The sequence below is a fragment of the Triturus cristatus genome, chromosome 3_1 (assembly GCF_964204655.1).
Source record: "Triturus cristatus chromosome 3_1, aTriCri1.1, whole genome shotgun sequence".
Lineage (NCBI taxonomy): Eukaryota > Metazoa > Chordata > Amphibia > Caudata > Salamandridae > Triturus > Triturus cristatus.
The window spans coordinates 843,695,901-843,767,989 of NC_140583.1; positions in this window are offsets into that span (position 1 = coordinate 843,695,901).

Below are 72,089 nucleotides of genomic sequence, written 5' to 3' on the forward strand. Positions count from 1 at the left end.
TTGTGTATTACGGAGACGCACCAGATTAAGTAATTTGGCAAACCTATAAAGGCTACTGAGCCCGAGACATTTACAAGCTCAAATTACATATCCTTGGTAAGCGAACCCAGCCGACCACCTGGTAACCATATATGGTATCAGTATAGTGGCAGCCAGGTAAGGTATTGATGCAGGACAGACGATGGCTTGTGAGCACTGGAAGTTCACCTATTCGGAATGCATATGTTAGGTAATGAACCACACAAGCGGCTGATCGCCATATTTTACATGACAAGGTGTTAACCAGATTGAATGTTATGGGAAGACATAGGCCTCCTAATCGCAGGATACTGACAGGATAATTCTGAACTCTGATACTCGAAGTAGACCCCCTAGGGTAACCCCATTAATGTGCTGCATATTGCATATATTTGCTCACAAGGACAACCAAGGAATCTCATCATTAAGACCTGTGGTATCACATTTCAATCTATAGACCCAGCGTTGTTCACGTCCAAACAGATATCCCGAAATGTCTGTGATGTGCGTCGGAATCCACGGTTGTTCCAAGACTGTCCAGAAAAGGTCGTCCACTGGGAGGAGAAACCCATATGATGAAGCATGCCACCTATGGTGGGTGAGGGTTTTTGTCCTAAAAGGGATTGTCCCCCTGCTTATAAGGGAGATTTGGTGATACTCCAGTCCTTCTTTCATGCACATATGATGATGCATATTTCTGTGCTTCTATAGATCCGAGATAGCTTTGAGTGTTATTATTGACCCACGGAAGCCACCATAGATCATATCCTTGACTTTGATTAAGGAAGCACACAGTTGTACTTACATGGTCTTACACACAATAATATGGGTGTTTTTGCTTGCTTGTAGCACGCATGTGTAACAAAGAAAAGAAACTACAAGATGCCCTTGCACATTTATGCAAAATGAAAGTAGACAAAGAAGTGGCCAAGGACAGTAAATACCAAGAAGGGAAATAGTTTTGTTGGAAGCTCAGCCCAAACAAGTTTTTTTTTAATTCCGTAAATATAGTTATAAGCTTTGTTTCTCTTAGAATATTAAATATGAATATTACAGGAGTTTCTATTAGTCACATTTCTAAGTAAATAATTTATAAATTACATTAGATTTCATGTGATTACTTTAAATATACACTATCCCATCTTCTCCTAGTAACATTGATCACACAGAATATATTTGAGTGCTGACTACACATCATTACAATGCAGTCCTACAATATCTTAGGGTGGAATCAAAATTAAGCGGCTCCTCTATCGATAGGTAATCTAACATATTTATTTCAAAGGATAATAGAAGAAAGTGTGCAGTTTTGTTTTCTAATCTTCCCACAAGAAGGACTTGTAAATCGGGGATGTGTTGGAAACTTGGTGCGTGAATTTATATATGTTGGACCACTCAATTTAAATTCGGGTGCGTCATAGATTAACAACTGTAGATACTACTTAATTTCCACCGTGGTCAAACTCCTCCGATGGACCGAGAGAGTAAGGGCCTTTGGATGTTTGGCTATATGTCCACCCACCGAATTTAGATGGGGGACATATAGCAGTTTTTCAAGGTCCATCAACACCAGGAAATACCTGGCAGTAAGGGGAATTGAAAATCACCAAATGCCCCGCTTGCCAAGGGAGGACACCCCCATGGTGAGGAGGACATTGTTTTTTTTTACTTTCAAAAATGAAATTCTGCTTTGGGATTTTCTTTTTGAGAATAAAAAAAGTGTACTTTTGGCGTATGGCTCTATCATGTTGATGGAGCCTTCCATCAAACTTACCGTGCATTGGCAAGAACCGGTGTGAAATGTTTCCTGGGTAAGTGGACAATTCAACATTTTGGCCTGCGAAAATTTAAATTTTGCTATTGACATATAAAAGCTTTAAAACTATGCAACAAAAATGCCCGTATTTTACCAGACAAAAACATTGTTCCTCTTTCGAGTATTGCTATATTCTCATTAGTAAAACGTAATTTTCTAATTTAATCTTTAAAAGAATGTTGTTACTTTTAAGCTCATTCACAAATTATATTTATCTATGTCTGCTGTTGCACAATCTATACTCCTGGTGAGAATGTGTTTATTTCTGTAAATCTCTTATTTGAAAAACAAAACATCACTGTGCAGGTGGCAACTTCCTTAATCATATTTATAACAAACTCACTTCATAAAGTGCTTGTTTTGCCAATAGTACTGTGACTTTTTTTCAGTCCATCTTTCTTTGAGATAGGATAATTGTCACTTAAAATCAAAGAGCCCACATCTAATTTTGTAACACTTGAAATCTTAATGAAGGGTTTGCGTTGACATTGATCCCGTGACAGTTCAAGGGAGTAATTATTTGGTTTATCATGGAGTTGTCAGAATGTTTTCCCTACACGTTCTTAGTGCTATTTTGTATTAATTATCTATCTGCGCCTGCAGTTAGGTTTGCGTGATGTGCCCTAATTGTTAGGTTTGTGTGAAATCAATTTTAGTTTAAAATGCCAGTAGGTGTAGAAGAAAAGGATAAGCACTCAGGCATCAACTGCCTGTGCTATATTTTCCCAGGAGGTAGATTCTTCTTGTTTTTGTTTATCAAAGAAGCTCAAGGCATAAAGTATTCTTTGTTTAAACAATGCATGGACCATAAACTGTTTTTATGCATTCTATGGCAGTCTGTTCATAAGAAAAGCAAGTTAATTGATAAGGCATTACAACTTTGCAAGAAACCATGTGCTGAACAACAACCAAAAATGTATCAAAAATGTTTGCTTTACAAAATTCGTAGGTTGGAATTTGGAGACTTACACATGTAGATTTGCACATCTGTTTGTATTATTTTCTAAATTTCAGTGAATTCACAAAGAATTCCAGGAGTATTCCTGGGAACCATCACAGGTTGCAAACTATTGGAAATACTTGATTGCGTGACCTTTAACTTATACCAAATGTACATGTGTACATTTCTGCATGAAACAATGTTACGCTAAATATCACTTACATCTAGGCCCGTTTTAAGGCATTGGAAGACTGGACTCTTGACCAGATGCCCCACCTTCCAAGGCCCCTTTGGTAAAGTAATCTCTTTGTTTCTGCCCTGTTTCTACTTCCCTGTTACAACCAGCCTCACTCTGCCTGCCTATCTCTACCTCTTCTCCTGAATCTGTCTATTGCTGTCTTAACACCTTATGCCTTTCTATCTACCTCTCTTTCTCTCATCTAATAGTGCACAATTGTCTCTCTCTCCTTACTAAACGACACCCTCTTTACCTTTCTCCATGTGTCTCCGTTTATGTCTATCTTACTCTTAAATTTAATTCCACTGTCTACCTTGTCTCTCTTCACCTCTCATCTTTCTCTACTTTAACCCTCTCACAGGCACGCTCTCTCTGCCTCTGATTCTTCTAGTATATTGTCTCTATGTACCTCACCCATCCCTTAATCCGAGCATAACCACTCAGCTTACCTAAAAATTCATTTTGTTGCCTTTCCACCTCCATTCTCACTGTCTACCCTTTTTTCCTTTTACTTCCCATCTCTCGCTACTGTATTCTTTTTTACTACCTCTCTTTCTGTACCACTATTTCTACTAGCATTACACCAGCTCTCTCTAGTCTTACTCAATACCTTCTTCTCTATTTCAACCCACCTTTTGTACCTCACTTCATCTATTCTATCTCTCTTTATACATCTCCCTGCCTCACTTGTTTCTCTACATGCTCCCACGAATGTCCCACTCTGCATCAACCTCATCCCACTTTCTTTACTTCACCTTCGTCTCTCTACTTTACTTCATTTCTCTTCACAACTAATCTCTCTTTCCACCACCGTGCTGTCTTATACTACATTTTTCTCTCTCACCACTTGCTAAGCCTGATCTGTCTTCCTATGTGTCCCTGTTCATTTCTATGCGGCATCTCTGTATGCTGCGTTCACTACCTTATCTGCTTACCTGTTCACCTTTACCTCTCTCTGCCTCTAGCTCACTCTAACTCACCCCTCTACCTGGCCTCGCATCTTCAAACACCTCTCCTTCTTTTTTACATTTACTTCTGTCTGTTTCTTTCCTTGTATTTCTCGCTGTCATATTATATCCCTCATTTACTTAGTCTCTCCCAGTCTTGCTGATTTAAGTTCTTGACTTTCTGTGTCTCTCTTGGCCTCTTCCTGGTTCTACATGTAATTCTCTGACTTCCTCTCTCTCCCAGTCTTTTTTCTCTTTTTCTCTTTTCCTGTGCTTATATCTCTCACTCTCTTTTATCTCTATGTCCTCATCTTCCTCTATTTCCAAATGGAAAAATCTGTTACAGCATCTTCTGTGCCTTTCGGCCGCAATCCTTCTCAGCTTCTGGGAGCACAGAAGTATGTTGTGTCCGTAATCTGTCCCATCTGAAGAGTTAGTAGTGCATAGTAAGCCTAATGTTTCATAACAACTATAGAGAAGAAAGTTTGTTGTGGCCACAAAATGTTCTTGTGTCTGTGGGGACACAAGTGTGCTGTAGGCCCAGTCTTCCTCAGCATCTTTCAGGGTAGAGATGCACAATAGGTGCAATCTGCCCCAGCACCTCCTGGCCTAACCTGCAGAGAGACAGAAGTGTGATGTGGACCTAATATCTCCCAGTATCTGTGGGATAGGAGTACATTGTGGGAAAAATCTGTCCTGGGATCTTCTGATATAAAATTGTGCTGTGGACTCAGTTGTGTCGGCGCCTAAGGGGACAAGTGTTTTGTGGCCACAATCTGTATCAGCATCTGCAGGGACAGAAATGCATTGTGGACCCATTTTGTCCCATCATCTGCAGGTACAGCAGAGGGCCCATTTTGTGATCGCATCTGGAAGATCAAAGGTGTATTGTGAAAACATTGGGCCCGATTCACAGAACTAATCTGAGACAAAATCCTAAACTTACTACTTTTGGTATTCACAGAATGCACTTACTACTTTTGGCTAAACTTATTACTTTTGGTTAAACTTACTACTTTTGGTTAAACTTACTACTTTTGGTTAAACTTACTACTTTTAGTATTCACAGAAGGCATTTAGTAGTAGTAAACTAACTTTACTACTACTAAATGCCTTCTGTGAATACCAAAAGTAGTAAGTTTAACCAAAAGTAGTAAGTGCATTCTGTGAATACCAAAAGTAGAAAGTGCCTCCTGTGAAGACCAAAAGTAGTAAGTTTAGGATTTTGTCTCAGATTAGTTCTGTGAATCGGGCCCTATCGGTACCAGCATCTTTCGGAACCTAAGTGCGCTGTTGGGCCTCTTCTGTCCCTAAATCTGGGGGGACAGTAGTGCCAGTCCAGGAAATGTCACCTGTAGTTCTATAATGGAGCTACATAAAACCACCACATCTCAATGCCAATTTAGGACGTGATGTGCGCATTAAGTGATGAGGCAACCACAGTGTGCTTAGTGACCCAGAAACTAATGTAGATAGAGAATTCTGGGAGCAAAAGAAAGTAAAAAAATACATTGCTGTCTGTGTATGTGTGTGTTAGTGTTAGAACAGTTGCCAGGAAATCACTGTCATGTGGTTCAGGTTAGCAGTCATGCAATAAAGCTGTGACCGTGTGATATCATGAAATATGTGTGTATCTAGTGCTAATATATACATTAATACAACACATAGGTCAGATCATGAATACCACTTGGGCATTTACAAGCGCCTTACATGCATAGGTGGAATGAAAGGAACTGTTGTGTTTTCCTCTCCAATTTGGCATGCTACACCTGTGTCCTACAATCATGAGGTTCTGCTTTCCTTACCTCTGATGATGAGTATTCATTTCCTCGCTCTGTACTCAGCCCAGGACTCAGTCCCATATATATAATTGCAATATTAGATATTCTGTGGCTTTGATTAATCATTTTTCTATACTTCCTTCTATCACCTCCATGCTCCTAATGTGAGATCTCTATTGAAAAACTACATCCAAAAGCAGGATTTTATAGTTGGCTAGAAGTTGGAGAACTTGACAGTAAGATAAACCTGTCTCAGGGAATCTTCACACCTGACATGTTGCTCACTGTACCACTGTGAGTGAGTAAATGAATGAATGAATGAAATTGGCATTTGTAAAGCATAACAACCACCCTGAAGGGTATCTCCGCCCTGGAGTCAATTGAACACCCAAACTTGTCCTTCCTAAATGGCCGGAAAAAAGCTCTTAGGGCTGAATGAAAAGACAGGTTTTATAGAGCTTTCAGGAGTCAAAGTTAGGAGCTTGTTTCAAAGCAAGCGGAAGATTGTTCCGTGCCTTGGCCACAGAACAAATAGCTGTTTTACAGAATTTACTGGTAAAACTGGAAGACTTGTAATGGGGGGATTTCTATGTCGTTTTGAAGCTCACTGTATGTGTTAAGGCTAATGCAATGACATCAGTTAATAGCTATTTTCTCCGGATTTATTTCTACTGCATGTCAGGGAGAGCCACAAAACTTGTGAAATTTTGTAGAGATTGTTGCTTCATTTGTTTTTGATGGCTCAAAATACATTATCCCGAAGGATTTTAGTTTATGGGCCAAGTACTTTGACTATCCCGATATACAGTTCCTCCTGGCCTCGTGTTCTATTCTTGTTCTTTGCCCCAGGGATGGCCATGCTCTGGATTTCCTCTTTTTCTATGATAGTATTCTAACTGTCTAAATGCCCCCTTTCGTTACCTGGGTCGATCAACTGGAAATCTCTTTCTCTGTAGACTTGGAAGACACTGTTAATGGACTGTATCTCACTCTAACTCAGTTGTGCCCATGACCCCTGTATCTGGTCCAATATTACAGTTGCAATAATAATTTACTTCTTGTCACTTCATCTACTATCATTCTTCTTATCTTGCTGCTACTCTGCAGCACTTTAACACTGGGTCTCAGCTGTGATCAATATGTTTGATCTTCTCAAGACCTTCCTTCCGTGTTGTTCTTGCTGTTCTTACATTTTCTTGTAAATGTTGTAGTGTAATATATATGCTAGATGTCTTTCCAATGGTAGCAGGGTCTTCTAAGATTAATCGAGACTGACAAGTATGTTTCAGCCACACCATATGAATTGATGGAGCAGGTTTTTGGTTATCTCTGATAGCTAACAAGATTCTTCCACAGTATCTAGCTTATGCGATCCCAGCCCTCGACATTCTAATTCTTACACAGCTGTCCATCTTTTATAATGATGAAGCCATCACTGTAGAATGGTATTAAAAAAAATATTGGAAATGTAATATCGACCTACAGAAATATCGACTTGGAAATATTGTCATGCAGAAATATCGTGCGCAAAAATATTGTTGATAAGAATATCAATTTTAAGGTAAGTAATATAGATATTAAAAATATAGAAAGTGTTAATATTGATCATAAAAATGTCCATGTTATTAATATTGATGTTAAAAATAATGTTAATAATATCGATTTTTAAATTATTAGTATGTATTTTACTATATATTTTAATGTTATATTTTCTATGTAATAAATTGTTTGTATAAATATTGCTAATGTTTTTTTATAGTTTGTGAATTTTTAGTAGCTTTTAAATTTAATTTATCAGTTTTTTGTCATTTTTAGCAATGCAACGGGTTGTGGGGTTTTTAGGGGTAACGGGTGAAAAGTAAATTAATTATAATTAACTAATAATTAATTTTTAATTCATTTTAATTAGTTAATTGCTAACTATGCTAATTGTATAATGACATTTTTTATTTAAGTTTTAGGTGTGGGTTTTGGGTTTTGTAAGGGTATAGGTGGGGGAGTAAATGAATTATAATTAATTAATTGTTTATTATTATAATAATTATTTCATTGACAATAAAAGTATGTACGTTTTGTCCTAAACAAAAAATATTATTTTGTGTACTTAGTTTTTTTATGGGTAAGGGTGTGCAGGAAAATAATTTTAGTGTTTAATTAATGGTAATTTATAATAATTATTTAATTGATATTTAATTATGTAAATTGTGTAATTAAGAAATTGTTTGTGTTTTATATTAGGTGTGAGTTTTATATTAGGTGTGAGTTGTATTTGTAGGGGTAAAAGGTGTGATGGTAATTGTAAACATGTAAATATTATAATTTAAAATATATATTTTAGGTGTTTGTTGTATAGTTTGTATAGGTAAAGGGTAGGAAATTGCTTAAGTAATAGCACATTGAACAATATTTAAATCTTTTTTAAACATTTGTTTTTCTGTATGTTGTGTGTTAATTCTGGTGTGATTTTTAATTAAAAAAAATATTGTAATTGATGATTGTCATTATTTTGGGAATATAGATTCATTTATATTTTAATAATAATATGTGTATTAATTTATGATATATATCATTTTTCTAAGTACTGTGTGATGTTGCATAGAATGTAGTGTGAATAGTAAATTTTACCCTTCCGCAATCCATCACTTTCCCAACTGTTGTACTGATTTGAGGGGGAATAGTAAAATTTCACTCCTCCGCAATCCAACCCTTTCCCTACTGTTGCACTGACTGGAGTGGGAATATTAAATGTTACCCCTCCGCAATCAATCACTTTCCCTAGTGTTGCACTGACTGGAGAGTGAACAGTAAATGTTACCCCTCCATAATGCACCATTTTCTTTTCTGTTGCACTGACTGGAGTGGGAATAATAAATTTTACCCCTCCGCAATCCAACACATGCCCTACTGTTCCACTGACTGGCGTGGGCATAGTAAAGCTTACACTTTTCCTACTGTTGTGCTGACTGGAGTGGAAATAGTAAATTTAACACTTCTGCAATCCAACAATTTCTCTACAGTTGCATTGACTGGAGTGGGAATTGTAAATGTTACCGCTCTGTAATCCAACACTTTCCCTACTGTTGTAATGTGTGGAGTGGTAATAGTATATTTAACCCCTTTGCAACCCACCACTTTCCCTACTGTTGCACTAACTGGAGTGGGAATAGTAAATTGTACCCCTCTGTCGTCCAACACTTTTCCTACTGTTGCACTGATTGCAATGGGAACGGTAAATGTTACCCCTCCGCAATCCAACACTTTCCCTACTATTGCACTGGGTCAAGTGGGAATAGTAAATAATTTTTCCCCTCCACAATCCAACACTTTCCCTACTACTGCACTGATTAGATTGGGAATGGTACATTTTACCCCTGCGCAATCAAACGCTTTCCCTACTGTTGCATGTATTGTTGTGGGAATAGAAATGTGTACTTCGCCCTGTACAGTTTCCATCTTTCCATTTGGATTGTAAATCGGAGCATGTGAATATTGATTGATAGTGGGGTTTTTATTCTTGATGTCTTAACATGCAACCGTGTATATTTTCATATTAGGGTGGACACGAGGCAAACGGGTATAGTGATTAGAGATAGTGTTTAACAATTTTTGTGATATTAAGGTTGTTGGCCCATATAGGGCGCAATTGACCTATGTAATGGCAACATGTCACACAGCTCGGCAATGGTTTGAAATAGGATATTGACAGTCATAACTGTTACAAGCCCATCTAGGGCTTCATACTTGGATGAATGAGATGTAACAGCTATACGAGTTGCACATATAGGGCGGAACTATGTCTATTACTGCAAGTGATTTTGACATTCTTTTCAAACCATTCCAACATGGCATCAATTTATGCAAAGCCCATGAACTATGTTGACACCGGTGGCTATATTGGTTTAATCATGTTTGTTTCCTAAGAGGCATACCGGACACAAGCCCATTCAGGGCATAATCAATAGGTATAATATGATTTTGATTCCGCATGGTGCTCAATGGAGTTCAAGTAATGTTCGTTTGTGAAATTAAATGCAATATGTACACTGCTTGCACAAAACTCCAGGATGGCAATTCTGTTTACCTATGTGAAGTACTTTATTCATGTCACTGCCCGTGTCCAGAATGATTTAAAATATGTCCATTTCTGGCACGCCTGATTACACCAGCGAAGGCGACAGCCAAAACTCATCCGTTTTTGCAGGAATTCACGTAATAAACTCAATTGAACTCACCCCTGAGAGTGCTTTCTTTCATGCGTATCTGGCATGGATTATTGGAGCAGTTATATATATATTTTTTTTTTCCCCACAAAAAAATCACCGCACTCCTCGAGTCTCAGTTCATTGTTTCAGTTTAATCAGCACATTAACCACCAACACCACCACCTTTTCGTGAGTCCATTCTCAATTACTAGTATATAGAGTTCTGCCATGTTAGCCCATTATGAGGCATGATGGGACTTGTGGTACTAAAATACCAAAGTTGTTTCATTGGGATATTATTATCATGTTACTTGTACGGGGAATTTAAATGTTGGATAGGCACATAAAAAACATATAAGAAATAATGGCATCTTATTTCTCTTAGTGAGTTTTACATAATGTTCATTCATTTCTTGTTTCCAGATATTAAGAGAAGGGTGTATATAATATCTTTTTTACTCTTCCATGGCTTTTTGCCTGTTAGAATTTCCCAGTAGTGCACTATATACTTCCTCATTTCTTTATTCCAAGTGGATTTGAGTATGTCATCCTCAGTGCTCATTGTTGTGTTGACAAAGATATTTATTGTCAATGTCTGTGCAGTTTCTTGCTTTAAGAGCTCAGTGCTCTATTGTACCCTCTCCAACTTCTGATGTATCTTTATAAATGAATATGTAATTCTTCATCCCTGTTGAGGCCAAAAGGAGTCTTTGTTTTGAATCTCAAGATAAGTCGTGATTCAAGTCTTCTCAGTGGGTGATTCTTTGTGAAAAAATTGATTACAAGGTTAAGGCCCGACCTCGACGCTTGACACTTGCTGTGCAAAGTGCACGCTGAACCGGGACTGGTTGTTTGTGGATATATATATATTCAATGAAAAAAACAAAGGTTTCACACATGTTATAGTTAGCTGGACATTTCACTCGTAAAAAACCATTGAAATTCCCCCGTTATAGTTAGTTCAGCTAACTATAACTCGCGCGCCCGCAATGCACTACTGATGACGTCACATATTACATCACTCATGACATGGTCAGTGACATCACTCATGACATCACTGATGACATCTCAAATGACATCACTGATGACATCATCCAGTGAATGTGTGTTTTTCTGAAAATTAAATATGTTTAATATATGTATATCTCAAGGTCGATGGAAGAATAAATGAGTATATAAGTGTCTAAATTGATGATTTGTTTTTTAAAAATTGATTGTGTAACTGACTGATTAAGTGTATCTTTATGAATACATGGCTAAGTGAGTAATGTTTAAATGTGTAAATACCTGTATCAGTCTTTCACTTTGTATATAAGTGGCTGCATGGGTTGGTGAGTAGCTACATGAGTGTCTATATAGGTTATTAGTTGGTATTTTGAGTATCAGTATGAGTGTCTGAGTGTCTTCATGGTTCGGTGGGGGTTATTATGTAGTGCATAGGTGCATGAATGTGAGTGACTCACTGTTTGTATGTGTTGAAGACAGCATGTGTGTAGGACCGTATGGGTGGATGAGTGTGTGTATGGGTGTGTTAGTGAGTGAATGACTGTCTCAATAGTGTCTTTATGAGTAACTACATATTTTTTAAACTAGTATATATGACTATTGGTGTATATAAGTAAGTATATGTGCGAGTGAGAGATTGGAAGAGTGCCTGTATGAATAAGTATGTGTTTCTATAAGTGATTATTTAAAAGACTAAGTATGTGTAAGTTTCTGTAAAAGTAAGTGTGGTGGTGTGTGTATAACTGTATATGCAGGTAAATGGATGTTTGAGTCTTTATTAGCATGAGTGACTATGTGTGAGTAACTCTATGAATGAGTGGCATTGTGTTACAGGATGTTTAGGTGTATGAGTACATATGATGTGTGAGTACATGTATGAGTGACTGTATAGGATTGTTGGTGGATGAGTGGATGTGTATGTGGATCTTAGAATTACTGAATAGGTTGTTGTAACTGTTATTTGTATGTCCATTTTTTTGAAAATTTCAGTCTCTATTTTTAAATGTGTGTATCAAAGCTTATATTAGGGTGAGAGGAGGTCTACCACTCTATCACAAGGATGATGTCATCAGTGATGTCATTTGAGATGTCATCAGTGATGTCATGAGTGATGTCACTGACCATGTCATGAGTGATGTAATATGTGACGTCATCAGTAGTGCATTGCGGGCGCGCGAGTTATAGTTAGCTGAACTAACTATAATGGGGGAATTTCAATGGTTTTTTACGAGTGAAATGTCCAGCTAACTATAACATGTGTGAAACCTTTGGTTTTTTCATTGAATTTCTAAGGTTTTTTAAATGCTAATTCATAACTATAACGTGTGTGAAACCTATGGTTTTTTCAGTGAATTTGCAAGGTTTTTTAAATGCTAATTCCTAACTATAACGTGTGTGAAACCCATGGTTTTTTCAGTGAATTTGCAAGGTTTTTTAAATGCTAATTTTTTTTTTTTTCTTCTTTTTTTTTTACATATTTTTATTTTAATTTTCTATCCTTTTTTAAAGACTATGGTTAAATTTTTAAAATTCTACAATATGTTTTTATTTTACATTTTTTATAAAATAAACAGGTAAAATTTATTAGCAATACATTTTTTCCTTTTTTTTAAATTTTTTTTTAGTGCGTGTACGGTAAGCTTACGGTAAGCGTACGGTTTACGCAATGTCCGTAATTTATCTACGCTGTTTGCGTATAGTTACGCAATTTGCGTAGCCGCGCGTACTCCGCGTGGGGCGCGTACGCGTGTACGCTACACGCGCACGTTACGCGGAAGTGTTGGGGAGTGACTGTTATGCGCATGCGCGCGAGCGCGTGTCTTTTTTACGCGCATGCGTACTTTTGCCGTAAGCGCACCGTAAGCGTACGGTGGGTCATGTGATCATGAAACACAACTTTTGATTGGTTGAAACTACTTTCAGTTCTAGAACTCTCCTACACCACACCCATTCCCCTCATTTCTGCTTGTGATCCCTTAGGAGAAGGAGCTGGGTTGTCTTTGTGATACGATGGCAGAACAGCAGAGCTCTTCTGAGAGTGAGGCTAGCAGCACTACCTTGAGGCAGAGAGCGAGGAAACAAAAGACCTCTTACGTATGGGAGTATTTTTCTTTTCCAGAAGGCCAGCAAAAGGTAAATGCACCCTTAGTGACTTGTAAGCTGTGTAAGCGTGTACTTTCAAGAGGGAATCCTGACAGGAAGTATTCCTTTGGGAATCACACCATGATGAGACACCTTAAGGATGTACACAGAAGGACACATGCTCGACTTACTGAAGGTAACCCTTCAGTAAATCAACCAAGCACATCCACAGCAGCTCAGCCTGGACCATCATCTGCAGGGCCGAGTCCTTCTTCTGCAGGTCAGGTGAGCCCTTCATCTGTGGGGGGAGCATCTCCTTTTTCTGGTCCTCTGGAAATTAACCCTCGGTTTGCGAGGGTTGAAGTACGGTGCGCCACTTGTCATGATCTAATTAGTTATAGGGAGACCAGTATTTCCCTAGTGAACTGTAAAATAGATCAGCACACTTGTCGTACCATCTAATATTCCCAATCTTTCTTTCCTCTGTCCCTGCATGAACACAACGGCTCTTTTAAGAGCCAACCTTACCTTTCATCTATTTTTTATATATGTTTTTAAAAACTTTTTTTATTTTTATTTTTACCGTACGCGTACGGTACGCGTAATTTTTTTTTTTTTTTTTTTTAAAAACACTAAAAATCAATTATCACATTACAAGGTCCTTGAGAGACTACAATTAAAAACTGAAAATGTGATTGTAGAGAAGTGGAAAAAAGGGACCATGATATTATTGACTTACCATACCCACTCAAAAAAAGATTTATTCATTTAAATTTTTTTTTAATTGCTTTAAAAATGGTTCTAGTTTTTGAAAATTTTCTATCTCAATCTGAAAAAAAAGAAAAAAGTATTAATATTTAATAAAACATTTTATAATACAGTACACATATTTACATATTTTTCAAAAAATATTTTTGCCTTTTTTTTGCTGTTTTCAGAAAATATTGCATTTCACTATAAATTGTGAAAGCAATTGCATTCATCATTTAACAGCAGGCAAAAAAAAAATTAACAATCTCAAAGATTGTTTTAAAAAAGCCCACAATCTCTTTTTGCATAAACATAACTTTATAGAAATGCATAATATTCTTAAAAAATATCATCTAATATCAATACTTATTTCTTTAAAATACCGTCTGATATTTTTGTTTCAGAAGTATAATCACAATAATATATCTCAAATAACTCCACAATACATCGGGTTCCATTTCCTTTAGGCCAAATAGTAATTTTAAAATTCTTTTTTGGTTAAATTTCCAATGGTAATCCAATAAAAATCTAAAGTTTAAATTGTACAGATGTCACCGATTCTCTGTAACATTTTGGTTTCCGAAAGATTAATTAATAATTAAATAAGTCCACAATAGAATTGTTTACCTTTCCGCATGGCCAAATAGTAATTTAAAAAATCTTTTTTGAAAAAATTTCCAATGGCAATCCAATAACATTCCAAAATTTAAATTGTGCAGATGTTACCGATTTTTTCTAAATTTTTGGTTTTCCAAAGTTTCCTTAAAAAATGGAAAAATTCCACATTACAATTGGTTACCTTTCCATTAGGCCAAATGATAATTTGTTAAATCTTTTTATTTGTAAATTCCAAATGGTAATCCAATAAAATGGTAAAATTGTTTTGTCCAGATTTTGCCAAATCTCTCTAAAATTTAGGTTTCAGGAAGATTAGATAGGAATTTGCTAAATCAAAAGGCAAACGTTGCTTAAAAATCAATTGGGAATCATTACACAGTGTCCAGCCTTTTTCACATTTAAGATAAACTGTGTAATGACCAGAAGTTACAGTAGGTCCATCATGGAAAATTATTGCAACTGTTACAAAAGTTTTTCCTGAAATTGATAATTGCTGTCCTGTAAACTTCTTTATTAAAGTATCCAATTTTGAACCATCAGCTCTACATCGTTGCATCATTAAAATTACATACTGTCTGTATTCCTTTAAAATTAATGTTGAAAACATGTCAGATTTACACTCACCGCATTGCATGCTATGATTAGCATCTTTAACTAATTTAGCAAAAGTGACTGTTTTACTCTCTGGCAATGTTAAATAAATAAACCTTTCAGAATCAACATTAGAGCCACATATATTATAACAGTTTTCACAACTATGTTCTCATTTATAAGAGAGACCAAGTACATTTTCAATGGGAACCCCTTCTTCTTCCAGTACCTGAAGAAAATAAATCAAGAATTCCTGTGCGTCTTGCTGTACATTTTGAGAAAACTGTGTTCGTCCTGAACATACATCTAAAACTTTTCTAATTTCAGTAGCACTTTCTATTTGAGTTTTATCATTACTCAGCTTTTCAAAAAGGAGACTCAGCACAGAACAGAATCTTTTTCCCTGATTTACTATTATCTGCTCTTGCAAACTTTCCAGATAAAATGCAACATTCAGCACTACATTAGCGTAGCAGTTGACACCAGAGCTATTTTCAAAATAACATCCTACAACCTGTTCTTCATTTTCCTTATTCTTTTTGCTTGCAATTACATCACTCCTCTTTTTTTTCCTCCTCTCTACATCTTCATTACAGATATTCTCATTTCTCCTTTTACGAGAAACTACACGTTTCTCCAACACAGGATACTGACCTAAATGAGGAGCATAGCTTCTTCTTAATCTATTATACTCCTTTACATAATTTGTATCAGCACTAACTTTTGAATCATCAAAGTCTATCATGAATAAACCTGATAATGTTTTCACTCGTGACAAAGGAACATATGCCATACCTTCTTTGAACACAGTTGAACCAATGTTCACAAATGCACAATCTACAGTCAATCCTTGAGACTTGTGAATAGTTACAGCATATGCTAGTGAAAACGGAAACTGCTTCCTACGTACATATAAGTCTTTCACAAGCATGAAACGAACTGAACAACGACAAATGTCTTTAACTTCTTCTATCTGATCAAATTTTATTTTTAAACATTCAATTCCATCTTTTTTCTGATAATTAATAAAACCCACAACTCTTCCCATAGCTCCATTAACTAAACCTTTTTCAACATCCAAATTTCTCCTTAAAAATACTCTACAGTTCATGCAAACATATAGATTTTTTTCTAATCCAGCTGTTTTGGAAATGTTCTTCTCTAGTGAATCCAATTTATTTTTCAGTGTGCCTGTTAATGTGACAGTAATTCTTCCATCCTCAATTTTGTCCACTGCTTCCAATTTCCTGATATCTTCCTTTTCCAATTTCAAAAGCTCCTCATTGAATATTGAGCATTCACGTAGAGTTGGCATTAAGCAGATGACACTTTTGTTTTCTGCAATGTTCTTGTATATCTTCTCTGCAACTATTTCTTCCTTTGGAAATAAATTATGTAGCAGCCGACTCTGTAATGCTTTTTTGCCAGCTTCAGTGAGTAGTCCAATTCTGATATCTTTCAGAATACTTCCATATTCTTCATCATTTGCTTGCCTCATATTAGTAGTAAGTTCCTTGTACTCAAAGAAGGACCAAATATTTGTATTACCGATGCTTCCCAATGACTTCTTCGTGTCTTCATGTGTCACAGTATTAAACACTGGTTGTCCTTTAACTGGAGTAAGTTGCAAAAGATCTCCAAAAACTATGACGTGTTTTCCTCCAAATAACACGTCATAGTCTGTCTTCAGAATTTGCTGCATTCTTAAATGCACAAAGGCAAGCATTAAGTTTGATACCATGCTCACCTCATCAATAATGAGAACTTGCATCTTCTTCAATACTCTTGAAACTTCCAAGCATGCTTCTCCAGTTAGCTTGTTGTATTGTATTTTGTTCTCATGCTCCACTGGTAACATTAGCAAATGATGTAAAGTGATTCCTTTTATGTTATATGCTGCTAACCCAGTTGGAGCAGTAACCACACAAGACAAAGTAGAATCCGTTTTTTGCTGTAGGTAGCTTCTGATGACTTTTATTAGGAAACTTTTTCCAGTTCCAGCTTGTCCACTTACATACATCCTGATTGGATGAAATGATGTGCATGAGCACTCTTTTTTTTATGTAGAAATCCGTGATCAATTTTGTTTCTGATCTCTTCATAAATTTGTTGCTGCTCTTCGTTCAGTCTATAAATTCTCCTTGAGCTTGATTCATAGCCGTTTCCACTTCATTCATGGCTATTGATGCTTCATTTTCAACGATTGGTTGTCCTAGGGGATCTTGACTGAGTGTTCCTGAACTTTGGCTGTCCTGAGAACTGTTTCTAGCTATTTCTGCTGCAATTGTAGTTTCCTGTTCAATTTCTTCATTTAACATTTGCAGATAAGTTGTGAATGTATTGCATTGTATGCTGTCTTTGCAAGCATTAAAAGAATCTTCATAGCTTTGCAATTCTCCCAGTAGTTCATCCTCTGTACGCCATGGTTTAAACAGCTGTAAAAGAGCCAAGTAGTAAAATTCCTTTTTGTCAGTAGTGTCGCAACTCAGCTTCCGGTGATTTATCAAACTTCCTTTTGTTTGCTTCACCAAACATCCTTCCTCACCAATGACTTTATATTTTCCATTGTTGATGTCTTCTGCGGCTTTCCGTGAATAAATGTAGTTCTGCAGCACTTCATAGAGACACATGTTCTCCAGATGATGACTTCTCTTGGGATAATATGTGTCCAACATGTTTGATTTCAAAATATCTGTACTTTCTGGGTCATTCTCGGCCAAATATTCAATTTCTCCAACAGATTTCAGTACCCGATTTCTCATTGCTGCAAGGCCTTAACTTGCCCAAATTATTCTTCTTGATTTCGAGTAGAGACTTGCAGAAGATAACCTATCTGAACATTCGTAGGATCCAATTTCTCGATGCGATAACATCTTCAAACTGAAACTGTACAGCTTCTTACTGACAGTTTTCTCGTGAGAAATCTCTTCCCACATTTCCTTCAATTCTGTTTTTTCTGATTTCGTAATGTAAGACGTTACATATCGAGCAACAGCAATGGAATTGTCAGCTACATACTGTATATCCATGTTAGCGTTCCACATGGATAAAATCACTGGGTTGTAGTCATTTATATTTTTTGATTCTTCTTTTCTTTTAAGGTTGTAGGTATTCTTAGGTGATTTTCTTGTGATAGTATGTCTCACAGATGACATAAAACTGTTAACTCTTCCATTTGAAAGAACAGGTCTAGGAAATCCAAATCGACATTTAGTGTAGTATTTATCTTTGCTCTTGTATTTCCGTCGACAGTATTTTCCACACCGATGACTTTGGAAACGTAAAACTTGCTCCTTTAACTTTTTCTCTTCTGTGCTTTTTGGTATAGCACATGTTGCATATTCTTCAATGTAAGATAACACTGCTTCATCAGTATCTGTTCCAAACTTTGGGGCATCCTTGATCCACAACAGCATATGAATATGAGGAGCACCTCTTGCCTGGTACTCTTTTCTCCAAAAGAAATCCACTACTTCTCCTAGAGGTGGATTTTTTTTATTGCAGATGAAGGACATCATAGCCTCAAATCTATGATTGAAATATCTGCAAACATTAACCGGATCCAATGAGCACAGTTCTCCTGCTGTCTTGTATTCGATGTTTTTAATGTTTGAATTTGCCTCTCGTAGAAAATCCAGTAAATCATCCCAAGCGTACTCCGCACAGCTTAGGGTAACGAACCATGTTGGTGTTCCTAAATTCCGTAACATGCATTTTAATTCACCATGGCGTCGGTACCAATATTCATTTGTCCCACGCTGACAAGCCATCAGATTGATCAGTTGTGTTTCCAAATGATCATCTCGGTGCTGCACTTTCTCCATAAAATCCTTAGCAGACACATTTTGCAAATGTACTCCACTTTTTAAAATGTGATTTACTGCATAAGACAATGCAGACAAGTCGCTTTCAAATAAAAGATGGAACAAATAAGGAATACTTTGTCGAAATCTGGGATCTTCAGCATATAGTCTTGTAGTCCGATACTCAGGAGCTGGAATCTGTTCCGGACGTTCATCGTATCGTCCTCCTTTTCCTTTAGGAAACAGCTGAGGAAAACATCGAGCTTCCAAGCTCTCCTCCCATACACTCACGGGAGTTCCTTTTGCTTTCTTCATCTGAAATAGATCAATATTGTCTACCATAACTTCTTTTGAATGAAGAGGATGTATGCTAAAATGTTCATAAATTTCTTCTTCCTTTGACTTGTCCACTTTTTCAATTTGTCCAGTTGGTGTTTCTGTGTCTTCTTGTAAATCTTCTTCATCTTCTTCTTCTATATAAATTGATTCATACCATTTGTTATTCCTTTTCAAATACAAATTTGCTCTTTGTACTTTCCGTACATCTACCAGCTCCTGCCAAATCTTCTTATTCTTTGTAGGTACACCATTAACCAGAATAATTAATGGTTCAGTTTCCAAAGTATCCGCATCAATAGTTTCCATATTTTTTTTTCAAATCCAAGGGCAAATACACCACTCTACCTTTTAAACCTCTCAGTAAATCTGAAGGAGGTAATTTACCAGTTTTGGGCTCCATACGTACTATGGTCTGGAACGGATGAACACATTGAATGAGTATAGACTCATATGTATTTAATTCAGAAAGTTCAGCAGGAATAGCATCCAATTCTAAATTATTATGTACAGCTCTGGTCGGCATTCTATTTTCCTCTAACTTGTTGTAACAGTATTTACAAATACGCTGAACTTCACCCAATTCAAAACAATTTTCAAGAAATATATATGTGGCAAAATCCTTCCACTTATAATTATCTTCATTTTCACTCTTTCTGTAGAGATCAACATACCTGGTTTGTTTTCTATAATGAGTTCTGCGGCAACAAATACAAGTAATATTTGGTCTTTCATTAGAGATTATTGCAAATTTTGTTATGTGATCATTAAATGTCTTACTTACAGAGGGTTCTACATTCTCTTCCACTTCTTCCTCATTTACTGTGTCCTTCTCTGCACTGTTTTGTTCAGGACCAAAGTAACAAAACTGAATTTCATCAACAACCTTCTCTACATCTGATACCGTTCCACGGAACAGAGCCCTATTCAATTCATCTAACTTTATTGCTAGACTTTTAGCAAAATACAACCGTCTCACAAACTTTCTCATTTCAGTATGATGAACAGCCAGCATCCTAAAATGATGGAAAACACTATTACACACTTTTCTAGATAGACAAGCCAGAGAATGACCCTGCAAACCAGTATTCTCTCTCACTCTGCATGGATCCAAACTTTGAAGCACCTTAATCTTCTGTTTTACACTTTTTTTACTATATTCTCTTAGAAACTCACGAAATTTATCAATAGATTCCTGACGCACAGTGCAAATACTACTACAATTCCAAGTGTACACTGGGGCTTTAGGACGTCTCCCCATAGCCTCATCCGCCATCACTTGTACCTCATCTCTTGGAACCATTATCTCCTTCTCCATTATGCAACCATTTTTCACTTCATAAGCACGACCTCTGGTGTCAACTGCATGCAGCAAACTATTACTTTGAAAATAACTCTCTTCATTAAAAAAAGGTTCACTACTTGAACTATGCATCCATTTTCCTAAAAACACTTTAGAAAAGTTTGTTCTGTTCACTACTCTTTTCCTTTTGCTATGTGATTTCAGTACATTAACCATTTTGTCTAATGTACGCATCCTATTCAAAATTAAAATGAATAGTTTCCTTTTTAATTCTAATGCCTTTGCTGCAATGGCTTCAATTTCTTTTTTTCTCTTATAAAACTTAGCCTTTTGCTTATATTTCTTCACATCCTTTATCAAATTGGACATAACTCTTCTCTGAAACATTTTTCTACGTATCTCTTTAAACGCTGTTTTTCTGTTTAAGTTAATCTTTTTAGTTGCAGAAGGTATATTTGCATTAACTAAATTCTCAATTTTTTCCTGTCCTTTTCGATTGAAATCATTCTTTCCAGTACAGACATTTTGTACATTTTTCCTTTTTTTGAATATGTTCTTTAGAAAATTTTTTGTCTGCTTACCAGAAGATTTTTTCTTTTTCCCAACATGAGCATCTTCAACTAACTTAGGTCCTCCAGTTGTCTTCAAATATAGGTTTTTTTTTGTGGTCTTTTTTTACTCTGGATTTTGTAGGCATCTTAAATTTTGTTCACTGCTCTTCAGCAATACCTGAAAAAAACTAAAAAAAAATTCCTTTATTTTATTTAAATATATTACTACATTTGTTTTCACATTAGTTACAAAACGAAATTTCTTTGCCAATTTGAAAGCACACTTACTACTCTTTTTTTTGGCAAGTGATAATCACTTTTACAGACTGACACATTATGAATCCACTTTTCAGATTTTTTAAAAAGCACATGTCCAAACTGCTTTTTCAGACCAGCACCATTTGTAACCTGGGTGACTGCCTACACTCCAGCAAGGGCAACCAGCCTTAGTGATGCTGAATGTATTTGCATTACTGACTGAAACCTCAAACCCCACTCGCTTGTGAATACTGTGCATGATTCCACATGGTAAGCAGCTGGGTGTGTGCTAAGAGTCTGCTTCTGCACCAAAAAATGGCTCCCCCTTTCCATCTAATGCAACTGTGAAATCACCAGAGCAATACGCAATAAATCTCTGCCTGTAATTCCTATTTGCACACAGAGTCATGTTTTCACATTAGTCACAAAACGAAATTTCTTTGCCAATTTGAAAGCACACTTACTGCTCTTTTTTTTGGCAAGTGATAATCACTTTTACAGACTGACACATTATGAATCCACTTTTCAGATTTTTTAAAAAGCACATGTCCAAACTGCTTTTTCAGACCATCACCATTTGTAACCTGGGTGACTGCCTACACTCCAGCAAGGCCAACCAGCCTTAGTGATGCTGAATGTATTTGCATTACTGACTGAAACCTCAAACCCCACTCGCTTGTGAATACTGTGCATGATTCCACATGGTAAGCAGCTGGGTGTGTGCTAAGAGTCTGCTTCTGCACCAAAAAATGGCTCCCCCTTTCCTTCTAATGCAACTGTGAAATCACCAGAGCAATACGCAATAAATCTCTGCCTGTAATTCCTATTTGCACACAGAGTCATGTTTTCACATTAGTCACAAAACGAAATTTCTTTGCCAATTTGAAAGCACACTTACTGCTCTTTTTTTTGGCAAGTGATAAACACTTTTACAGACTGACACATTATGAATCCACTTTTCAAATTTTTTAAAAAGCACATGTCCAAACTGCTTTTTCAGACCAGCACCATTTGTAACCTGGGTGACTGCCTACCCTCCAGCAAGGGCAAACAGCCTTAGTGATGCTGAATGTATTTGCATTACTGACTGAAACCTCAAACCCCACTCGCTTGTGAATACTGTCCATGATTCCACATGGTAAGCAGCTGGGTGTGTGCTAAGAGTCTGCTTCTGCACCAAAAAATGGCTCCCCCTTTCCATCTAATGCAACTGTGAAATCACCAGAGCAATACGCAATAAATCTCTGCCTGTAATTCCTATTTGCACACAGAGTCATGTTTTCACATTAGGCCCTTAAACGAAATTTCTTTGCCAATTTGAAAGCACACTTACTGCTCTTTTTTTTGGCAAGTGATAAACACTTTTACAGACTGACACATTATGAATCCACTTTTCAGATTTTTTAAAAAGCACATGTCCAAACTGCTTTTTCAGACCAGCACCATTTGTAACCTGGGTGACTGCCTACACTCCAGCAAGGGCAACCAGCCTTAGTGATGCTGAATGTATTTGCATTACTGACTGAAACCTCAAACCCCACTCGCTTGTGAATACTGTGCATGATTCCACATGGTAAGCAGCTGGCTGTGTGCTAAGAGTCTGCTTCTGCACCAAAAAATGGCTCCCCCTTTCCATCTAATGCAACTGTGAAATCACCAGAGCAATACGCAATAAATCTCTGCCTGTAATTCCTATTTGCACACAGAGTCATGTTTTCACATTAGTCACAAAACGAAATTTCTTTGCCAATTTGAAAGCACACTTACTGCTCTTTTTTTTGGCAAGTGATAATCACTTTTACAGACTGACACATTATGAATCCACTTTTCAGATTTTTTAAAAAGCACATGTCCAAACTGCTTTTTCAGACCAGCACCATTTGTAACCTGGGTGACTGCCTACACTCCAGCAAGGGCAACCAGCCTTAGTGATGCTGAATGTATTTGCATTACTGACTGAAACCTCAAACCCCACTCGCTTGTGAATACTGTGCATGATTCCACATGGTAAGCAGCTGGCTGTGTGCTAAGAGTCTGCTTCTGCACCAAAAAATGGCTCCCCCTTTCCATCTAATGCAACTGTGAAATCACCAGAGCAATACGCAATAAATCTCTGCCTGTAATTCCTATTTGCACACAGAGTCATGTTTTCACATTAGGCCCTTAAACGAAATTTCTTTGCCAATTTGAAAGCACACTTACTGCTCTTTTTTTTGGCAAGTGATAAACACTTTTACAGACTGACACATTATGAATCCACTTTTCAGATTTTTTAAAAAGCACATGTCCAAACTGCTTTTTCAGACCAGCACCATTTGTAACCTGGGTGACTGCCTACACTCCAGCAAGGGCAACCAGCCTTAGTGATGCTGAATGTGTTTGCATTACTGACTGAAACCTCAAACCCCACTCGCTTGTGAATACTGTGCATGATTCCACATGGTAAGCAGCTGGGTGTGTGCTAAGAGTCTGCTTCTGCACCAAAAAATGTCTCCCCCTTTCCATCTAATGCAACTGTGAAATCACCAGAGCAATACGCAATAAATCTCTGCCTGTAATTCCTATTTGCATATAGAGTCATGTTTTCACATTAGTCACAAAACGAAATTTCTTTGCCAATTTGAAAGCACACTTACTGCTCTTTTTTTTGGCAAGTGATAAACACTTTTACAGACTGACACATTATGAATCCACTTTTCAGATTTTTTAAAAAGCACATGTCCAAACTGCTTTTTCAGACCAGCACCATTTGTAACCTGGGTGACTGCCTACACTCCAGCAAGGGCAACCAGCCTTAGTGATGCTGAATGTATTTGCATTACTGACTGAAACCTCAAACCCCACTCGCTTGTGAATACTGTGCATGATTCCACATGGTAAGCAGCTGGGTGTGTGCTAAGAGTCTGCTTCTGCACCAAAAAATGGCTCCCCCTTTCCATCTAATGCAACTGTGAAATCACCAGAGCAATACGCAATAAATCTCTGCCTGTAATTCCTATTTGCACACAGAGTCATGTTTTCACAGTAGTCACAAAACGAAATTTCTTTGCCAATTTGAAAGCACACTTACTGCTCTTTTTTTTGGCAAGTGATAAACACTTTTACAGACTGACACATTATGAATCCACTTTTCAGATTTTTTAAAAAGCACATGTCCAAACTGCTTTTTCAGACCAGCACCATTTGTAACCTGGGTGACTGCCTACACTCCAGCAAGGGCAACCAGCCTTAGTGATGCTGAATGTATTTGCATTACTGAGTCCAACCTCAAACCCTTAAACTATTCTTTTTTTATACCAGTACACCTTACTTTATTGTGAAAACATAGTCCATATTATTTTACTTGTTCCTCACATTTAAATTTCTCCCAAAACAGAAAATAATAAACACAACTTCAACAAAAAGAATTGCATTTCTATTATTCATTTCTTAATTTACCATATACATCCCCTCTCAAACTCTAAACTCACCTTTGAAATTAGTTAGTTGTGAAAGAAATGTGGCACTCAAACAGCAGATTATCAGAGCCAGGATCTCTGTTCTTTACACCTCTCTCCTCTCAGCAGAACCAGATAATGGCAAACTTTTCCTCTCTTTTTCCACATATATACATGTTAATTTCAAATCTCAGTGCTTCCCCCTTTTTTTCAAATGTAATCACACATTTCTATTGGTTGAAAACCAACCCTTTTCCAAAAGTACCCTTCCCCCAACTTGACTTCTGCCTAGTACCCTTCCCCCAACTTGACTTCTGCCTGCTACCATAGCAACAGCTCATGGAACACTGCTGTGTGGAGTTAGGTCAGAAGTTCGCCAAACAATGTTTCAATTCCACAGAGCAAGAGTGCTTGACTTTTCTAACCTAACAGCAAATCCATAGTACTGTTCTTTGGTAACACATTTTTCTGTACCAATACAAAACATGCTTCTATAAATTTACACATACAGCCTAGTTTTTAGTGTAGAATGGTATGAAACAGCCAATCAGTTCTTTTTTTTATAAAAAAATATGTATGCCTCCATTTCCAAACTGTCTTTCATTTCTTTTTACCATTCTACTGAAATACACCTCCTGAGTGCATCCAGATCTCCTTTGAAGATGTTCACAGTGTGGATTGTAGGACACAGCTATGTCTTCTGGAGTGAAAAGTTTGCAGAGAAAACAGGTATGGTGAGAGACCTTGCTTTGCCAAATGTAGACATTAAATGGATTGGTCAGAGAGGGTTAAAGTGGCACCAATTGATGCCATTGGTGAAATCCTTCATGCAAAACCAACACCCTGACCTCATAATAGTGCACTGTGGTGGCAATGACCTAGGCACTTTGACTGGGGTAGGTCTGGAAATGCTTATGAAGGACACCTTTGCACAACTGTTTTCACTTTTCCCTAAAACTGCCTTTGTGTTTTCTAACATATGCCAAAGGCAAAAATGGAACTGGTCCAATCATTTCTGTCCGCAGATTGACAAAGCAAGAAAGCACGTCAACAAATCTGTTTCTGCTTTCCTCCGTGACTATGGTATGGGTTCCATTTACCACAACAACTTGCGTTACGACATGCAAGACATTTATAGAGGAGATGGTGTGCACTTCAATGATGAAGGGAACAGAGTCTTCCTCTTGAACCTTAGACTCTGCATCGGTACTTACTTGTAGGTACCACTTAAAAATCACTTCATAAACACAACGGCTCTTTTTAGAGCCCCCTAATATCTAAACACTTAAATCTGCATTTCATTTCTTTTTTTTTTTTTTTTTTTTACCGTACGCTTACCGTACGCGTACCCCGTGATTTTTTTTAAAATCAATAAATGTTTTCTTTGTACTTTTCTGTCCTTCTTTGACCCCCTTACAAATGTTAGGGGGTCTGTAACTCTCCTCCTTGCCCCCTTTTCTTGTTATCACTCTTTTTTTTCTGAGTGAAACACACGAAATGGCGGCCGCCGCTTCCTGGTTTCGGCCGATTCGAATGTTTACTAAGATCTAAGAGCCAATCAGAATCGTGCTCGCGCACGCCACCGTACGCGTACGGTAAGCGTACCGTAAGCGCACCGTAAGCTGGCTCAGATATATATATTGATTTAAATGCTATTTTCTCAGGAACTACTGAACAGATTTACACCAGACCTACAAAAGGCACTTCCTTGACCTGAGGACTACCTCTGTGCCAAATTTCAAGTAACTCTGTTCAGCCGTTCGGGCTGTAGCTGTGTCTAAAGGTCCTATGGAAAAATGCATGGGAAAAACGCGTTTTGGGACCCCCCTTTTTTCTCAGCCCCCGCTTCACAAATCCCCCCGAGACTTTCAGGGTAGGAGCGGAGCGTAGCGCCCCAACTATTTTGAAAATTTCGCGAGGATTCGTCGACCGGCGCCAAAGTTATTCCAAATAGAATGTTGCGGTTTTCCTATGGAAACAGGGTCCTAACTATAACTATCTACTGGCGACCGCCAGTAGATAATATATATATATATATATAAATATATATGCTTCCCTGAGCTCCCTGGGCTTTTGTTTATTCACATTTTTACACGGCGCCCTGGCCATGGGGGAAAGCACCATCTCTGACACATGGAGAGGCTGAAGTCTGGAACATTTCCACGCCGATTAGCACAGTGAGCCTAATTGAAGAGTGACTTGCCTTGTGACTCCTGGGACCTACCAAAGGACATTGAGATAGCATAAAAAGTACAGTATGGTGCATGGAACCCACTTAGGGTATTAATTAAATCGGTTCGAGAACTACCAGTCTCAGCAGGTAGTATACGCACTTAGCATCTCTCACGAGGGCTAAAGAACGAATAAAATCATGACATGCTGTTTAAATATCAGAAGCGTCCTCCGTTCCATTTGTATGCTAATTGCCTCTGAGAAAGTGGCGGAAAGCCGTGAAACGCGTCAGGCATCATGAAATATTACCGGGACACTCATGCAAGCTGAAATTTAGCACCGGATGGTGGGGCAAACTGTTGTCTGGTTCCCTGAGCTCCCTGGGCTTTTGTTCATTCACATTTCTACACGGCGCCCTGGCCGTGGGGGAAAGCACCATCTCTGACACATGGAGAGGCTGAAGTCTGGAACTTTTCCACGCCGACTAGCAGAGTGAGCCTAATTGAAGAGTGACTTGCCTTGTGACTCCTGGGACCTACCAAAGGACATTGAGATAGCATAAAAAGTACAGTATGGTGCATGGAACCCACTTAGGGTATTAATTAAATCGGTTCGAGAACTACCAGTCTCAGCAGGTAGTATACGCACTTAGCATCTCTCACGAGGGCTAAAGAACGAATAAAATCATGCCATGCTGTTTAAATATCAGAAGCGTCCTCCGCGCCATTTGTATGCTAATTGCCTCTGAGAAAGTGGCGGAAAGCCGTGAAACGCGTCAGCATCATGAAATATTACCGGGACACTCATGCAAGCTGAATTTTAGCACCGGATGGTGAGGCAAACTGTTGTGTGCTTCCCTGAGCTCCCTGGGGTTTTGTTTATTTACATTTCTACACGGCGCCCTAGCCGTGGGGGAAAGCACCATCTCTGACACATGGAGAGGCTGAAGTCTGGAACTTTTTCAAGCCGATTAGCACAGTGAGCCTAATTGAAGAGTGACTTGCCTTGTGACTCCTGGGACCTACTAAAGGACATTGAGATAGCATAAAAAGTACAGTATGGCACATGGAACCCACTTAGGGTATTAATTAATTTGCTCCGAGAACTACCAGTCCCAACAGGTAGTATACGCACTCAGCGTCTCTCCCGAGGGCTAAAGAACCAATAAAATCATGCCATGCTGTTTAAATATCAGAAGCGACCTCCGTGCCATTTGTATGCTAATTGCTTCTGAGAAAGCGGTAGAAAGCCATGAAACGCGTCAGGCATCATGAAATATTACCGGGACACTCATGCAAGCTGAATTTTAGCACCGGATTGTGGGGCAAACTGTTGTGTGCTTCCCTGAGCTCCCTGTGCTTTTATTTATTCACATTTCTACACGTCGCCCTGGCCGTGGGGGAAAGCACCATCTCTGACACATGGAGAGGCTGAAGTCTGGAACCTTTCCACACCGATTAGCAGAGTGAGCCTAATTGAAGAGTGACTTGCCTTGTGACTCCTGGGACTTACTAAAGGACATTGAGATAGCATAAAAAGTAGAGTATGGTGCATGTAACCCACTTAGGGTATTAATTAAATCGCTTCGAGAACTACCAGTCACAGAAGGTAGTATACCCACTCAGTATCTTTCACGAGGGCTAAAGAACCAATAAAATCATGCCATGCTGTTTAAATATCAGAAGCGTCCTCCGCGCCATTTGTATGCTAATTGCCTCTGAGAAAGTGGCGGAAAGCCGTGAAACGCGTCAGGCATCATGAAATATTACCGGGACACTCATGCAAGCTGAATTTTAGCACCGGATGGTGAGGCAAACTGATGTGTGCTTCCCTGAGCTCCCTGGGTTTTTGTTTATTTACATTTCTACACGGCGCCCTGGCCGTGGGGGAACGCACCATCTCTGACACATGGAGAGGCTGAAGTCTGGAACTTTTTCAAGCCGATTAGCACAGTGAGCCTAATTGGAGAGTGACTTGCCTTGTGACTCCTGGGACCTACTAAAGGACATTGAGATAGCATAAAAAGTACAGTATGGCACATGGAACCCACTTAGGGTATTAATTAATTTGCTCCGAGAACTACCAGTCCCAGCAGGTAGTATACGCACTCAGCGTCTCTCCCGAGGGCTAAAGAACCAATAAAATCATGCCATGCTGTTTAAATATCAGAAGCGTCCTCCGTGCCATTTGTATGCTAATTGCTTCTGAGAAAGCGGCGGAAAGCCATGAAATGCGTCAGGCATCATGAAATATTACCGGGACACTCATGCAAGCTGAATTTTAGCACCGGATGGTGGGGCAAACTGTTGTGTGCTTCCCTGAGCTCCCTGGGCTTTTGTTTATTCACATTTCTACACGGCGCCCTGGCCGTGGGGGAAAGCACCATCTCTGACACATGGAGAGGCTGAAGTCTTGAACTTTTCCACGCCGATTAGCACAGTTAGCCTAATTGAAGAGTGACTTGCCTGGTGACTCCTGGGACCTACTAAAGGACATTGAGATAGCATAAAAAGTACAGTATGGCACATGGAACCCACTTAGGGTATTAATTAATTTGCTTCGAGAACTACCAGTCCCAGCAGGTAGTATACACACTCAGCGTCTCTCACGAGGGCAAAAGAACCAATTAAAACACGCCATGTTGTTCAAATATCAGATGCGTTCTCTGTGCCATTTGTATGCTAAATGCTTCTGAGAAAGTGGCGGAAAGCTATGAAACGCGTCAGGCATCATGAAATATTACCGGAACACTCATGCAAGCTGAATTTTAGCACTGGATGGTGGGGCAAACTGTTGTGTGCTTCCCTGAGCTCACTGGGCTTTTGTTGATTCACATTTCTTCACGGCGCCCTGGCCGTGGGGGAAAGCACCATCTCTGACACATGGAGAGGCTGAAGTCTGGAACTTTTCCAAGCCGATTAGCACAGTGAGCCTAATTGAAGAGTGACTTGCGTTGTGACTCTTGGGACCTACTAAAGGACATTGAGATAGCATAAAAAGTACAGTATGGCGCATGGAACCCACTTAGGGTATTAATTAAATCGCTTCGAGAACTACCAGTCCCAGCAGGTAGTATACCCACTCAGCGTCTCTCACGAGAGCTAAAGAGCCAATAAAATCATGCCATGCTGTTTAGATATCAGAAGCGTCCTCCGCGCCATTTGTATTCTAATTGCCCCTGAGAAAGCGGCGGAAAGCCGTGAAACGCGTCAGGCATCATGAAATATTACCGGGACACTCATGCAAGCTGAATTTTAACACCGGATGGTGGGGCAAACTGTTGTGTGCTTCCCTGAGCTCCCTGGGCTTTTGTTTATTCACACATATATATATATATGACTGCTCTGGAAATTGCCGTTCGGTGGGAAGCACTCTGACGCGGTCATCGGTATAGAACCTTTATTGGTACAAGAGGAACAGTTGCACACCGATAGCTTTTAACAGTTCAGCAGCGTCCTCTCCGCCTGACGCGTTTCGAAGTCTCAAACCTTCTTCCTCAGAGGCAGGGACGCAGATGAGTGTGTGTGCATTCTGGACCCCTCCCTTACTTTATGCAGGGAAGCCCGCCCTGTATGGGCCGTTCCTATAGAATAGAGCAAAGATTGCTGGGCCTCGTAGTCCATGACAGTTCATTTCTTCGAACACTGCACACGTTATAAAAACTGCCGCAAAGTTCCAAGCCCCCTGATGGGCCTCAGTGTGAGCGTTCCTCCCTCAATCCAGTACCGCGTCTCAAGATATAAACCCAGTATTACCAGATCTCTTGCCCCCTGTTATGGGGTGGTGCTCTCCCGGCGGCGAGGCTGCCGCCAAATATGACTGCTCTGGAAGTTGCCCTTCGGTGGGAAGCACTCTGACGCGGTCATCGGTATAGAACCTTTATTGGTACAAGAGGAACAGTTGCACACCTCTTGAGACGCGGTACTGGATTGAGGGAGGAACGCTCACACTGAGGCCCATCAGGGGGCTTGGAACTTTGTCGAAACGCGTCAGGCGGAGAGGACGCTGCTGAACTGTTGAATGCTATCGGTGTGCAACTGTTCCTCTTGTACCAATAAAGGTTCTATACCGATGACCGCGTCTATTCTATAAGAACGGCCCATACAGGGCGGGCTTCGCTGCATAAATTAAGGGAGGGGTCCAGAACGCACACACACTCATCTGCGTCCCTGCCTCTGAGGAAGAAGGTTTGAGACTTCAAAACGTGTCAGGCGGAGAGGACGCTGCTGAACTGTTAAAAGCTATTGGTGTGTGGAGGAGCCTAGCGCGCAACCAAGATGGCCGCGTAGGTGCGAGGCTCCCGAGGACCTCCGCGACCTCCTGAATTAATCCTGGCGATATCCTATCCTTGTTGAGGGGAATGTGTCGGTGAACCCGAGCTGAGGCGCCACCCGTTTTTTGGGCTCGAATCGGACCCCGAACACCGGTGGGAGCATCGATTGAAGGTTGCGGCCTTCTCCTCGCCGGCCCCCCGGATTGGAGTAGTGGGGCGATCCGGGGACGAAGTGAATAACAGCGGCGAGCGGGGCTGGGCGACTCGCGTACCCCGCACTTTCACTTTCGCTTTTGCGCCCTCCTTGCTTCAGGCGGGGTCGGGCTGCGGAGCGGGGTGCGGTGGTGTCGCCTTGTCCAGGTGCCCGGCTGACCCGCCGGCGGTGGGTTGCCCCCCGGCCCGGTGGTCGCCCCTGCCCCCCCCCCCGACACCCGTGATTTGGTGTGGCGGCCCGTTTGGAGATCTTGGCACGACGGTGGAAGGGCCAGCATGTCCACCAAACAAGATGGCGACCGGGCGAAGATGAAGACAACCCGCCGTGGCACGGCGCACCAGGCCAATAGTATGGATCGCTACACGCTCCAGAAGGGTTCTCCGGAGACATCGCGGTCATCCCTGGTGGGCCCGACGGAGGCACCTGCCCAACCGGTGGATCTGACCCTCCGGGACGTCATGGGCGCCATCGCAGAGATGAAGGCCTCAGTGGACCAGCGTTTCGATACCTTGGCGCAAAAAATTGACTCGGTCCTGGTGGATGTGGGCCTTGTGAGGGCAGACTTGTCAAAAACAAACGACCGAGTCGACTCCCTGGCCCACACCACAACGAGCCTCACGACGGACGTGGTGGCCCTCCAGAAGGAGGTGCGCCGGCTTGGCCAGGCGAGCGCCCTGATGGACCGGCGACTGGAGGATTCCGAGGGTCGGGCCCGGAGGAACAATGTTCGCATTATTGGTGTGCCGGAGGGCCGAGAGGCGGAGGCGGCAGATCTCTTCGTGGAAGAATTGATCCTGACCCATCTCCAGCCCCGGGGGCTGAGTAAGCTTTTTGCGGTGGAGCGTGCCCACCGGGTCCCCGGGGGCCGCCCTAAGATCGGTGCCCCGCCGCGGCCTCTTATTGCCCGGATTTTTAATTTCCGGGACAGAGACGCCATCCTCCAGACCTCCAGGCAACAGGGACCGGTCAGGCTGGACAACATGGATGTACACTTCTACCCAGACTTTACTCCGGCGGTCCAGAAGCAGCGACAGAGCTTTCTTGGTATTAAACGTCGCCTAAGGGACCTAAACCTCAAGTACTCAATGCTCTTTCCGGCTAAGCTGAGGGTGGAGGTGGATGGCCGTACGCACTTCTTCGACCGGCCCGAGGCGGCTGGGGACTGGTTAGATACTTTGCCTGGAGATCGGGGTGGGGGGGGCGCGGCTGGCGGAGAGGGCCCGCCGGATCAGAATTGAGGGGTGACTGTATAGGCCTTGCTCTGGATATTGTTCCTTTACCATATATTGCTTTCGTATGTTCCCCTCCCATGGAGGTCGGGTGGGGTCGGCTGGGGACTTCCCTCCTCCTCTGGGGGACTAGTTAGTACTTAGCTATGGGGCGACAGGCACACTGCACTTTGGGGGGGCTGTCTGGGCTCATGCAGGGGTGCAGGGAGGGGGGAGTTCTGTTGGGACCGGGGGGTGGGGGGGGTGTGTTGTTTGTTAGCACCGCAAGGCAAACCCGCAACTGTTTTGTTGTTTTTCAGATGCTCGGTGGGGGACGACCGATTGTTTCGACGTATGATGGGGGGTAGGGATTTGACTGTGTTGTCATGGAATGTTAACGGCCTGGGGGATAGGATCAAGCGTGGTGTGGTCCTGCAGTATTTAAAACGTATTTCACCAGATGTTGTCTTCCTGCAGGAGACGCACCTTATAGGTAACACCTTTCATGCAATGAATCGGCGGGGATATCGTTTGGCGGCCCACTCCGGCTTCACTTCGGGCTCGCGGGGGGTGGGTATTATGGTCAAGAACTCGCTCCCTTTGGAGATTGACGAGGTGCGCCATGATGAGAGGGGACGCTACACTGTTCTGGTGGGACGAATGGAGGGTAGAGTGTTTATCTTTATATCAGTGTACGTCCCGCCTGGGTTACAAGCCACTACATTTGCGGACCTGGGGCGCCTCCTTCTGGACCTTCCGGGTGGCCTGTTGGTGGTTGGAGGGGACTTTAACGCGGTTGCCTCTGGGTCTATGGATCGCCATCCCCCTAGGGACCTCCCCCGGGCACAGGCGTGGCTGCCCGGCCTTTTAGACACGCTGGGCCTGGTGGATTGCTGGCGCTTAAAGCATCCCGTATTGCAACAGTACACCTTCCACTCGGGGGCCCATGGTAGCCTCTCGCGGCTTGATTACATCCTTGTCCCGGCGGCCCATGCAGGGAGGGTGGGGGAGGTGCGCCACTTGGCACGAGGTATCTCAGACCACTCCCCATTGTTGTTGCATTTCGATGTCTTCCCGAGGGGGGATGGCAGGGTGGCCCCGATCAATGCATGGTATTTGCGCGACCCCACCATTCGTGCCGACTTGATCAAATCCTTGCAGCGCTATTTCGATGAGAATGTGGGGTCGGTCCCGTCTGCCATCTCCCTGTGGGAGGCTTTCAAGGTGGTTCTTAGAGGGGAGGCCCTCTCCTTTATTTCTAATGCCCGGCGGCGCGAGCGGGAGGAGGTGACCCGGGTTGAGGCCGAGATTGCAGAACTGGAGGGTGACCTGGGGAGCGGGGTAACAGACGCCAAGTTACATGTTTTGCATTTGAAGCAGGCGGCCTATCGGGCCCTCGTCACGGAGGCGGCCAGGGGCCTCAGTAGAGAGCAGCAGGGGCGATTGTATGATGTGGGTGACAAGGCTGGCAAATTGATTGCGTGGTTGGACAAGAGGGAGAGAGCGAGCCGCGTGGTGCCTTTGATTGAGAGCGTGGATGGTGTGTGCGTCACTGAGCCGGAAGCCATTGTCTCCTGCTTCGCGGATTATTTCCGCGAAGTCTACTCCCCGGTTTCTCCCTGCTCGGAGGAAGATTCCCATGCCTTGCTTCGGGACATCGCACTGCCCTCCCTCACGGTGGAGGACAGGGATTCGCTGGACGCCCCTCCCACCTCGGACGAAATTGCCTCGGCTATTCGCTCGGTTGCATCCGGCAAGGCCATGGGCCCCAATGGTATTCCCATTGAGCTATACAAGTTACGCCCGGATGTGTTGGCTCCCCACCTGCGCGCGATGTTCCTTGCGGCCCACTCGCGGGGCTCCCTCCCGCCGGACCAGCGTCTGGCTACAATTGTGGTGATCCACAAGGAGGGGAAGCCCCGTGAACGGGTCACATCCTATAGGCCGATTTCGCTTTTGAACGCGGAGCCCAAAATCCTCGCCAAGGTGTTGGCCAACCGGTTGGTTGGCGTGGTGGGCGATTTGGTCCACCAAGACCAATCGGGCTTTATACCACACCGCAACACGGCGCTTAATCTGCGGCGCTTGCACGGGGTGCTCGCGCGTGTCCCATTTGTGCGGGAGCCGGCCATCTTGGCGTCCTTGGACGCCACCATGGCGTTTGATACGCTCGAATGGCCATATATTTGGGCGATGCTGGCGAAGTTTGGGTTCGGCCCGGGCTTCGTCAGCTGGGTCAAATTGCTATATTCGGGCCCGTTGGCGCAGGTGGTGGTGAATGGGCGAGTATCTGCCCCATTCGCGCTGGGGCGGGGCACGCGACAGGGTTGTCCCCTGTCGCCTCTCCTGTTCGCCCTGGCCATGGAGCCCCTGGCGGAGTGGCTGCGGTGGCACCCTTCTATCCGTGGTCTCCGCTGGACCCCCGAGCATGAGGACCGCGTGTCCCTCTATGCTGACGATATCCTTTTGTATCTCGCCTCCCCGCGCAAGTCACTGATCGTCCTGGTTGATGTTTTGCGCTCCTTCGGTCGCAACTCAGGCCTGGTCATCAACTGGGCGAAATCCTGTGTCTATGTGCTCTCCGGGGAGGCCCCGGTCCTGCCACGGGACTGTCCGATCCAGATTGCCTCCCAGGGTTTCCGGTACCTGGGTATATATATCACTCTTGACCAGGAGGCCCGCTATGAGCGGAACTTGCTGCCCCCCCTCCAGCGTCTGAGGGAGGACGTGGTGCGCTGGCGGCGTCTGCCGCTCTCGCCGCTCGGCCGAGCGGCCTTATTTAAAATGATGTCCCTGCCGCGCTTCCTCTACGCCCTCCAGAATACCATGGACTTGGTCCCGGCACGCTACTTTCGCGAGGTGGAGGGCCTCCAGCGGCGCCTGTTCTGGGACGGGAGGCCGCGTATTGCTCTGGCTAAATTGACGCTCCCGTGGTACGATGGAGGGGTCGCCCTCCCGGACATCAAACGGTATTACTGGGCCTCCCAACTAGCTGCAATTAATCATGGCCTTTACGGGCCCGCCTTGAACCCGGCATTTGAGATGGACAGGACGCTTCTGCCCGGTGGCGATTATAATCGAGCGCTCTACTCTGGCGCGCCCGACTCCCGTTTGACGGGACCGACGCGTGTCATGGTGCGTGTCTGGCACGCGGCTAATGCAGCTATGGGGTGGAAGGACCGTTTGACCCGAGCGTCTCCGCTGTACGCATCTGAGAGGTTGGGCTCCCTGTGGACGTCGAAGGGCTTCGAGAAGTGGGACACGATCGGAATCAGCACGGTGGGAGATCTCTGGACGAGGGGGGGATTCAAAACTTTTGAGACGCTGCAGGCGGAGTTTCAGCTGCAGGGCAGTGAGTACTTTCGGTACCTACAGGTCCGCCATGCGATGGGCTCCGTCTTCCCAGATGTTGCATCCATTCCGGAGTCTTCCCCCCTGGAGGACAGAGTGCTAGATGGCCATGTCCCGGACAGCACAATCTCCCTCATATACAAAAAATTGGTTAACGATAGATCGTGTCTGCTGACTAGTCTCCGCGAGGCTTGGGTTGCCGACGGGCTGGAGCTGGACGACGAGGATTGGATTTCCGCGGTGGCCTCTCCGAAAGAGGTGGCCATCCCGGCTCGCCTTCGTTTCGTCCAGCTCAAGATCCTTCACCGGGTCTACGTGACGGGGCCAAGGCTTTTACGTATGGGTTTTGCCGGTGATGGAATGTGTAAGCGTGGCTGTGGTGCGTTGGCGACTTTCATGCATATACTGTGGGAGTGCCCGAAGGTGGAGCGATTCTGGCGTGGTGTGCATGAGGTTCTACGAATGGTTACGCGTGTCGCGCTGCTGCCTGAAGCGAGGAGATGCTTGCTGAATGTCTGGGAACCAAATGACTACTCGGTCCCGCAAACGCGGTGGGTGACTCTGGGATACATGATAGCCAAGCGTGATATTGCTCAATTGTGGGGATCCCAGAGGCCCCCTGCGGTGTCGGCCTGGAAAGAGCATATGGATTGGTGTATGTTTCGTGAAAAGGTGGTGTATGTGGCGAGGGGTAAGCCTGGGGCGTGGATGAAATTCTGGGGCCCCTGGAACGCCTACCGCGGGGGTATTTGTGAGCCGCCGCTGCTACCGGCGGCCTCGCCGGCTCCGTCTCCCTAGATGGCGCCCCTCCCTTGGCCGTGGGCGCGCGGTCCCCCAGTCCCTGATCTACTCCCGTCCCCCTCTTCAGAATTTTGCTGCTGGTTTGGATCCCCCACTTATGGAGCACGTGTTGTTACTTTGGATCGAGGGTTGCCTTGCGGTTGTGGTTTGTTTATGTTGTTTTGCTTTAAGAAAATGGAACCGTACTGTGGGCATGGAGCTGTGAGGCCTGCACCATTGATTACTCCTGTCTTCCTCCTCTGCACCGCTGAGAAATTTTTTTGCTGTGTGTATGTAATATGCCTTTGATGCTCTAGCGGCCGGCCATGTGGTTGTAGGCCCATACCTGTAACTTCTATAAACTGCAATAAACGGTTTCAAAAAAAAAAAAAAAAAAAAAAAAAAAAAAAAAAGCTATTGGTGTGCAACTGTTCCTCTTGTACCAATAAAGGTTCTATACCGATGACCGCGTCAGAGTGCTTCCCACCGAAGGGCAACTTCCAGAGCAGTCATATATATATATATATATATGTAGATATATATATATAGATATATATTTATATATATATATTCACTGAAAAAAACATAGGTTTCAGGGATGTTATTGTTAGCTGGACATTTCCCTCGTACAAAACCCTGGAAATTCCCCTGTTATAGTTAGTTCAGCTAACTATAACTTGCGCCCCCGCAATGCACTGCTGATGACGTCACATATTACATCACTCATGACATGGTCAGTGACATCACTGATGACATCACTGATGACATCTCAAATGACATCACTGATGACATCACTCATGACGTCATCCAGTTACTGTGTGTTTCTGTAAAGTTTAAATATGTTTTATATATTCATAGTGAAAGAACCTGTGGAAGAATGAGTGGGTGTACAAGTGTGCGAATGGATGATTTTCTAGGTGCGTAACTGACTCTATAAGTGAGTCAATAAATGTATCTTACTGCACATTAGTGACTAAACTGCGTGAATGTCTGTATGTGTCTGTGTGTGGGTGTATAAGTGGCTGCATGATTTTGTGAATACCTATATGAGTGTCTATATGGGTTATTGATTGGTTGTCTGAGTATCTGTATGAGTGCCTGAGTGTTTGTGTGGGTAGGGTGTGTGTGACTCCATGCATAGATGTGTGAGTGAGTGATTCTATGGGTGCATGGTTTTAAGAGTGCATCTGTGATGAACTGTATGGTTGGGTGAGTTTATGTATGGGTGTGTTAGGGATTGAATGTATATCTCAGTTGTACATGTGTGACTAACTACATATGTGAAAGGCAGTATATATGTGTGTAAGAGTATATAAGTGGGTATATGTGAGAGTGTGTGATTTTGAGAGTGGCTGTATGGATGAGTGTGTGCTTGTATCAATGATTCTATAAGAGCGTAAGAATGTGGTACTATTTTTATGAGTAAGTGAACTTGAGTGTGTTTAACTGTATAGGTGAGTAAATTCGACTGTGTTTAATTACTTGCACGACTGACTAGGTGTGTCAGTACCTCAATGGATGATTGGCGGTGTGTGAGTGTCTATATAGGTGTATAAATGCATATGATAGTCTTGTATGGAGTGACTGTAAGTATGAGTGACTGTACAGGTGAGTGAGTGGAGGTGTATGTAGACCTAAGAGTTAATGAGTGGGTATGTAGTTATTGGTATTGGAGTATCTATGGTTTTCAAAATGGCCGTCTGAAATTTTGAGTCGGTGTATCAAAGGTTAAATTAGGGTGTGAGAAGATGCACTAATTTATCACATGGATGACGTCATCAGTGATGTCATCAGTGATGTAATTTGAGATGTCATCAGTGATGTCATCAGTGATGTCACTGACCATGTCATGAGTGATGTAATATGTGACGTCATCAGCAGTGCATTGCGGGGGCGCAAGTTATAGTTAGCTGAACTAACTATAACAGGGGAATTTCTAGGGTTTTGTACAAGGGAAATGTCCAGCTAACTATAACACCCCTGTAACCTATGGTTTTTTCAATGAATTTCTAAGGTTTTTTAAATGCCAATTCCTAACTATAACACCCCTGAAACCTTTGGTTTTTTCAGTGAATTTCAGAGGTTTTTTAAATGCCAATTCCTAACTATAACGTGCATGAAACCTATGGTTTTTTCAGTGAATTTCAAAGGTTTTTTAAATGCTAATTCCTATCTTTAACTTATCTCTGAAGATATCATGTTTAATGATTTTGATTGGATTTGTATATTTTTCAAATTCAGTGTGTCAATTTCATTAATGATATTTTTTTTAAATGCTTTTTTATCACCAATTTTTAAACTTATTTTTTCAATTAATTCTTTGAAAAATTAAAAAATATGATTTGAATTTAATGGGTTTTCAAACATATTTTTTATATTTTTCAAAATATTTTTTTAACTATATGTTCAAAACTTTATTTTATATATATTTTTTCCATGTTTTTGGATCCGCGCACCCTATGCGCGCCGTTCTCGATCCCTACGCGATAGCATCCGCGCATGGTATGCGTCGGGTACGTGTTTAGTGCACGATTCCTATGCGACTGGTACGCGACTCCCTGCCTATACGCGACACGTTCGTTGTACGTAACGCGACGTTTACGCGCTTCCGCGATGCGTCATATGCCACTATGACGCGGTAGGTGCGCGGATCCCACGAAATATTTAACATTTAAAAAAACATATATATGTATTTCATGTGAATATAAATTGAAGACAAACTCTAAACTAGTCTTAAAACGAATATATTTTTACATCTAAATCTATAATTTTTTTTAATTCAATTTCGCGGATGCGTGCTGGGTGCGTGCTGCGTATGCGCAGGCTGCGCGGATCCCATGTGACCTGCAAAAAAAAGAGATTTGATTGGTTCATTACACTTCCTGTTCTAACTATTGAAAGACCCCACCCAATTCAATCATTCTTCTTTGACCTTCTTTGGAGGAGCATCTCTTTGCAGAGAAGAAGATTTTTTAGACTAAGTTTACACTTAGCTCTAACTTTTTTCAACTAAAAATGGCTTCAGGGCAGCAGGCATCACCTGCATCTCCTCATACATCTGAGGATGAATTTTTGGAGGAGGCACCACCCAAAGAACGTTTTTGTTCAGTGGTGTGGACATTTTTTACTTTTCCCGAGGGGCAGAATAAGACCTATGCCACCTTGGTCATGTGCAAGATTTGCAAAAGAGTGCTGTCGCGAGGGGATCCTAACAAGAAATACTCGTGCGGCACGGCAAGTATGATGAAGCAAATGAGGACCCTTCATCCGAACAATCTTGCACGAGAAGAGTGCCGACGGATGAGAAACACTCCTGCTCCTGTGCTTTCCACCTCATCGCAGCCGAGCACTTCAAGAGTGCATCCATCAGCCCAAAACTTGGACATCCGTCCTCAATTTCAATATTTAAAAGTGCTCTGCACTAAGTGCAATGCGACTTTGTGCTATGGTGAGCAGTCGATCGATCTTATCTGCCGCCGGCAAGAAAGTCACATTTGCTAGTTTTTTTTTGTTTTTTTTTGTTCCCTGAAATTCATCGTTTGGTTCCTCCTGTTTTTTTTTTTCCAGAAAAAACAAAAAATCACAAAATTGTTAGAAAACCCCCCAAAAAAATATAAAAGAAGAAAGAAGAAGAAAAAAGTTCTTGTAAGAACTAACTTTCCTGGTTTAAAAAAAGAGCTAAATTTCTTTGTAGTGTGTGAAAGTTTAGATGAATGTATGTGTAGTACGTAATTGAGTGAATGAATGCATTAGTAGCGTATGATGAAAGTATAAGTGCAGAACTATGAGGAAGAGCTCCAGCATCACACAGTAACCTCTTTAACTACAGTGTGCTGTAGTACTTCCGCAGCACAGGGATGCAACATATGTGCATAAATATGTTGCAAATCTATGCTTCTCTCTGCACGGCTGCTTAAACTGCAGCCATGTGGTGACATTAGACACCCTTCCACCATAGTGCAAGGATATCTGTGTCATGTGCTGTTTGTTTTTCTGCAGGAAGACACACCTTCCTGCACAAAAACAATGAGAAAATGCATTTTTCTCCTTCAATGTATGCTGAACATTTCAGCATGCATTGAAGATATAAAAATGTGGAGAAATGAAAACAATTCTCCTTGTTGTGCTTTCCTACACCAATTTTAGAATGGTGCAGCATTCACATACATATCAAGATTTATGTATTCTGATAAATCTAGACATGTGTCTTGTTCTATGAGTATTCAGTGCAATCATGCACAACAACACTTATAGAACACCCTTTCAACGCAAAGTGTTGTGCATCATGAGGTTGTATTTACATGGAGTTGAAAAAGTACACAGAGTGCCTTTTCCTCACTTTATAAATATAAAAGACTGTCTTGCGCAATAAGTATGTTTCAAAAAGTGACATAGTTCCGGTTTTAAAATTCCTTGCGAATCATAGAAGGTAAGCACAGAGTTTTGTCTGCAAAGATGCTCAAAGAAGAATGATTGAAATGATTGCGGTCCTTCAATAGGTACAGTGGGAAATATTATGAACCCCTCAAATCTCTTTTTTTGCAGGTCACATGATATCTGATTATGGTCAGATTTCAAAACTACATAGGTATAAACAGAGTGTTTTTAGAAACATGTTTCAACTTTGTAGCTTCTTGCATACCTCGTCATTCAGCATATTGAGACTTAGTTAAACTTACCTTCACAATAATAGGAATAAAAAATGATATACATTTTTTTCATATTTTCATTGCAATCTAAATTCATATAAATTACTTGTTTTAAAATTTGGATCTGTGAAAGAAAAGAAAAAAAAATTATAACATGTAATAATACATTTTTTACAACACAGCATAATTTCCACAAAGTAATTTTTTTGCCTTTTTTGCTGTTCTCAGAATATATTGAATTTCACTAGAAATAGTGATTTCAATCGTACTCATCACTTAACAGCGGGCCAAAAAAAAAACAATCAGAAAGATTGTTAAAAAAACAACAACATACTATTCTCAGTAAAATATCAGAAAATACAAATCACATATATATGAAATGCTTACAGATAACAACATTTTATAACGTTAACTTATAAAAACTGTTAATGTTGCCGCATTAAAATAATCACCGAATGAATGACCACCAAAAAGTCCATAGTTCAAAAATATACCTTTCCTTGAGGCCAAATGGTATTTTTGCACTCCTTCTTTAGGTAAATTGTCCTCAGAGAGAGAATTGTCTTCCTAAAACTTTGGCTTTAAAAATATTAGGTAGGAATTTGGTAATTCACTAGGCAAACGTTGTTTGAAAACTAACTGGGCATCATTACAAAGTGTCCAGCCTTTCTCACATTTTAGATAGGCAGTGTAATGTCCAGATGTGGTGGAAGGACCATCATGGAAAATGATTGCAATTGCTACAAAAATCCTTCCTGATATTGATAGTTGTGCTGCTACAAATTGCTTTATTAAAGTATCCAATTTTCTTCCGTCAGCTGTACAACATTGCATCATTAAAATTATGTATTTTCCATACTTTGTTAAGAATAATGAGGATAACATTTCTGATGTACATTGGCTACACTCCATGTTTTGAATTGCACCTTTAACTAATTTATTGAAAGACACTGATTTACAGTCTGGTAATGTTAAATACTGAAATCTCTCAGTGTCTACATTGGTGCTACATGTATACATGCAATTTTCACAATAATGTTCCCATTTGTAAGAAAGGCCAAAAATATTTTCTATTTCTACATCTTCATTTTCAAAAATGGTAAGCATATACATTAAAAATTCCTGAGCATCTTGTTGGATATTTTGTGTAAATTGTGTAGAACCATCCAAAAGACTACGAACATCTGAAACAGATTGTATTTTAGTTCTATCTGTTGTCAATTTTTCATAAACAGAATGCAACAGAGAACAAAATCTTTTTTGCCGATTCTCCATAATTTGCTCTTGCAAACCTTCAAGATAAAAAACAACATTGACCACTACATTAGCATAGCAGTTGACACCAGAACTATTTTCAAACTGATAACCAACAATCTCTCCAACAGTGTCCAATTTCTTTTTACCTGCAATCACAACATTATCTTGTTCTTTTCTTTTCTTGACACCTTCAGAACAGATATTCTCAAACCTTCTTTTTCGACCAATCACACGCTTTTCAAATACAGGATATTGACCTAAATTTGGAGCATACACCCTTCTTAACCTATTATACTCTTTTACACAGTTTGCATCTGCAGTAACCTTTGTCTCATCAAAATCAATCAAAAACAAACCAGACAATGTTCTGACTCACGACAAAGCAACATATGCCATACCCTCTTTAAATACGGTAGATCCAATGTTCACCAATGCACTGTCTACACTTAATCCTTGAGATTTATGAATAGTCACTGCATATGCCAGAGAAAATGGAAATTGTTTCCTACGGACACATAAATCTTTAACAAGCAAAAAACGAATTGAACAACGACCAATTTCTTTAACTTCATCAATCTGATCAAATTTAATTTTTAAAAATTCAATTCCTTCTTTTTTCTGATAATTCACAAAATCCACCACTTTGCCCATTGCACCAGTAACTAAACCTTTCTCTACATCCAAATTACGCCTTAAAATTACCCGACAGTTTACACACGCATATAGGGTCTTTTCTAAACCAGCAGTTTTAGATATTTTTTTTTCTAAACAATCCAGTTTTGATCTCAACTTTCCCGTCAAAATAATAGTAATTCCTTCATGCAGTATTTTATCGATGGCTTCCATTTTTACAATTTCTTCATTTTCCAGTTTCAATAGTTCTTTGTTGAATATTAAACACTCACGCAGTGTTGGCATTAAGCAAATCACTGACTTATTTTTAGCAATTTCCAGGTACACTTTTGCAGGAACGGCATTTTCATTTGGAAAGACATTCCAAAGTAATCGACTCTCCAAAGCTTCTTTCCCTTGTTTTGAAAGAATTCCAATTCTTATGTCTTGAAGAATACTTCCATATTCTGCATCATTTGCCTGTCACAATTTGTTGTCAGTTCTTTGTATTCAAAATTACTCCAAATGTTCACATTACCAACACTGCCAATAGACTTTCTGGTATCTTCCTGGGCAAGTGTTTTAAATACTGGTTGTCCTTTTACCCGAGTCAGTTGCAGTAGATCTCCAAAAATTATGACGTGTTTTCCTCCAAATAACACAACGTACTCTGTTTTAAGAATTTGCTGCATTCTTAAATGCACAAAGGCAAGCATCAAGTTTGAAACCATGCTCACCTCATCAATAATGAGAAGTTTCATTTTCTTCAGGACTCTTGAAACTTCACAACAAGCTTCTCCAGATAGCTTGTGGTATTCCAATTTGTTCTCATGCTCTACTGGTAGCATTAGTAAACGATGTAAAGTAATTCCTTTAATGTTATGTGCTGCCAACCCAGTTGGAGCAGTGACAACACAAGACTAATGCGACTCAGTTGTTTTCTGCAGATAACTTGTAATTACTGTAATTAAGAAACTTTTTCCTGTTCCAGCTTGACCACTCACATACATTCGGATAGGTTGAAATGATGTACATGAGAACCCTCTCTTTTCATGAAGTAATCCATGGTCAATCTGCTCTTTCACTTGCTGATATATTTGTTTCTGTTCAACATTTAGTTGCTCTTCCAAGTTTCCTAACTGTATTGCATCTTCTTGTGCTTGATACATTGCTGTTTCCATCTCATTCATTGCAATCGCTGCTTCATTTTCAACAATTGGTTGTCCTAGTGGATCTTGACTCAGTGCAGCAGAACTTTGACTGTCTTGAGAACTGTCTCTAGCAATCTCAGCTGCAAGTATAGCTTCTTGATCAATTTCATCATTCAACATTTTGACATAATTTGCACTGCATTGTATGGTATCTTTACAAGCATTAAATGAATCTTCATAGCTGGGAAAATCTCCAAGTAATTCCAGTTCTGAACGCCATGGTTTGAACATTTGCAAAAGGGCTAAATAGTAAAATTCCCTTTTGTCAGCAGTGTCGCAACTCAGTTTTCTGTGATTAATTAAATTTCCTTTTCTTTGTTTCACCAGACATCCTTCGGAACCAATCACTCCATATTTTCCATCGTTGATGTTCTCTGTAGTATTCCGTTTAAAAGTGTAGTTTTGCAGCACTTCATAGAGTCTCATGTTGTCAAGATGATGACTTCTATTTGGATAGTATGTGTCCAACATATTGGTTTTCAAAATATCTGTACTTTCAGGGTCATTTTCTGCTAAATATTCAATTCCTTGAACAGATCTCAGTACCCGATTTCGCATTCCTGCAAGACCTAGACTCACCCAAATGATTCTTCTACTTTTGGAATATAGACTTGCAGATGATAACCGATCTGAACATTCATATGCCCCAATTTCACGATGCGATAACATCTTCAAACTGAAACTGTATAATTTTTACTTAGAGTCTTCTCGTGAGAAATCTCCTCCCACATTTCTTTCAATTCCGTCTTTTCTGATTTAGTACTGTAGGACGTTACATATCGAGCAACAGCAATGGAATTTTCCACAACATACTGAATATCCATGTTAGCGTTCCACATGGATAAAATAACTGGATTGTAGTCATTTATGTATTTTGATTCTTCGCTTCTTCTTAAGTTGTAGGTGTTTTTCGGAGACTTTCTTGTGATGGTATGTCGTATAGCTGACATAAAACTTTTGGAAATCCAAAACGACATTTGGTATAGAACTTATCCTTTGACTTTCGTCGACAGTATTTTCCACACCTGTGGCTTTGAAATCGTAAGACTTGTTGTTTTAAGTTTCTGTCTTCTCTGCTATTGGGAAGAGCACATGTAGCATAATCTTCAATGAAAGACAAAACAGTTCTGTTCCAAATTTGGGGGCGTCCTTGACCCATAACAACATATGTATGTGAGGAGCACCTCTTGCTTGATACTCCTTTCTTCAAAAGAAATCCACAACTTCTCCAAGAGGAGGATTCTTTTTATTGCAGTTGAAAGACATCATAGCTTCAAATCTATGATTGAAATATCTGCATACATTGACAGGATCCAAAGAGCACAATTCTCCAGGTGTCTTGTATTCAATATTTTTTATATTGGAATTTGCCTCTTGAAGAAATTCAAGTAATCATCCCAAGCATACTCAGCACAGCTTAGTGTATCGAACCATGTAGGAGTTCCCAAGTTCCGTAGCATACATTTCAGTTCTCCATGTCGACGGTACCAATATTCATTAGTCCCACGCTGACATGTCATCAGATTAATCAACTGAGATTCTAAATGATCATCTCTCTCATGCACTTTATCCATAAAATCCTTTGCAGTTACATTTTGAAGATGCATTCCAGTTTTGAAAATGTGATTTACTGCATATGAAAGTCCAGACAAGTCACTTTCAAACAGAAGATGAAACATATAAGGGATACATTGACGAAATCTTGGATCTTCTGCATATAATCTTGTTGTCCGATATTCAGATGCAGGAATCTGCACAGGACGTTCATCATATCATCCACCTTTTCCTGTTGGAAACAACTACAGTAACAACGAGCTTCCAAGGTCTCTTCCAAAAAACACTCATGGGACTTCCTGTTACTTTTTTCATTTGAAGCAACTCAATCGTATTCCTCATCACCTCTTTTGAATGAAGTGGATGTACACTGTAATGTTCATAGATCTCTTCACATCTGGACATGTCCACTTTTTCAATTTGTCCACTTAATGTTTCAGTATCTTCTGCTAAATCTATTTTTTTTCTCCAACAAACACATTTCTATAGTACTCATTATTTTTTAACAGATACAATGACGCCTTTTGCACTTTTCTAACATCCATTAACTCTTGCCAGATGTTCTTATTCTTAGTAGGAACACCATTAACTAGAATGACTAGTGGCTCGTTTCTGCATGGTCTGCACCAATAGTTTCAATATTTTTCCTTAAATCTAATGGTAAATACACAACTCTTCCTTTCAATCCTCTTTGCAACTCTGATGGAGGTAATTTACTTGTTTTGGGCTCCATACGAACAATAGCCTGAAACGGGTGAACACATTGTATGAGAATAGACTCATACGTATTTAAATCTATCAGCTCTGGAGGAATAGCAACCAACTCTAGATTATTATGAACAGCTCTAGCAGGCATTTTATTCTCATCTAATTTGTTATAACAATATTTGCAAATACGCTGTTCACATCCCAAATCAAAACAATCCTCTACCAGCAAATAAGTTGCAAATTCCATCCACTTATCATTATCTTCTATTTCACTTTTTAAATACAGATTGACACCCCTAGTCTGATTTTTATAGTGACTTCGCCGACAACAAATACAAGAAACATTTGGTCTTTCACCTGAAATTACCTTAAACTTTGTGATTTCATCCTCAAATTTTTCTGTAATTATGGGTTGTACATTGTCTTCAACATTTTGTTCTACTAATGTGTCAGTTTCTTTACTCTCTTGCTGAGGACAAAAGTAACAAAACTCAATATCATCACAGACCTGCTTCACATCTGATACTGACCCACGCAAAAGAGCACTGTTCAACTCACTTAACTTTAGTGCTGGACTTTTTCCATAATACAACCTTCTCACTAACTTCCGCATTTGAGTATGATGTACTGCCAGCATTCTGAAATGGTGAAAAACACTTTGACAAATTTTCCCAGAAAGACACGCCAGAGAATGACCTTGCAAACCAGCATGTTTTCTCACTCTGCAAGGGTCTACTCCTTGCAACAGCTTAATCTTTTGTTTTACTCTTTTTTAGTATAGGCTCATAAAAAACGACATAATTTTTCAATAGATTCCTGTCGTACACTGCAAACACTACTGCAATCCCAAGTGTACACAGGGTTTTTAGCACGTCTCCCTAAAACTTCATCAGCCATCACTTCTTCTGCATTTCTTTCAACCATTTTCTCTTTCTCCATTGGACAACCGTCACTAACCTCATAACCTCTACCACTGGTGTCAACTGCATACAATAATTTTTCGCTCAGTGAATAACTCTCTTCATTAAAAAAAGGCTCTGAACTGGAACTGTGTTTCCATTCTTCCAAAAAAACATTACAAATGTTTTTTTTATTAATAACTCTTTTCCTCCTACTTTTGGCCTTCATCACATGTATTGGTTTATCTAGTGATCGAATTCTGCTTAACACTAAAATAAACAGTTTCCTTTTTACTTCAAAAGCTTTTTCCACAATGTTTTCAATATGCTTCTTCTTTTTATAAAATAAAGCTCTCTTTTTATATTTCTTCACATCTTTCAGCAAATTATGCACTACTCTCTTGTAAAGTATTTTTTTGCATAATTCCTTATACTGATTTTGCCTTCTTTTACCATACTTTATCTCCTTTGACTGACCATTTGCTTTTTTACTTTTCCTCTTATTTTGAATTTTTTTCTTACTTGAAGAATTCTCAGTAGATCCAGCATTATCTACATTCTGTATGCTCCTACAAACATTTTTAATAAATTGCTTCGTGATCTTACCAGAAGATTATTTCCTTTTAGCCACATTATCTTGTACATTCAATACTTGTGGTTGATGTTTCTTCAAATAATCCTCCTGTCTCTGTTGTTTTCTTTTTCTTTTCTTTTTCTGGCATGATTTCTCTATTTTAACGTTGAAAAACAGTATCTGTAAAAAAGAATCCCAATTAAAAGTATATTAATAACTTTCAAATTTATACTATTCCATCACTGTACAAACACATTTTATATAAAAACTGACTAAGAAATTATAGCCCTGAACCACAAGTGTGACGATGGTTAAAACACTAAATGTATAGTGCATACTACTTTGAAGCAGTTCATGCCCTAAACCCTACCTCACTATAACACTACATGCTAACTGACTAAATGATTACAGTACTATAAGGAGACACACTGGGTGAGTAACAGGGTGTTTGCTAGAAGTGTATGAATACTAACTGGGGAATTGAAGGTGTGGAAGACAACTGTGTAGGTGATTAGAGGACTACATGCATAGTGAATAGGCGTTTGAAGCAGTCTATGTGATAAGGCCTGGCTCACTGCATGAGCACTTGGGTACTGACTGAATGATTAGAGTACAGCAAGGAGAGTGCCTGGGTGAATTTATAAGTGGTAGGCTTTTGGCACAGGGAATGGATTAGTACTTGGTACTGAATGGATCACTAGACGAGTGCAAAGGGAGTGACAGGATGCTTGCTGGACTGTATGGATGCTGACTAGGGAATTGAAAGTGTGAAAGACAAGTGTCTAGGTGGTTAGAAGACTGCATGCATAGTGGATAGGGGTTTGAAGAAGTCCATGTGCTAAGGATCGAGCTCAGTGCATGAATACTTAGGCAGTGACTGAATAACTAGAGTACTGCAAAGAGAGTGTCTTGGTGAATTTATAAGTGTTTGGGTTTTGGCACAGTGAATGGATTAGTACATGGTGCTGAATGGGTCACCGGAGGACTGCAAAGGGAGTGACAGGGTGTTTCCTGGAAGTGTATGGATACTGAGTAGGGAATTGAAGGTGTAAAAGACAAGTGTATAGTATGTTAGAAGACTACATGCATAATGCATAGACATTTGAAGCAGTCTATTTGGTAATGAATGGTTCACAACATAAGTACTTAGAAACTGACTAAATCATCAGACTACTTCTAGGACAGTGCCTGGGTAAAACTTTTACATTTTCAGTTCTCGCACAGTGAAGAGAATAGTACATGGTACTGCACCTTAGTGTCAAACCCTGACTCATTTTATCAATGCATAAGCAAAGTCTAGCTTCTAATGCTACTAAAACTTGACAACATGACCGGTTTTAAAAGAGTTATCTGTCAGAAAATACACGATGTTACCCAATCCTTCTCTCACAGTGGTTCCCAAATGCACACACACTCACAGTGTGATTCTAGACAAGCACCACTATCCCTAGGAGTTTAACAAAACTCATTCACTACAGTGGAAGTGGTAAGGGAACTGCACACAATCTACATATTTCAGGACTGCACTTTAGTGTCAATGCCTGACTCATTTAATCAAAGCATAAGCCATAAATGTCTTCTAATGCTACTAAAACTTGACAACATGACATGTTTTAAAACACTTTATCTGTCTGCAAATACACGATGTTACCAAACGCTTCTCTCACAGTGGTTCCCAAATGCACACAGACTCACAGTGTGATTCTAGACAAACAACACTATCCCTAGCAGCTTACCAAAACTCATTCACTACTGTGCAAGGGATAAGGAGCCTACACACAATCTACATATTTAAGTACTGTACGTTAGTGTCAAAGCATGACTCATTTTATCAGTGCATAAGCAAACACTGGCTTCTAATGCTACTAAAACTTGACAACATGACAGGTTTTAAAACAGTTATCTGTCACCAAATACATGTTGTTACCAAATGCTTCTCTCAAGGTGGTTCCCAAATGCACACAGACTCACTGTGTGGTTCTAGACAACAACCACTATCCCTAGAAGTTTACCGAGACTCATTCACTACTGTGGAAGTGGTAAGGGAACTGCACACAATCTACATATTTCAGGACTGCACTTTTGCGTCAAAGCCTGACTCATTTAATCAAAGCATAAGCAAAGACTGGCTTCTAATGCTACTACAACTTGACAACATGACCGGTTTTAAAAGAGTTATCCGTCACAAAATACACAATTTTACCCAATCCTTCTCTCACAGTCGTTCCCAAATGCACACACACTCACAGTGTGATTCTAGACAAGCACCACTATCCCTAGGAGTTTACCAAAACTCATTCACTACAGTGGAAGTGGTAAGGGAACTGCACACAATCTACATATTTCAGGACTGCACTTTAGTGTCAATGCCTGACTCATTGAATCAAAGCATAAGCCATAACTGTCTTCTAATGCTACTAAAACTTGACAACATGACATGTTTTAAAACAGTTATCTGTCAGCAAATACACGATGTTACCAAACGCTTCTCTCACAGTGGTTCCCAAATGCACACAGACTCACAGTGGGATTCTAGACAAACAACACTATCCCTAGCAGCTTACCAAAACTCATTCACTACTGTGCAAGGGATAAGGAGACTACACACAATCTACATATTTAAGTACTGCACTTTAGTGTCAAAGCATGACTCATTTTATCAATGCATAAGCAAACACTGGCTTCTAATGCTACTAAAACTTAACAACATGACAGGTTTTAAAACAGTTATCTGTCACCAAATACATGATGTTACCAAATGCTTCTCTCACAGTGGTTCCCAAATGCACACAGACTCACAGTGTGATTCTAGACAAGCACCACTATTCCTAGGAGTTTACCAAAACTCATTCACTACTATGGAAGTGGTAAGGGAAATGCACACAATGTACATATTTCAAGACTGCACTTTTGTGTCAAGCCTGACTCATTTAATCAACGCATAAGCAAAGACTGGCTTCTAATGCTACTAAAACTTGACAACATGACAGGTTTTAAAAGAGTTATCTGTCAGAAAATACACAATGTTACCAAATGCTTCTCTCAAAGTGGTTCCCAATTGCACACAGACTCACAGTGTGATTCTAGACAAGCACCACTATCCCTAGGAGTTTACCAAAACTCATTCACTACAGTAGAAGTGGTAAGGGAACTGCACACAATCTACATATTTCAGGACTGCACTTTTGTGTCAAAGCCTGACTCATTTAATCAAAGCATAAGCAAAGACTGGCTTCTAATGCTACTAAAACTTGACAACATGACACGTTTTAAAACAGTTATCTGTCAGCAAATACACAATGTTACCAAATGCTTCTCTCACAGTGGTTCCCAAATGCACACAGACTCACAGTGTGATTCTAGACAACAACCACTATCCCTAGGAGTTTACCAAAACGTATTCACTACTATGGAAGTGGTAAGGGAACTGCACACAAAATACATATTTCAAGACTGCACTTTTGTGTCAAAGCCTGAATCATTTAATCAATGTATAAGCAAACACTGGCTTCTAATGCTACTAAAACTTGACAACATGACAGGTTTTAAAAGAGTTATCTGTCAGCAAATACACGATGTTTCCAAATGGTTCTCTCACAGTGGTTCCCAAATGCACACAGACTCACTGTGTGATTCTAGACAAACAACTCTATCCCTTGCACTATACCAAAACACATTTCTTCATCTAGAGGGAGTACTACATTTTAGTGCAGAAACATAACTCATTTCACAAATTCATAAACAATGACTGGTTTCTAATTCTACCAAAATATAAAAACTGCACAGTTATCTGTCTGCAAACACATGAAAAATGCAAATGCTTATCACAGAATGGTTTCTACATGCACACACACTGTCAATCAGATTGTACGGAAAAAAAGTACTCCCTACACTTTAGCAGGAGAAATACATTAGTCTGATTAAAATCAAAATAGTCTACATACATCCCCTCACAATTGAATAACTCACCTTTCAAGTTGTTTTGTAGATTAAGAAGTATATCAGTCACACACCAGATATCAGTCACACACCAGATTTTCTTATACAGAATCTCTGCACTGTGCACCTGTCAGCAGAACCAAAGAATGGCAAAGTTTCCATCTCATTTTCCACACATATACATGTAAACATCAAATCACATTCCTTCCCACATAAATTCAAAAGCAAACACACATTTCTATTGGTTAAACATTTCAACCCTTTCCAAATGACATACATTTGAACCCTTCCCCCAATCTGCCTCCAGCCCGTTACCATAGAAACAGGTCATGGAACACTGTACTGAGCACAGAGGTCACAAGTTCAGCACACAATGTTGCTAATCAAGACAGCAAGTGTGCTTGACTTTTCAACATATCAGCTTATCATATATAATGTTCCTTACAATCAGTTTTTGTTAACCAATAAGAATCATGCGTTTAAAAAACAGAAATATACACCCTACCTTTCAGTGTAGAAGGTTGTCAAACAACCAATGATTTCTTGTCTTTTTTCAAAATTGCATCTTAGCCACCTTTTTAGAAACATCTTACTTTCCAAACTGCCATTTCATTTACAGAGACCATCTGAGTGCATCCAGACCTCCTTACAAGATGCTTAGAGTGTGGATTGTGGGACACAGCTACATTTTCTGGAGCCAAAGGTATGCAGAAAACAAAGGCATTCACAAAGACCTAGGTTTGCCAAATGTAGACATTAAATGGATTGGACAGAAAGGGTTAAAGTGGCACCAATTGATGCCATTGGTGAAATCCTTCATGCAAATCCAACACCCTGACCTCATAAAAGTGCACTGTGGTGGCAATGACCTAGGCACTTTGACTGGGGTAGGTCTGGAAATGCTTATGAAGGACACCTTTGCAGAACTGATTTCACTTTTCCCTAAAACTGCCTTTGTGTATTCTAACATATGCCAAAGGCAGATATTGAACTAGTCCGATCATTTTTGTCCACAGATTGAGAAAGCTAGGAAACATTTGAATAAATCTGTTTCTGCTTTTCTCCGAGACTACAGAATGGGGTCCATTTACAATAACAATCTGCGCTTTCATATGCAAGAGATGTATAGGAGAGATGGAGTACACTTTACTGATGAAGGAAACAGAGTCTCCTCAACAACTTTAGACTCTGTATAGGTACTTACTTATAAGTACCAAAAACTCTGAATGAACACAACGGCTCTTTTTAGAGCCACTCAAGAAGAAAACACTTAACCTTGATCTTTATCTCCCAACAATTTCATTTTTTTATTCCTTGGATCCGCGAACCCAACGCTATAGGATGCGCTCACCGAGCGCGCATTTCGACGTTTTTTTCTTTTTTTAAAAAGGAGGCCCCAGGGGGACCTTCTGGGACACCCTAAGCACCTCTAGAGGGTCAGAGCATTTCCACTCTGCCCCCTTTATATGTTTTACACACTTATTCCCCTTGCTTCTTCAGCCTCGCTTCTACCGAGGCAGAAAATGGCCGCCAACAGTTCCTGGTTTCGAATGTAGACAGACACTCGACAGCCAATTAGCATTCAGCGCGCAATTGGGAGGGTGTGCCCTTGGTTCGGGGAGGGTGCGCTTACAGTGCGGATAGGGTACGCGGATCCTCCCCGGCCATAGATATTTATGTACTTTTAACTCAAATTTTCTCAGGAACTACTGAACAGATTCACACCATTTAGGCAAAAGGCACGAGTCTGAACTGAGGACTACCTCTTTGCCAAATTTGATGTCATTCCGTTCAGCGGTTTGGGCTGTAGCTGCGACAACAGATCCTATGGGAAATTGCATGGGGAAAACGTGTTTTGGGACCCCCCAGTTAGTATTCATATACTTCTACCAAACACCCTGGTACTCACCCAGTGTGTCTCCTTTTAGGAGTGTAATCATTCAGTCACTTAGCATGTAGTCTTTTAGTGAGGTAGGCTTTAGGGTATGAACTGCTTCAAAGTAGTATGCACTATGTACAGAGACAGGAGGATTATTTGAAGAAACATCAACCACAAGTATTGAATGAACAAGATAATGTGGCTAAAAGGAAAAACAATTCTGGTAAGATCACAAAGCAATTTATTAAAAATGTTTGTAGGAGCAAACAGAATGTAGAGAATGCTGCAACTTCAGAACATTTTTTCAGTAAGAAAAAAAATCAAAATAAGAGGAAAAGTAGAAAAGCAAATGTTCAGTCAAAGGAGATAAGGTATGGTAAAAGAAGACAAAATCAGTATAAGGAATTACGCAAAAAAATATTTTACAAGAGAGTAGTGCATAATTTGCTGAAAGATGTGAAGAAATATAAAAAGAGAGCTTTATTTTATAAAAAGAAGAAGCATACTGAAAGCATTTTGGAAAAGGCTTTTGAAGTAAAAAGGAAACTATTTATTTTACTGTTAAACAGATTCGATCACTAGATAAACCAATATTTGTAATGAAGGCCAAAACTAGGAGGAAAAGAGTTATTATTAAAAAAAAATTGGGATTCTTTTTGGGAGAATGGAAACACAGTTCTAGGTCAGAGCCTTTTTTAAATGAAGAGAGTTATTCACTAAGTGAAAAATTATTGTATGCAGTTGACACCAGTAGTAGAGGTTATGAGGTTAGTGATGGTTGTCCAATGGAGAAAGAGAAAATGATTGAAAGAAATGCAGAAGAAGTGATAGCTGATGGAGTTTTAGGGAGACGTGCTAAAAACCCTGTGTACACTTGGGATTGCAGTAGTGTTTGTAGTGTACGACAGGAATCTATTGAAAAATTATGTAGTTTTTTACGAGTCTATACTAAAAAAAGTGTAAAACAAAAGATTAAGCTGTTGCAAGGACTAGACCCTTGCAGAGTGAGAAAACATACTGGTTTGCAAGGTCATTCTCTGGCTTGTCTTTCTAGGAAAGTTTGTGAAAGTGTTTTTCACCATTTCAGAATGCTGGCAGTTCATCATACTCAAATGCGGAAGTTAGTGAGAAGGTTGTATTATGCAAAAAGTCCAGCACTAAAGTTAAGTAAGTTGAACAGTGCTCTTTTACGTGGGTCAGTTTCAGATGTGAAGCAGGTCTATGAGGATATTGAGTTTTGTTACTTTGGGCCTCAGCAAGAGAGTGAAGAAACTGACACATTAGTAGAACAAAACGTTGAAGACAATGCAGAACCTGTAATTACAGAAAAATGTGAGGATGAAATCACAAAGTTTAAGGTAATTTCAGGTGAAAGACCAAATGTTTCTTGTATTTGTTGTCGGCGAAGTTACTATAAAAATCAGACTAGGGGTGTCAATCTGTATTTAAAAAGTGAAATAGAAGATAATGATAAGTGGATGGAATTTGCAACTTATTTGTTGGTAGAGGATTGTTTTGACTTGGGATGTGAGCAGCGTACTTGCAAATATTGTTATAATAAATTTCCATCAGCAGTGCATTGCGGGGGCACAAGTTATAGTTAGCTGAACTAACTATAACAGGGGAATTTCTAGGGTTTTGTACAAGGGAAATGTCCAGCTAACTATAACACCCCTGTAACCTATGGTTTTTTCAATGAATTTCTAAGGTTTTTTAAATGCCAATTCCTAACTATAACGCCCCTGAAACCTTTGGTTTTTTCAGTGAATTTCAGAGGTTTTTTAAATGCCAATTCCTAACTATAACGTGCATGAAACCTATGGTTTTTTCAGTGAATTTCAAAGGTTTTTTAAATGCTAATTCCTATCTTTAACTTATCTCTGAAGATATCATGTTTAATGATTTTGATTGGATTTGTATATTTTTCAAATTCAGTGTGTCAATTTCATTAATGATATTTTTTTTAAATGCTTTTTTATCACCATTTTTTAAACTTATTTTTTCAATTAATTCTTTGAAAAATTAAAAAATATGATTTGAATTTAATGGGTTTTCAAACATATTTTTTATATTTTTCAAAATATTTTTTTAACTATATGTTCAAAACTTTATTTTATATATATTTTTTCCATGTTTTTGGATCCGCGCACCCTATGCGCGCCGTTCTCGATCCCTACGCGATAGCATCCGCGCATGGTATGCGTCGGGTACGTGTTTAGTGCGCGATTCCTATGCGACTGGTACGCGACTCCCTGCCTATACGCGACACGTTCGTTGTACGTAACGCGACGTTTACGCGCTTCCGCGATGCGTCATATGCCACTATGACGCGGTAGGTGCGCGGATCCCACGAAATATTTAACATTTAAAAAAACATATATATGTATTTCATGTGAATATAAATTGAAGACAAACTCTAAACTAGTCTTAAAACGAATATATTTTTACATCTAATCCTATAATTTTTTTTAATTCAATTTCGCGGATGCGTGCTGGGTGCGTGCTGCGTATGCGCAGGCTGCGCGGATCCCATGTGACCTGCAAAAAAAAGAGATTTGATTGGTTCATTACACTTCCTGTTCTAACTATTGAAAGACCCCACCCAATTCAATCATTCTTCTTTGACCTTCTTTGGAGGAGCATCTCTTTGCAGAGAAGAAGATTTTTTAGACTAAGTTTACACTTAGCTCTAACTTTTTTCAACTAAAAATGGCTTCAGGGCAGCAGGCATCACCTGCATCTCCTCATACATCTGAGGATGAATTTTTGGAGGAGGCACCACCCAAAGAACGTTTTTGTTCAGTGGTGTGGACATTTTTTACTTTTCCCCAGGGGCAGAATAAGACCTATGCCACCTTGGTCATGTGCAAGATTTGCAAAAGAGTGCTGTCGCGAGGGGATCCTAACAAGAAATACTCGTGCGGCACGGCAAGTATGATGAAGCAAATGAGGACCCTTCATCCGAACAATCTTGCACGAGAAGAGTGCCGACGGATGAGAAACACTCCTGCTCCTGTGCTTTCCACCTCATCGCAGCCGAGCACTTCAAGAGTGCATCCATCAGCCCAAAACTTGGACATCCGTCCTCAATTTCAATATTTAAAAGTGCTCTGCACTAAGTGCAATGCGACTTTGTGCTATGGTGAGCAGTCGATCGATCTTATCTGCCGCCGGCAAGAAAGTCACATTTGCTAGTTTTTTTTTGTTTTTTTTTGTTCCCTGAAATTCATCGTTTGGTTCCTCCTGTTTTTTTTTTTCCAGAAAAAACAAAAAATCACAAAATTGTTAGAAAACCCCCCAAAAAAATATAAAAGAAGAAAGAAGAAGAAAAAAGTTCTTGTAAGAACTAACTTTCCTGGTTTAAAAAAAGAGCTAAATTTCTTTGTAGTGTGTGAAAGTTTAGATGAATGTATGTGTAGTACGTAATTGAGTGAATGAATGCATTAGTAGCGTATGATGAAAGTATAAGTGCAGAACTATGAGGAAGAGCTCCAGCATCACACAGTAACCTCTTTAACTACAGTGTGCTGTAGTACTTCCGCAGCACAGGGATGCAACATATGTGCATAAATATGTTGCAAATCTATGCTTCTCTCTGCACGGCTGCTTAAACTGCAGCCATGTGGTGACATTAGACACCCTTCCACCATAGTGCAAGGATATCTGTGTCATGTGCTGTTTGTTTTTCTGCAGGAAGACACACCTTCCTGCACAAAAACAATGAGAAAATGCATTTTTCTCCTTCAATGTATGCTGAACATTTCAGCATGCATTGAAGATATAAAAATGTGGAGAAATGAAAACAATTCTCCTTGTTGTGCTTTCCTACACCAATTTTAGAATGGTGCAGCATTCACATACATATCAAGATTTATGTATTCTGATAAATCTAGACATGTGTCTTGTTCTATGAGTATTCAGTGCAATCATGCACAACAACACTTATAGAACACCCTTTCAACGCAAAGTGTTGTGCATCATGAGGTTGTATTTACATGGAGTTGAAAAAGTACACAGAGTGCCTTTTCCTCACTTTATAAATATAAAAGACTGTCTTGCGCAATAAGTATGTTTCAAAAAGTGACATAGTTCCGGTTTTAAAATTCCTTGCGAATCATAGAAGGTAAGCACAGAGTTTTGTCTGCAAAGATGCTCAAAGAAGAATGATTGAAATGATTGCGGTCCTTCAATAGGTACAGTGGAATAGGAATAAAAAATGATATACATTTTTTTCATATTTTCATTGCAATCTAAATTCATATAAATTACTTGTTTTAAAATTTGGATCTGTGAAAGAAAAGAAAAAAAAATTATAACATGTAATAATACATTTTTTACAACACAGCATAATTTCCACAAAGTAATTTTTTTGCCTTTTTTGCTGTTCTCAGAATATATTGAATTTCACTTGAAATAGTGATTTCAATCGTACTCATCACTTAACAGCGGGCCAAAAAAAAAAACAATCAGAAAGATTGTTAAAAAAACAACAACATACTATTCTCAGTAAAATATCAGAAAATACAAATCACATATATATGAAATGCTTACAGATAACAACATTTTATAACGTTAACTTATAAAAACTGTTAATGTTGCCGCATTAAAATAATCACCGAATGAATGACCACCAAAAAGTCCATAGTTCAAAAATATACCTTTCCTTGAGGCCAAATGGTATTTTTGCACTCCTTCTTTAGGTAAATTGTCCAATGGTAGTCCTATTAAATTATAATAATAAATTCCTCAGAGAGAGAATTGTCTTCCTAAAACTTTGGCTTTAAAAATATTAGGTAGGAATTTGGTAATTCACTAGGCAAACGTAGTTTGAAAACTAACTGGGCATCATTACAAAGTGTCCAGCCTTTCTCACATTTTAGATAGGCAGTGTAATGTCCAGATGTGGTGGAAGGACCATCATGGAAAATGATTGCAATTGCTACAAAAATCCTTCCTGATATTGATAGTTGTGCTGCTACAAATTGCTTTATTAAAGTATCCAATTTTCTTCCGTCAGCTGTACAACGTTGCATCATTAAAATTATGTATTTTCCATACTTTGTTAAGAATAATGAGGATAACATTTCTGATGTACATTGGCTACACTCCATGTTTTGAATTGCACCTTTAACTAATTTATTGAAAGACACTGATTTACAGTCTGGTAATGTTAAATACTGAAATCTCTCAGTGTCTACATTGGTGCTACATGTATACATGCAATTTTCACAATAATGTTCCCATTTGTAAGAAAGGCCAAAAATATTTTCTATTTCTACATCTTCATTTTCAAAAATGGTAAGCATATACATTAAAAATTCCTGAGCATCTTGTTGGATATTTTGTGTAAATTGTGTAGAACCATCCAAAAGACTACGAACATCTGAAACAGATTGTATTTTAGTTCTATCTGTTGTCAATTTTTCATAAACAGAATGCAACAGAGAACAAAATCTTTTTTGCCGATTCTCCATAATTTGCTCTTGCAAACCTTCAAGATAAAAAACAACATTGACCACTACATTAGCATAGCAGTTGACACCAGAACTATTTTCAAACTGATAACCAACAATCTCTCCAACAGTGTCCAATTTCTTTTTACCTGCAATCACAACATTATCTTGTTCTTTTCTTTTCTTGACACCTTCAGAACAGATATTCTCAAACCTTCTTTTTCGACCAATCACACGCTTTTCAAATACAGGATATTGACCTAAATTTGGAGCATACACCCTTCTTAACCTATTATACTATTTTACACAGTTTGCATCTGCAGTAACCTTTGTCTCATCAAAATCAATCAAAAACAAACCAGACAATGTTCTGACTCACGACAAAGCAACATATGCCATACCCTCTTTAAATACGGTAGATCCAATGTTCACCAATGCACTGTCTACACTTAATCCTTGAGATTTATGAATAGTCACTGCATATGCCAGAGAAAATGGAAATTGTTTCCTACGGACACATAAATCTTTAACAAGCAAAAAACGAATTGAACAACGACCAATTTCTTTAACTTCATCAATCTGATCAAATTTAATTTTTAAAAATTCAATTCCTTCTTTTTTCTGATAATTCACAAAATCCACCACTTTGCCCATTGCACCAGTAACTAAACCTTTCTCTACATCCAAATTACGCCTTAAAATTACCCGACAGTTTACACACGCATATAGGGTCTTTTCTAAACCAGCAGTTTTAGATATTTTTTTTTCTAAACAATCCAGTTTTGATCTCAACTTTCCCGTCAAAATAATAGTAATTCCTTCATGCAGTATTTTATCGATGGCTTCCATTTTTACAATTTCTTCATTTTCCAGTTTCAATAGTTCTTTGTTGAATATTAAACACTCACGCAGTGTTGGCATTAAGCAAATCACTGACTTATTTTTAGCAATTTCCAGGTACACTTTTGCAGGAACGGCATTTTCATTTGGAAAGACATTCCAAAGTAATCGACTCTCCAAAGCTTCTTTCCCTTGTTTTGAAAGAATTCCAATTCTTATGTCTTGAAGAATACTTCCATATTCTGCATCATTTGCCTGTCACAATTTGTTGTCAGTTCTTTGTATTCAAAATTACTCCAAATGTTCACATTACCAACACTGCCAATAGACTTTCTGGTATCTTCCTGGGCAAGTGTTTTAAATACTGGTTGTCCTTTTACCCGAGTCAGTTGCAGTAGATCTCCAAAAATTATGACGTGTTTTCCTCCAAATAACACAACGTACTCTGTTTTAAGAATTTGCTGCATTCTTAAATGCACAAAGGCAAGCATCAAGTTTGAAACCATGCTCACCTCATCAATAATGAGAAGTTTCATTTTCTTCAGGACTCTTGAAACTTCACAACAAGCTTCTCCAGATAGCTTGTGGTATTCCAATTTGTTCTCATGCTCTACTGGTAGCATTAGTAAACGATGTAAAGTAATTCCTTTAATGTTATGTGCTGCCAACCCAGTTGGAGCAGTGACAACACAAGACTAATGCGACTCAGTTGTTTTCTGCAGATAACTTGTAATTACTGTAATTAAGAAACTTTTTCCTGTTCCAGCTTGACCACTCACATACATTCGGATAGGTTGAAATGATGTACATGAGAACCCTCTCTTTTCATGAAGTAATCCATGGTCAATCTGCTCTTTCACTTGCTGATATATTTGTTTCTGTTCAACATTTAGTTGCTCTTCCAAGTTTCCTAACTGTATTGCATCTTCTTGTGCTTGATACATTGCTGTTTCCATCTCATTCATTGCAATCGCTGCTTCATTTTCAACAATTGGTTGTCCTAGTGGATCTTGACTCAGTGCAGCAGAACTTTGACTGTCTTGAGAACTGTCTCTAGCAATCTCAGCTGCAAGTATAGCTTCTTGATCAAATTCATCATTCAACATTTTGACATAATTTGCACTGCATTGTATGGTATCTTTACAAGCATTAAATGAATCTTCATAGCTGGGAAAATCTCCAAGTAATTCCAGTTCTGAACGCCATGGTTTGAACATTTGCAAAAGGGCTAAATAGTAAAATTCCCTTTTGTCAGCAGTGTCGCAACTCAGTTTTCTGTGATTAATTAAATTTCCTTTTCTTTGTTTCACCAGACATCCTTCGGAACCAATCACTCCATATTTTCCATCGTTGATGTTCTCTGTAGTATTCCGTTTAAAAGTGTAGTTTTGCAGCACTTCATAGAGTCTCATGTTGTCAAGATGATGACTTCTATTTGGATAGTATGTGTCCAACATATTGGTTTTCAAAATATCTGTACTTTCAGGGTCATTTTCTGCTAAATATTCAATTCCTTGAACAGATCTCAGTACCCGATTTCGCATTCCTGCAAGACCTAGACTCACCCAAATGATTCTTCTACTTTTGGAATATAGACTTGCAGATGATAACCGATCTGAACATTCATATGCCCCAATTTCACGATGCGATAACATCTTCAAACTGAAACTGTATAATTTTTACTTAGAGTCTTCTCGTGAGAAATCTCCTCCCACATTTCTTTCAATTCCGTCTTTTCTGATTTAGTACTGTAGGACGTTATATATCGAGCAACAGCAATGGAATTTTCCACAACATACTGATGAAACATATAAGGGATACATTGACGAAATCTTGGATCTTCTGCATATAATCTTGTTGTCCGATATTCAGATGCAGGAATCTGCACAGGACGTTCATCATATCATCCACCTTTTCCTGTTGGAAACAACTACAGTAACAACGAGCTTCCAAGGTCTCTTCCAAAAAACACTCATGGGACTTCCTGTTACTTTTTTCATTTGAAGCAATTCAATCGTATTCCTCATCACCTCTTTTGAATGAAGTGGATGTACACTGTAATGTTCATAGATCTCTTCACATCTGGACATGTCCACTTTTTCAATTTGTCCACTTAATGTTTCAGTATCTTCTGCTAAATCTATTTTTTTTCTCCAACAAACACATTTCTATAGTACTCATTATTTTTTAACAGATACAATGACGCCTTTTGCACTTTTCTAACATCCATTAACTCTTGCCAGATGTTCTTATTCTTAGTAGGAACACCATTAACTAGAATGACTAGTGGCTCGTTTCTGCATGGTCTGCACCAATAGTTTCAATATTTTTCCTTAAATCTAATGGTAAATACACAACTCTTCCTTTCAATCCTCTTTGCAACTCTGATGGAGGTAATTTACTTGTTTTGGGCTCCATACGAACAATAGCCTGAAACGGGTGAACACATTGTATGAGAATAGACTCATACGTATTTAAATCTATCAGCTCTGGAGGAATAGCAACCAACTCTAGATTATTATGAACAGCTCTAGCAGGCATTTTATTCTCATCTAATTTGTTATAACAATATTTGCAAATACGCTGTTCACATCCCAAATCAAAACAATCCTCTACCAGCAAATAAGTTGCAAATTCCATCCACTTATCATTATCTTCTATTTCACTTTTTAAATACAGATTGACACCCCTAGTCTGATTTTTATAGTGACTTCGCCGACAACAAATACAAGAAACATTTGGTCTTTCACCTGAAATTACCTTAAACTTTGTGATTTCATCCTCAAATTTTTCTGTAATTATGGGTTGTACATTGTCTTCAACATTTTGTTCTACTAATGTGTCAGTTTCTTTACTCTCTTGCTGAGGACAAAAGTAACAAAACTCAATATCATCACAGACCTGCTTCACATCTGATACTGACCCACGCAAAAGAGCACTGTTCAACTCACTTAACTTTAGTGCTGGACTTTTTCCATAATACAACCTTCTCACTAACTTCCGCATTTGAGTATGATGTACTGCCAGCATTCTGAAATGGTGAAAAACACTTTGACAAATTTTCCCAGAAAGACACGCCAGAGAATGACCTTGCAAACCAGCATGTTTTCTCACTCTGCAAGGGTCTACTCCTTGCAACAGCTTAATCTTTTGTTTTACTCTTTTTTAGTATAGGCTCATAAAAAACGACATCATTTTTCAATAGATTCCTGTCGTACACTGCAAACACTACTGCAATCCCAAGTGTACACAGGGTTTTTAGCACGTCTCCCTAAAACTTCATCAGCCATCACTTCTTCTGCATTTCTTTCAACCATTTTCTCTTTCTCCATTGGACAACCGTCACTAACCTCATGACCTCTACCACTGGTGTCAACTGCATACAATAATTTTTCGCTCAGTGAATAACTCTCTTCATTAAAAAAAGGCTCTGAACTGGAACTGTGTTTCCATTCTTCCAAAAAAACATTACAAATGTTTTTTTTTAATAACTCTTTTCCTCCTACTTTTGGCCTTCATCACATGTATTGGTTTATCTAGTGATCGAATTCTGCTTAACACTAAAATAAACAGTTTCCTTTTTACTTCAAAAGCTTTTTCCACAATGTTTTCAATATGCTTCTTCTTTTTATAAAATAAAGCTCTCTTTTTATATTTCTTCACATCTTTCAGCAAATTATGCACTACTCTCTTGTAAAGTATTTTTTTGCATAATTCCTTATACTGATTTTGCCTTCTTTTACCATACTTTATCTCCTTTGACTGACCATTTGCTTTTTTACTTTTCCTCTTATTTTGAATTTTTTTCTTACTTGAAGAATTCTCAGTAGATCCAGCATTATCTACATTCTGTATGCTCCTACAAACATTTTTAATAAATTGCTTCGTGATCTTACCAGAAGATTATTTCCTTTTAGCCACATTATCTTGTACATTCAATACTTGTGGTTGATGTTTCTTCAAATAATCCTCCTGTCTCTGTTGTTTTCTTTTTCTTTTCTTTTTCTGGCATGATTTCTCTAAAACAGTATCTGTAAAAAAGAATCCCAATTAAAAGTATATTAATAACTTTCAAATTTATACTATTCCATCACTGTACAAACACATTTTATATAAAAACTGACTAAGAAATTATAGCCCTGAACCACAAGTGTGACGATGGTTAAAACACTAAATGTATAGTGCATACTACTTTGAAGCAGTTCATGCCCTAAACCCTACCTCACTATAACACTACATGCTAACTGACTAAATGATTACAGTACTATAAGGAGACACACTGGGTGAGTAACAGGGTGTTTGCTAGAAGTGTATGAATACTAACTGGGGAATTGAAGGTGTGGAAGACAACTGTGTAGGTGATTAGAGGACTACATGCATAGTGAATAGGCGTTTGAAGCAGTCTATGTGATAAGGCCTGGCTCACTGCATGAGCACTTGGGTACTGACTGAATGATTAGAGTACAGCAAGGAGAGTGCCTGGGTGAATTTATAAGTGGTAGGCTTTTGGCACAGGGAATGGATTAGTACTTGGTACTGAATGGATCACTAGACGAGTGCAAAGGCAGTGACAGGATGCTTGCTGGACTGTATGGATGCTGACTAGGGAATTGAAAGTGTGAAAGACAAGTGTCTAGGTGGTTAGAAGACTGCATGCATAGTGGATAGGGGTTTGAAGAAGTCCATGTGCTAAGGATCTAGCTCAGTGCATGAATACTTAGGCAGTGACTGAATAACTAGAGTACTGCAAAGAGAGTGTCTTGGTGAATTTATAAGTGTTTGGGTTTTGGCACAGTGAATGGATTAGTACATGGTGCTGAATGGGTCACCGGAGGACTGCAAAGGGAGTGACAGGGTGTTTCCTGGAAGTGTATGGATACTGAGTAGGGAATTGAAGGTGTAAAAGACAAGTGTATAGTATGTTAGAAGACTACATGCATAATGCATAGACATTTGAAGCAGTCTATTTGGTAATGAATGGTTCACAACATAAGTACTTAGAAACTGACTAAATCATCAGACTACTTCTAGGACAGTGCCTGGGTAAAACTTTTACATTTTCAGTTCTCGCACAGTGAAGAGAATAGTACATGGTACTGCACCTTAGTGTCAAACCCTGACTCATTTTATCAATGCATAAGCAAAGTCTAGCTTCTAATGCTACTAAAACTTGACAACATCACCGGTTTTAAAAGAGTTATCTGTCAGAAAATACATGATGTTACCCAATCCTTCTCTCACAGTGGTTCCCAAATGCACACACACTCACAGTGTGATTCTAGACAAGCACCACTATCCCTAGGAGTTTAACAAAACTCATTCACTACAGTGGAAGTGGTAAGGGAACTGCACACAATCTACATATTTCAGGACTGCACTTTAGTGTCAATGCCTGACTCATTTAATCAAAGCATAAGCCATAAATGTCTTCTAATGCTACTAAAACTTGACAACATGACATGTTTTAAAACACTTTATCTGTCTGCAAATACACGATGTTACCAAACGCTTCTCTCACAGTGGTTCCCAAATGCACACAGACTCACAGTGTGATTCTAGACAAACAACACTATCCCTAGCAGCTTACCAAAACTCATTCACTACTGTGCAAGGGATAAGGAGCCTACACACAATCTACATATTTAAGTACTGTACGTTAGTGTCAAAGCATGACTCATTTTATCAGTGCATAAGCAAACACTGGCTTCTAATGCTACTAAAACTTGACAACATGACAGGTTTTAAAACAGTTATCTGTCACCAAATACATGTTGTTACCAAATGCTTCTCTCACGGTGGTTCCCAAATGCACACAGACTCACTGTGTGGTTCTAGACAACAACCACTATCCCTAGAAGTTTACCGAGACTCATTCACTACTGTGGAAGTGGTAAGGGAACTGCACACAATCTACATATTTCAGGACTGCACTTTTGCGTCAAAGCCTGACTCATTTAATCAAAGCATAAGCAAAGACTGGCTTCTAATGTTACTACACCTTGACAACATGACCGGTTTTAAAAGAGTTATCCGTCACAAAATACACAATTTTACCCAATCCTTCTCTCACAGTCGTTCCCAAATGCACACACACTCACAGTGTGATTCTAGACAAGCACCACTATCCCTAGGAGTTTACCAAAACTCATTCACTACAGTGGAAGTGGTAAGGGAACTGCACACAATCTACATATTTCAGGACTGCACTTTAGTGTCAATGCCTGACTCATTGAATCAAAGCATAAGCCATAACTGTCTTCTAATGCTACTAAAACTTGACAACATGACATGTTTTAAAACAGTTATCTGTCAGCAAATACACGATGTTACCAAACGCTTCTCTCACAGTGGTTCCCAAATGCACACAGACTCACAGTGTGATTCTAGACAAACAACACTATCCCTAGCAGCTTACCAAAACTCATTCACTACTGTGCAAGGGATAAGGAGACTACACACAATCTACATATTTAAGTACTGCACTTTAGTGTCAAAGCATGACTCATTTTATCAATGCATAAGCAAACACTGGCTTCTAATGCTACTAAAACTTAACAACATGACAGGTTTTAAAACAGTTATCTGTCACCAAATACATGATGTTACCAAATGCTTCTCTCACAGTGGTTCCCAAATGCATACAGACTCACAGTGTGATTCTAGACAAGCACCACTATTCCTAGGAGTTTACCAAAACTCATTCACTACTATGGAAGTGGTAAGGGAAATGCACACAATGTACATATTTCAAGACTGCACTTTTGTGTCAAGCCTGACTCATTTAATCAACGCATAAGCAAAGACTGGCTTCTAATGCTACTAAAACTTGACAACATGACAGGTTTTAAAAGAGTTATCTGTCAGAAAATACACAATGTTACCAAATGCTTCTCTCAAAGTGGTTCCCAATTGCACACAGACTCGCAGTGTGATTCTAGACAAGCACCACTATCCCTAGGAGTTTACCAAAACTCATTCACTACAGTAGAAGTGGTAAGGGAACTGCACACAATCTACATATTTCAGGACTGCACTTTTGTGTCAAAGCCTGACTCATTTAATCAAAGCATAAGCAAAGACTGGCTTCTAATGCTACTAAAACTTGACAACATGACACGTTTTAAAACAGTTATCTGTCAGCAAATACACAATGTTACCAAATGCTTCTCTCACAGTGGTTCCCAAATGCACACAGACTCACAGTGTGATTCTAGACAACAACCACTATCCCTAGGAGTTTACCAAAACGTATTCACTACTATGGAAGTGGTAAGGGAACTGCACACAAAATACATATTTCAAGACTGCACTTTTGTGTCAAAGCCTGAATCATTTAATCAACGTATAAGCAAACACTGGCTTCTAATGCTACTAAAACTTGACAACATGACAGGTTTTAAAAGAGTTATCTGTCAGCAAATACACGATGTTTCCAAATGGTTCTCTCACAGTGGTTCCCAAATGCACACAGACTCACTGTGTGATTCTAGACAAACAACTCTATCCCTTGCACTATACCAAAACACATTTCTTCATCTAGAGGGAGTACTACATTTTAGTGCAGAAACATAACTCATTTCACAAATTCATAAACAATGACTGGTTTCTAATTCTACCAAAATATAAAAACTGCACAGTTATCTGTCTGCAAACACATGAAAAATGCAAATGCTTATCACAGAATGGTTTCTACATGCACACACACTGTCAATCAGATTGTACGGAAAAAAAGTACTCCCTACACTTTAGCAGGAGAAATACATTAGTCTGATTAAAATCAAAATAGTCTACATACATCCCCTCACAATTAAATAACTCACCTTTCAAGTTGTTTTGTAGATTAAGAAGTATATCAGTCACACACCAGATATCAGTCACACACCAGATTTTCTTATACAGAATCTCTGCACTGTGCACCTGTCAGCAGAACCAAAGAATGGCAAAGTTTCCGTCTCATTTTCCACACATATACATGTAAACATCAAATCACATTCCTTCCCACATAAATTCAAAAGCAAACACACATTTCTATTGGTTAAACATTTCAACCCTTTCCAAATGACATAAATTTGAACCCTTCCCCCAATCTGCCTCCAGCCCGTTACCATAGAAACAGGTCATGGAACACTGTACTGAGCACAGAGGTCACAAGTTCAGCACACAATGTTGCTAATCAAGACAGCAAGTGTGCTTGACTTTTCAACATATCAGCTTATCATATATAATGTTCCTTACAATCAGTTTTTGTTAACCAATAAGAATCATGCGTTTAAAAAACAGAAATATACACCCTACCTTTCAGTGTAGAAGGTTGTCAAACAACCAATGATTTCTTGTCTTTTTTCAAAATTGCATCTTAGCCACCTTTTTAGAAACATCTTACTTTCCAAACTGCCATTTCATTTACAGAGACCATCTGAGTGCATCCAGACCTCCTTACAAGATGCTTAGAGTGTGGATTGTGGGACACAGCTAAATTTTCTGGAGCCAAAGGTATGCAGAAAACAAAGGCATTCACAAAGACCTAGGTTTGCCAAATGTAGACATTAAATGGATTGGACAGAAAGGGTTAAAGTGGCACCAATTGATGCCATTGGTGAAATCCTTCATGCAAAACCAACACCCTGACCTCATAATAGTGCACTGTGGTGGCAATGACCTAGGCACTTTGACTGGGGTAGGTCTGGAAATGCTTATGAAGGACACCTTTGCAGAACTGATTTCACTTTTCCCTAAAACTGCCTTTGTGTATTCTAACATATGCCAAAGGCAGATATTGAACTAGTCCGATCATTTTTGTCCACAGATTGAGAAAGCTAGGAAACATTTGAATAAATCTGTTTCTGCTTTTCTCCGAGACTACAGAATGGGGTCCATTTACAATAACAATCTGCGCTTTCATATGCAAGAGATGTATAGGAGAGATGGAGTACACTTTACTGATGAAGGAAACAGAGTCTCCTCAACAACTTTAGACTCTGTATAGGTACTTACTTATAAGTACCAAAAACTCTGAATGAACACAACGGCTCTTTTTAGAGCCACTCAAGAAGAAAACACTTAACCTTGATCTTTATCTCCCAACAATTTCATTTTTTTATTCCTTGGATCCGCGAACCCAACGCTATAGGATGCGCTCACCGTGCGCGCATTTCGACGTTTTTTTCTTTTTTAAAAAAGGAGGCCCCAGGGGGACCTTCTGGGACACCCTAAGCACCTCTAGAGGGTCAGAGCATTTCCACTCTGCCCCCTTTATATGTTTTACACACTTATTCCCCTTGCTTCTTCAGCCTCGCTTCTACCGAGGCAGAAAATGGCCGCCAACAGTTCCTGGTTTCGAATGTAGACAGACACTCGACAGCCAATTAGCATTCAGCGCGCAATTGGGAGGGTGTGCCCTTGGTTCGGGGAGGGTGCGCTTACAGTGCGGATAGGGTACGCGGATCCTCCCCGGCCATAGATATTTATGTACTTTTAACTCAAATTTTCTCAGGAACTACTGAACAGATTCACACCATTTATGCAAAAGGCACGAGTCTGAACTGAGGACTACCTCTTTGCCAAATTTGATGTCATTCCGTTCAGCGGTTTGGGCTGTAGCTGCGACAACAGATCCTATGGGAAATTGCATGGGGAAAACGTGTTTTGGGACCCCCCAGTTAGTATTCATATACTTCTACCAAACACCCTGGTACTCACCCAGTGTGTCTCCTTTTAGTAGTGTAATCATTCAGTCACTTAGCATGTAGTCTTTTAGTGAGGTAGGCTTTAGGGTATGAACTGCTTCAAAGTAGTATGCACTATGTACAGAGACAGGAGGATTATTTGAAGAAACATCAACCACAAGTATTGAATGAACAAGATAATGTGGCTAAAAGGAAAAACAATTCTGGTAAGATCACAAAGCAATTTATTAAAAATGTTTGTAGGAGCAAACAGAATGTAGAGAATGCTGCAACTTCAGAACATTTTTTCAGTAAGAAAAAAAATCAAAATAAGAGGAAAAGTAGTAGAGGTTATGAGGTTAGTGATGGTTGTCCAATGGAGAAAGAGAAAATGATTGAAAGAAATGCAGAAGAAGTGATAGCTGATGGAGTTTTAGGGAGACGTGCTAAAAACCCTGTGTACACTTGGGATTGCAGTAGTGTTTGTAGTGTACGACAGGAATCTATTGAAAAATTATGTAGTTTTTTACGAGTCTATACTAAAAAAAAGTGTAAAACAAAAGATTAAGCTGTTGCAAGGACTAGACCCTTGCAGAGTGAGAAAACATACTGGTTTGCAAGGTCATTCTCTGGCTTGTCTTTCTAGGAAAGTTTGTGAAAGTGTTTTTCACCATTTCAGAATGCTGGCAGTTCATCATACTCAAATGCGGAAGTTAGTGAGAAGGTTGTATTATGCAAAAAGTCCAGCACTAAAGTTAAGTAAGTTGAACAGTGCTCTTTTACGTGGGTCAGTTTCAGATGTGAAGCAGGTCTATGAGGATATTGAGTTTTGTTACTTTGGGCCTCAGCAAGAGAGTGAAGAAACTGACACATTAGTAGAACAAAACGTTGAAGACAATGCAGAACCTGTAATTACAGAAAAATGTGAGGATGAAATCACAAAGTTTAAGGTAATTTCAGGTGAAAGACCAAATGTTTCTTGTATTTGTTGTCGGCGAAGTTACTATAAAAATCAGACTAGGGGTGTCAATCTGTATTTAAAAAGTGAAATAGAAGATAATGATAAGTGGATGGAATTTGCAACTTATTTGTTGGTAGAGGATTGTTTTGACTTGGGATGTGAGCAGCGTACTTGCAAATATTGTTATAATAAATTAGATGAGAATAAAATGCCTGCTAGAGCTGTTCATAATAATCTAGAGTTGGTTGCTATTCCTCCAGAGCTGATTGATTTAAATACGTATGAGTCTATTCTGATACAATGTGTTCACCCGTTTCAGGCTATTGTTCATATGGAGCCCAAAACAAGTAAATTGCCTCCATCAGAGTTGCAAAGAGGATTAAAAAGAAGAGTTTTGTATTTACCATTAGATTTAAGGAAAAATGTTGAAACTATTGGTGTAGATCATGCAGAAAATGAGCCACTAGTCATTCTAGTTAATGGCGTTCCTACTAAGAATAAGAAAATCTGGCAAGAGTTAGTGGATGTTAGAAAAGTGCAAAAGGCATCATTGTATCTGATAAAAAATAATGAGTACTCTAGAAATGTGTTTGTTGGAGAAGAAGAAATAGATTAGCAGAAGATAGTGAAACATTAAGTGGACAAATTGAAAAAGTGGACATGTCCAGATATGAAGAGATCTATGAACATTACAGTGTACATCCACTTCATTCCAAAGAGCTGATGGGGAATTGAGTTGTTTCAAATGAAAAAAGCAACAGGAAGTCCCATGAGTGTATGGGAAGAGAGCTTGGAAGCTCGTTGTTTCCCGCAGTTGTTTCCAACAGGAAAAGGTGGACGATATGATGACGTCCTGTGCAGATTCCTGCATCTGAATATCGGACAACAAGATTATATGCAGAAGATCCAAGATTTCGACAATGTATCCCTTATATGTTTCATCTTTTGTTTGAAAGTGACTTGTCTGGACTTTCATATGCAGTAAATCACATTTTAAAAACTGGAATGCATCTGCAAAATGTAACTGCAAAGGATTTTATGGATAAAGTGCATCAGAGTGAGGAAATATGAATTTTATGATCAATTGTGTCCCCTATCTTAGACCCCAACGGCTCCATGTACATGCTACAAGTACATGTATGTTCCCTCCACTTCCAGCTATGAAGACGCAAATACATATGCGTCCAACGTTAACATGTCCTCTTCCAGATCCA